The sequence below is a fragment of the Mizuhopecten yessoensis genome, unplaced genomic scaffold (genome assembly GCF_002113885.1).
Source record: "Mizuhopecten yessoensis strain PY_sf001 unplaced genomic scaffold, ASM211388v2 scaffold11115, whole genome shotgun sequence".
Taxonomy (NCBI): domain Eukaryota; kingdom Metazoa; phylum Mollusca; class Bivalvia; order Pectinida; family Pectinidae; genus Mizuhopecten; species Mizuhopecten yessoensis.
The window spans coordinates 447,345-519,433 of record NW_018408887.1 but is presented as its reverse complement, the minus strand read 5'-3'; the positions used below and the strand labels follow the sequence as shown (position 1 = coordinate 519,433).

Genomic DNA, 72,089 nt, shown 5'->3' with positions numbered 1-72,089 from the left:
ACATATGCACTTGTTTCAACAGTGAATGTTCCACACTGTAGCAACTTATCGTAAAGTGTAATCTCGTTTGAGTTTGTAACCTCCCCATCTGTTGACACTGTCATAATATAACCTCAGAGGACGGATAAACTATAAACAAAGTAATAATACCCGTACAACATGTTCTACTGGTTTGGTTTGGTTTGGTTTGGTTTATTGGTCTTTGTGTCTTAGTCACAGCTTTCCTATATAATTCTTCTGAACGTGTATGTACGCTGAAGGCGGTTGCTGGTGTATTTGCCTCCTTGTGATGTCGCAGATCCGAGTTAAGAGTGCTTCCTTACAAAAATACTACGTAACAGTGGTCAAGCTTACATAGGTAACGCGTAATTTAGTCATTCGTACTGTTAAACAAACAAAACAAACAAATAAACAGTGCGTAGCAATAACGAATCCAATATTCATGTTAGTGAACGTTTCATCCCGTAAGACCGTGTCATTACCGTGTAATCATATTTATGCAAATGACAATTGTAACAGCCATACGTATCAATGACTAAGACATCGTTCCGCGCTACAAACAAACATGGCAAGGCCAATGCAATTATAGCTTGTACACGAACGGAGACCATCCCATCTATCTGTGCACTAATGTTGAGTTCATTAACACCGTTACAGCCATTAATAATTTGAGAATCCAACAATGGAACTCAAACAAATGCTTCAGTGTTTATTATTTGAAGTCGGCAATTCCGACTCGGGTTTGACATCAAAGACGATACTTAAGTGTACCATGTAATTAATTAATTGATAAAAATGACATTTCTTTTACAGAACTGTGCTTTATTTGGTCAAAGAGGATATCTTATCCGACAATATGAACCCGAATTTAAGATTTTAAGCAATTCAGTGGACTACCACTGACGTATCAAACTCTCAGCTGACATGCTGTAAGATGTACAGAAATATATTACTAATGATCTTCAGAAGAAACAATTAAACATTAAAAAACGCTCTGCTTCTCTATCATGATTGATGAGAGTCAAGTTCCTTATATGTTTATCAGAATAGAACACGTTCCTACAATGATCTTTTTTAAAATAACTTAAAATAAGAACTGCTCCCAAAGGGCATAACTGTTATGACATTATATTCATGTTACATCACAAAAAGTTTAAAAGTTATATAAGTGTACAAATATCAATTTAAAAAAATAAAAACTGAATTTATATTGAAAATATGACATCAAAAACTTTACTACACTATAATAAAACTTTGAAATTAATTTCATCATAATATGAATGCTGATTTGATAAGTACGAAAACATGTTGACAGTATATATAGTGTATTCTGACAGGTAACGATAACATATTTGACTGACATATATACATCTACAATTCAGTTAAGTGACAATAAAAATCAACCAATATACATTAAAAATGTATAGCACTCTATTTGTCACATTCATAGAAGCAAAGGAGTTTAATTGAAAATATTTCAATTAAACCGATATTACCCAATGAAAGAAAAACTGTAGTATAACACATCAACTTTGAAAAGTAGCTGTAGAAATATTCATTGGTAATATTCTTATCTTGAACTATGTCGTGTCGAAGGAATTTAACAATGTGTTCTACCCGGTCACATAATACTGACAACAAGATGAGTAGTCGTTGTTATTATATTAAATGCTCAACATTTAGCGGGGATATCACCTGTCATCCTTCAGGACTTTGGTATGTCCCGATCGTCCACCACGAAGGCCAAAAGTCAGTTATTGCCTAGCAAATTGCTAGGAAACAAAATGTTAAGTGGGAAGAAAAAATATAAATGTTGCAATGGGTGGAGCAGATTTCTTATGGTCACCTTTGTGTCAACACGTAGAGGGCATTAAGCGAATCCCCAAAAAATGCAGGGCGTTGGTAACAAAAGGTATATTTTTTTCATTATCCAACCACAAAGGAGACGTTTTATTGAACAATCTTGAAAAAAATCGGCGCGGGTTCGTACAGGGACAAAATTAAGTTGGTGTTGTTACTGTTGTTGAACTTCATATTTGAGTTAGCATATATAACGTGTAGTAATACTATATAATAAATGAAACACAATTTGTTTTCCTAAATTAACTTCACAGGCTAATTTGCAGTTCTTTGTTCTTTTTACAAGAGTTTTTTTACTTTAAAAGTGCACATTATCGTGGTGTGGAAATGTCGGCGAATTTCACGTTTAGGAAATTAGCACGAAATATCTAAACGCGAATATACATATAAAGGATAAACATAAAGTTTAGAATCTTTGCAAACGCGAATATTTCCATCCTGTTGTCAATTTGATATTCATAACGTAAACATTTACATACCCTACCATTTACACTTTTATAATTTACTGTTAGATCTAACTACCTGCAATCTAGATATTTTGACAATTCTTTAAAACGATTTTAAGGAAATATGCAAATGATGGAATACACAGATGAAAGATTGTTTAAAGTTCATAATATGTTAAGCAAATAACACCTTGCAAAGAATTGAAGTGAATAGTAAACGTAACAGTGTTGCATAACTAGACTAAAATTACAGCTCTCGAGAGTGATTGAGACAAATGTCTTCTAAGGTCTTTGAAGGTCATTTTAAGGTCATTGAAGGGACCTGATATTAAGTATCGCCTTGACATCCCATTTCTATTCGAACATCTAGGAAAAAAATGCTTTTACAACATAAGACCAAATCAACGTTAAATGTTGAAATGCGATCGTTAATAAACTAGTCAACGAAACTGTCAGGAATCGAAAAGTATCCATCTTCAAGAATGTTAACTTGATTTAACTCTGGACCTTGGACCTTTAACAAATGTTTCGATTCAAATGACGACAAGAAGAAAAAATGTTAGTAGGCATTCGTAATCTGTAGTTTCATTCGTGTTGATTGGTGAGTTGGAGAGAGTGGGAGGGAATTGGCAAGACGAAGGTCAACTTTATCATTCATTCATGGTGCGAGAATGTCACAATACATGAAACAGGATCCAATGAAATCTCACAGCCAATGAAATCTCACAGCCAATGAAATCTCACAGCCAATGAAATCTCACAGCTGAAAGTTCTGTTAATCGAGTCCCCAACATAAAGCGAAAGTACTTTACGTATATATATATATATCAATAATCAAATAGACATAAATGAAAACAAACTCAATATCAGACAACTTTTATTTCACATTTATGAATGCCAGCTGAACACAGGCAAACATGATGTGCCTTTGTTAATGCATCTTCAGCAAAAAATTATTGGTGATGTTTATATTCATTATTTTTATGATATGACGATATACAATGTAAATTGTTATATCTGATATGTTATGGAAACAAAGTGTTTAGTTGTGAATACAAAAAACAAATTGATATTAACGACATAATTGTACTTTCACAGGCGATTTGTACGTAAATATTCATCATAATGCGTCATTTAAAATGAATTGCAAACGCATCTTGATAAAGTTTATCGATAACTCATTCCATATTTAATCTGAACTAGTTTGGTTTCGATTAAACAGTGTCCTAGTACTTCTGTTCTGGATATTAAATTCAGTGTTAATTGTCATAAACAGTCAGGATAGATACTTATTTGCCTCTGATGTTGTTTTTTAAAACACGTGACAACATATATATTTTATACATGACAATAGTGAAAATATGTATAATAGAATGGGGACAGCCTATCAGTTTCTGAAAGGTCCCCTGAAAAGAAAGCACTGACTCAGCAGCATACTCGGCATTGGTCGTCTCATACGAACATATAGTGTCATATAGCAGGTAAATTCCATCCCACGACCATCACAATTTAAGTCAGAATGTAGATTTGATACCATTTTACGTTAATATGTCTGGTTCTACAACGAAAAACAGAATAAATTGGAACTATGTTTTCGTCAGATGTAATAATATTCGATATTGGTTGTTGCTAGTACCAATGGAACAAATCCGAAAACGACACCTCAGAAAGATATATGATCAAAAATGCTAATTATAGTACTGCTGCTAAATCATCTCTTAAAACAACTATAACTTTTTGGTATCAAACTCTTGGAAACCTTCCAAATGCAGTTAATTTTAATGCATTGTCAATATTGTATTTTGAGAGGATGTCATTAAACATCTTTATAATATGACTGCTAAATTAATTAATATAAGCGAAATTTACAAAATAGATACATATTTTATTAAGATTTTAGACATGTGTGTAACCTACAAGTACAATAGCTCGTCAAAGAAAGATAGTTCGAGTGATCTCAATAAAATGTGAGTTGCAGTCTTAGGAGAAAGTTTTGTTCGCCATCATGGGCGGATTGGTCGGGTGGTTAACACTCCGGCCTTCCAAGCAGGCGGTCTGGGGTGGGTGTTGCGGTATCTGTGCTGTAGCATTCAAGTTAGGTGACACTATAAATGATATCGTTGGAAGCACGGTCCCACTACAAACAAAATACAATACATCTCCAGCACACACATAGGCATACGCACATAGGGAGATATTAGCCAGGTGGCATAGGACTAGTAGTTAGCGCCTGATAACTCAGCTCCTGCGAATTCCTCAATATTGTATTGATTAATATATATGCTTATCGTATTGACTGTATACAATTGTATATCTATGTACTGTAAAGCGCTTTATAGTGGCTTATGTTATCTAGATAGGGCGCTATATCAAATGTTGTATATTTATTTATTCAACCCCTATTTAGAGGTCCAGTAGAATCTTGCCCGACGTTAGGAATCAAGCACGCACCTACAAGCATGAGTACTAGGCAACCGTGGTTCAAGTGCTGATAAACGAGCTAGATTTCGCCGTCAAAAAACAAACAAAAGTAAGCAAAATAGTTTACAATTACATTTAAATGAATGAACCCGTTATATGATATTTTTGATGTGGGATGAAAATCGTACACCTTTTCATGTAAATGTATGTTCTTAAAACTGAGTATCGCTGCCAGTAAACTCACGAGTCAGATATTCGTCATGCTTACCACTACAGTTATTGTATTGATCTATTGTTAATTTAAACGAATTAAGCTTAAAAATACAGGGTTTTTTTTCAAGTTAATTGGTAATTTTTTCGAACATACACTCCGTGACCAAAGCCTACATTAGTATCACTATACTGTCAGTATTTTCTATCTAACTATTTATCTCAAGGATGTTCTATTTGTAGCCATTTCCAATTACAAGATTGTACAATGCTTCGAAATTTTTTTTTTTAGGTCAATCATAATTCTGTTTTTTACAAATTTAAAATGAAATGACGATAAGGGTTGGACTGGCGTCAGGTCCGATCCTCTGACACATTTAGATATTTTGTGCAATATTCATGGGTCAGATTATGTCAAATAAAAGTCTAAATTACGAGAACATTATCACATGTTGTAATTGTTATTGGGTGCATTTCACTTACGTACTTCGCGTTCCACATTACAAAAACAATTTATTTATCATTGATCGATATGTTAAATGATAATTTCTTAGAAACCGCTTGATTTTATCTTTGAACTGCCATTTTGGCATGTCGGTTAAACACCGTTCTGAAAGGCACTGTGTTCAATGTGAACTGTATTCTTTTATCAAACCATCTCATATGGGTTTTTGAGATACTATCAAGGATTAAAACTACCTGTATAATTAGTTTTACATGTTTGTGCGGAACACTTTCTGTAATGGGTTACAAGATAAACATACACTTTAGTAGTTTATATGTCGTAAAATTAAAAAAAAATATCTGCACAAATATAAAACTGAGCATTGATTGAAAACAAATACACAACTCCTAATAATAGAATTATCTGTTTTCAATAATGCATGTTATTATATATATTGGTTATAATTAATACAGTATTAAAGATTACAATGTGAAAACCGACAGAATTATTTTTTTCCAATTTGTGAGTGATTTTAAGAAATGTACTCTTTTTTGCAAACTCAAATCTCCTTTTCACTGAATTGTCTCCAAATAGCAACGGTAGCCTGGCTCCCAAACCGGTCCTACATTGTATGTTCCTGAGATTTGGCTGATGAGTAGTGCTCATCAACAAAAAAAGTATAGATCATGCTGAATGTTTCATGGTAGTCACGTCGTACCATCAGACAGTGGATAGAACAGGTCAATAATGTTCCCTATGCCTAGGTTGTACCTACATTAGTTGCTAACAGATCTTTTAAAATTGCAATGTTGCAGATCATCTGATGAAACGTTAGATATGCTTGTCACCAATTATATTCAAAAATAAAGATGAGGCATTGTCAAATTAATTCAATGCATCAATAACATGGTATTAAAATCCTTTAATATTTGTGCAGATGTCTATTTATAGTAACAATAACCATTTTTTACTTAAGAAGGTTGAAAAACAAACTCGTACAAGAGGAGATGTTTCCGAATAAGAGTTTCGTGACAACTGGGTTAGGAGGAAAGTCTGTAGAGCGGTGACGTTAAAATTTCTCCCATATATAGTTACATTTAATTTAACTATGTTTATTCAAATGAAATAACAATAACAAAATCGAATACCCAAGACGTAGTTAGCCTAAGAATGCAATATAAAGGTTTATTATATTTATGACATTAAGGGTGAAACCAAGACTTGACGAGGAATTTGAACCCGAATTATAAACCCAATAGTGGGACATTTCTTTCCTCCATAATTACGTATGATAATTATTTTCTTACATCACTCACAAATTTATTTGATTGGGAATTGCAGCAGCACTTTTGTAGCAAAAATTAACTTCTTTAATACTGAACCAATGTTGAAATCATCTCTAGTAGCTAACAGAGTTCATCACAGGTGGAATAATACTGAAAGTCTTTCGAATATTAAATCAGATTGTGGTGAATGTAGATAACATACTTGCATCATGGAAACAAAATTAAGCCATAAAGGTTAAAATGAAACCTGCGTGACGTCATATCATTGTCTTCGCATTGTAATATCACGCCATGTACCATCATTGGAAAACTTTTTCTTACATGGCAAGGTGTTATGTAAGAAATAATTGTCAGTTGACATGATGGTGTTTCAAAACGGCTTACAAAATGTTATTGTCGTATAACCAGATTTTTGTAAAGTACATTCAATGTAACTATCTTCCCATATTATGTTGTAACACGAAATATGTTTGGCTTTTGCACTATGTTATCAGCTTTTATCTGCTGCGGTAGTTTCTATGGTAAAACATCACATCTTCGTTGGATATCTCACTGCACTCTCTTAATTCTTATCGCCTTATTTTGCTGTTTCAGTTAGATAACCTTTTTACTACGGGTGCAAAAATCAATTACTTTTATTAAAAGGAAATAAATGTTAACATAACATGCGCAATCATTATCGTGGCAAAATTTCTCGAAAGTATTTTTCATCTGATTATCAAACATCCATGTAGAATTGAAATCACACAGCGGTACATGATCTGAATACATTTGTTTAGGCGTGAAGCGCAGCTGTTCTTGTAATGCGTTTCAAACTTGACAAAGAGCAGATCTACTTTCCTACTGATTCTAAATGGTGTAAAATATTTTATAGTGAACAAGATTTCTATCCTTTGCCAATGCTTCCCACCGTGTGTTGATATTGAAAGCTGCAAGGAAAAGGGAAATTATTAGAACCTGCCACACAGTTTAAACAAAGGAATGCATGATATTGTTTCATTCACATCTACTTTTCCCTTGTTTATCATTTTTTCCTGCTATGATTGCTTTGCACATGTTCTTTAAATAGTTGAAGTTAATCAAAATGTAGATTTAAACGGCCAAAGCTTGATGTTTGAAACTGTCTTTTCTATAAACACAATGTGTTATAGTGATGATGATATATGCTCCGAACTGGGTCTTAATGATAAGGTCAACGGTAAAATAAACTCCGGTAAAGGGGATCAACGTCAGATGAATTGTACAATTCTTCTTCAGGATGTGTCTGTATTCCTGATTCAATTATGCAATGTGAGTGGTTAAGCGGATAAACTGTACCACACAAACATTCACTGGCATCGAATCAAAACATTCTGCAAACTTTAGATTTTCAATATACAGACATAAAAAATGATGAAACAACGTCAAACAGTTAAAGATCACTCCGAACAAAGTATATGCTCTATGAGCAATTTTCAAAGGTAAAGATACCCTAAAAACTCCTACGAACTACCATAAATTTAAAAAAAAAGTATTTGTGTATATTCAAATAAAATTTCAGAGATGCGCTAAGTAGTGTGTTACAAACATTGGTTACAACCACTCCTTTGCAATGCCACCGCATAGATCTTCTTTAACGTCGGGTGGTTCTAGCGGGTATACCCTTCCACTCACGAAACAGTGCCTGTGCGAGCTTCTGACGTTGCGTCACTTCCACGTTGGACCTACCAAAATGCCCACTCTTTCTCTGCTTTAGAGATCCGCGACATTGCTTACATGAAAACCTTTGGAACAAAAACAATTATTGAGTTTTAACATAGCAAGGGGTTTTGGAGTGCATATAAACTGCTTTAGCTAATTTAGTTGTGATATGCACGAGAAACGTGATATGGGCGAATCGCATACGTGACTTATTTAATTGAAATTACTCTTATCCGATACAGATATCCCTACCAAATACAATAACCGCTTAAATGTCGCTTTATAATCAACGTTATTCTAGAGAAACGCGAGCAAACAGATAAGCCTTTTTCAGTATACATTCCAGCCTTAATTTGACTTCTCTATCCAGGGAGATGTTTCCACTATACGCCTTGTGTTAGTCCAAACACTGAAGATCGTTACACACATGACTTCCTCAAGTAACTGCCCGAGTCTTTCTGGTGAGTGGTTGGCAGAGTTTGGTGCTGATCTGACCTCTCCTGGTCAGGTCGATGAGATTCAGGTACAGACAAAACTGAAAAAATAAAAAGGTTCTCAGAAATCACAGTTTGTTTCAGAAATATTTATGCATTTCGTTTCGGTATAAGCAAACAGTACAAATATGATATTTTTTGGGATATGGCAGGTAAATGGCTTGGTAATTAGATGATAAATCATACATGCTTATCAACTTGTCAATTAAAATAAGACTTCAACTATATTTTTACCGCTTATTAGATCATTACCTCTAAACGGTTGGTGTTTTGAACTGCAAAAGTGATATATCTTTACGGATTTTAAGGAAAAACTTCCGTACTCAACACATGCCCAAAATCAATTGGGAAAAAAGATAATGAAAATCTTAAGTTCGATAAATCACCATTGAACTGATAACTACATGTATCAGCTATAAAACTAATATTTCAATAAATAAGCCAAATAAATTACTTTTACACACATGATAAAACATGATTTTAGTTCAAAGGAAATAATTCCTTTGATATATATTCTAGAAGATACGTATGTCCATATTTTCTGTAACCTTTCAATAATCACCTGAAATACGATATACGGAAACACCTATTTAAAAACAACAGCAATTCGATGTAGAAAGCTGAACACATTAATCATTTACTAAACCGTACTGTCATTTCATCCATTCGGGGCTCATCCGTAAAAGAAAATAAAGAATGTGAAATCGTATGATTGTGATGTGAAATCATTTGAACCACCAAATTGTAGTCCGTTCTTTCGTAGCAGTCATACACTTGGCTGTTTCGCTCTCTGTAACCAAGGCAATTATGTAATCACCGCGAAACTAAGTACACTGCATGCCATAAACTAAAAAAAAAATCTGAATTGCGAATAATGAGCAAATATCGATAAAATAAAATGGTGAAGGGAAAATATTTGATAAATGATCAACAGCTATCTGGGAAACGGTATTGAATCAATCACAACCTAGCTATACATCAGCGTGTCTCACCGCATTTTTGGCTGTAAAAGCATTGCCTAACGACGATAATGTAGGCGTCCGTAACTACTCATAGATAGCGACTCCTCCAAGAGGACTTTGCAAAAGTGAAAAGCTGCCTAGCTTTGATGCATGCTTCGCCTTTTGCTCTGATCTCTCATGCTCAATATCTTTAATCGCTAACTTAGCGTTTCAGCACATATGTATTGAAAAACAATTACAAATTGATTCGTAAAAGTGTGTGTCATGAGACTTATGTGATATACGACTGTACTAGTACCATAAAACAACGGGATACATAAAAGCTGACACGTAATTTCCATGTAGATGGCTTTACGTAAAATGTCTTTGGCGTAGGTTTTTGATCACCTAGACTGCAGACACAACAAAGGTCATCGTATCGCGGATCGTCTTACAGAGATGTCACGTTATTGTAGTCTACTGGGTGTAATTAATTCCTGCGTCCTGCTTTTAGCTTTGGTTCTAATCTCCTTTGCCATTAGTTAGAAATAATTGCCTGTCTTAATCCCATAGTGCTGAAAGGCATTGTTTTTTCCTGTGGTGGCAACTGTATGGATTTGCATTAGTTGCGTCAACCACAGATTATATACAATACATTGTAGTTGTCATTATACAAAAATGTCTTACTTAAAATATGTTTTAACCTAAAGCAGACATATTAATAAACTGTTCTTTGAAATGTCTTTCAAACTTGCGAGTTTATGCGAAGTGAACACATTTTCCTTTTCGGTATATACAGTTGTGGGATCGCACAACGTTACACGATGTGCGGTGTGCGCACGATGTGTGCACGGTATGTGAACGATGTGCGCACGATGTGCGAAAGATAAAAAGTTCGACGATCATTGCGTGCGCACATTTGTGTGCACGATGGACGAACGATGTGCGATAACAATCGTGTTTGGTGTAAATTGAGGAATGCCTTAACAATATATAATGTTTCGTGTGTAAACAAATAAACTTGATTTTTACGTATGTTTCTATATTCTACCTACATCTATAAGCTTATCTTTATGTCTATACTTTCTTAAATTAAGAAATTGTGTTTTCGGTATTTTTTAAACGACCTTAATCGACACATATGAAATTACAACACAGTCCCGTATACAGGTAAACATTGCCAGTTTATACATGTACCTGGACCGTAGTTTTCCCCCGCCCGGGGCGCTTACGTTTTTCTTCGGGTAGGGCCAGAGAGGTGTGAAAACCCATGGCCAGGTGAAGGGGAGCTATAGGCAAACCGAATGCAAATAACAAATACTAAAAGTACGGTATCGCATATCAGCTCTATGTGTCAGGTACAGGCCAGGTAAAACTCCGATCACTCATCAAATTGTTATTTACCTGTTCTGTTACCTTGGAGCTAAGCCCATTCAACAGTCACTGTAATTCTGTGTTACACGCATTGTAAAACTGTACACAATCTTCATGACTGTGATGAGAAATTACAGTAATATATAATGTTTTCATTATTGCATACGAGCTTTCCGTATTTTTTTCGTTCCGTAATATTGATCTACAAATTGTACCCAATCGCACAGTTGTGCGGAGAGAAGCGCACAACGGGGCGAACGATTGTTAAATAGCACAGTTGTGCGCACCATGTGTGGACGATGTGCGGACGGTGTGTGAACGATGTATGCACGGTGTGCGCACGCTATTTTTGGTGCGTTGTGCGGTCACACAACTGTACCTCATGTATATAACGCACACCCGACTTTTCTTCCATATTTCTTGAAAAAAGTTATAATAATTGAAGACAGAAAGCTTCAGCAATAATACTTTTCTTTCAAGAAACAAACATGCGGTTTATTTAAGTGCGTGTACAACTTAAAAAATACGAGTAGAGGTCGCCTTTAATTAGCCAAGTGCAATATTATTTCTATATCAAAATGTTAGATAAGGTTTAACACTTTAATATCAGCAAAATTAAATCACTTGGAGGAAATAATCTATTTGCCAAATCAAATAACAATCACCGTTGCATATAAGACGTAATGCATAGATAGTATTAAATAAATGCTGATCTAAATTATCGTTTGCAAACAACATTTCGTATCGTTATATCAAACTGAAATTGCCCAAATTGCCCAATACCTTAGTGCCACCAGTTCTTAACTGATGACAATCTGACGGAAATTACGTCGTTAATATTGAAATTTAATTGTGTAACAGCACTTTACTCTCAAATTAACTACGTATCTGTTCTGATGATATTTACAGTAATGATGGTTCATTCCTGATAAATCTCCGACCACGCTGTTTTAGAACGGATACTATCATTGTCCAATAGAGTTCTCTTCAGATGATGCAATAGTTTTGAATTGCCTTTTCTACTGCATGGCTGATTTGAGAAAATTGGTTTAGTGAGATTTGAAGTATTATCAGCTAACTTGCAAAGAGCCTTGTTATACCAACTGGTGTTATTATACTTACTAGAATGTTACAGGACTCATTTAGTGCAACTCTCTGATGCACCCCGATGTTTCTGCCAGTAACAATTTTTCTAGAATACTGAACCCTCTGTAATGAAATTGCTTTCCATTAAATTTGTCATCAATGTCATTTCACGGGATTTCAATTAATGACATTAGGATGTAAACGATTTCTTTACATGTCCGTACCAATTATGTATTATTTGTTTTTTAAATAACCTTTTTTTCACTAGAGGTGATGTGTCTTCACCGGTTCACATTGAGTTATAATATACAAATGGATTATTTTTCGTGTGAGGGTGTATGCTAATCTCTGCAATGCTTTAACATAAATGCACTTCAACAATTTATAGTGTTATTGGATATTGACGAGATCAAATAGGCTTCCATGCAATGATTCCTTTAAGTCAATATGTCATGCGAATCGGCCTGAGAAACAATTGCTTTCACAGCGACATTAGATGTATGAAAACTGATTCATATTAGTTGTGTGAAGAAGGTTGATACTGATATTAGATACTTATGTCTACTCCCATTTCAGTAGACATATCCACCTATTGTTCTCAAGCCTTTCAGGTACTTTATGTGAAGTTGATGTTATTGCTGAAGAATACATATCTCGGGTAAAGAAGTCTTAATAGAGAAATATGCCCTTTATTTAAACAAAGCGGATGGCTATAAGAATAAACGCTGCTCAACGTTGTGCAATAAAAAGCTCTGCGAGGAAAGCAAAACCCAAAGAATACAATGTAGCAGAAAGGCGATGGCTTAAGACTAAATTGGACATCAACTGCACTTCAAACATTTGCATTGTAATTGGATATTGCTGAGCACAATAAGCTTTCATGCTATGATTAAATGTTTTCACGGGAATCAGTTTGCGGAACAGTTGCATTCAAAACGACATTAGATGTAAGAAGCAGGATTATTTAGACATAACTTCAAAATTTGGTACAGACTTTAAATATCTAGGTGTTTTTTTTTGTTTGCAGACAAATGAAAAACCTTTCGGGTCGATATGATAGAAACACTTTATCAAGCAATTAATCCAAATAATTCGGTTTGGTATTGTTTTGTTTGTTTTGTTTGTGACTTACATTTTGTACGTCCTATTTCCAGCTATGGTCGAAAACCCTGAGTACCCAGAGAAAAAACATTGACCTTCCGCCAGTATCTGGTGACTGCCCCACGTAGGCCTCGAACCAGCGACCAAGCGCTGTAAGGTTAGTGATCGTAGACAAATAAAACATCGCCAACAGATAAAAAAAAACAAAAAAAACATTGGTATTGTGAAGAGTACCTTAGCAACAATATCTTTTTAACGATTACTGACAAATTAGTATGTAGTGAACCAAGCTTGTATTCCAAACCAAAGCGATTTACGTATGATCGTCACGACTAGCAATTAAATAAAGTTCGAACGTTTGAATCCGTATCCAATATGTATACGATGAGAATTTCTTGAAAAACCGTTTTTTTATTACCTCAGTGACGAAAATGTAAATGGCTCTGTGAGACATTCTATTGTGTTTATAGAAAGCTTACATTAAACACCCCACTGTTGCAAAACACAACGAAGAGTTAAAGAGTTACCGCCAAATAACACAAGAATCGTTCATGTCTAAAAGTTTAAAAACAACTGTGCCCCAGCGTCTAGACACTCACCTCTGCGCAAACTGTCCTCATGACAACCTTCAATTGGTATATCACACGGGACACTCAGGCGAGACGGCCCTCCTACATCGATGCCATCTTTGATAACAAGTGTAGACCGTTGCCTGCTATATTTGACATGTCCGACGCATTTTCAATAATTGACCATGACATACTTATCAGACGTCTGTATCACTCAGGTGACTAGACTCGTGGTTTATCCTGGAAGAGTCATCGAGGTCCACGTAAGGAAAAGGAATATATTGAAAACTTGTCGGGGACATTTGTCGTTGTCACAATATTTTTAACATTATAATGCTGATGACACACAAATATACATAGTTGTCAAAAGACATGACACCTGGGACACCGTATAAGAAAGCCCGGATGCTTATCATACAAAAATCAGTAACAGGATAAACGTCAACATGAATAAACTAATTGTCTCTTCTCCTAAGCATCAACAGGCACAAGCTTTCCAACAAAACATCGGCGCAAAAGTATTGAATTGGTCCCAGCAATAAAAAAAAATATTCCGAGAGTAACACGGAAAAGCAGATAAATGTTGCTGCGAACTCCGGTCACCGCGAGATCAAGGACAATAAATGTAATCAGCAATTCGTCACTATGGAGACGTGTAAGACTTCAGTGCTATCGTTTGTTTTACCACTGGTTTAGATTTCTGTACTACCTAGTAATATTTCTGTTTAAATGCTTGTGGAGACAGAATATTTGTCATACATTCCGAACTCTTGTTCTGTGACCTTTGGAAACCCGTCATGATTTTCTTTGTATCTTCCCAAAGGTAACTTTTAGTAATTTTAAACAAAGCGGATGGCTATAAGAATGCACGTCATCGTTGTGCAATGGAAAGCTCTGCGAGGAAAGCAAAACCCAAAGAATAGCAGAAAGGCGATTGGCTGAAGACTAAATTGGACATCAACTTATTCAATCAACTGCACTTCAACAATTTGTATTGTAATTGGGTTTTTCTTCCTTTTTTGTGTGAACTCGACAGCAAAAATCCTTAAAGTTGTAAATATTTGCTGTAGGCCAAACATATCAGGTGACCGGTTAAAGACAGCAGCTTGTATGTAGAATACATTACAATCTTCTATCTATAACTACAAAGTATTTTTAAAACTCATCTGTATCAGAATGAAACTTAAGGTCATAGGAGTGTATTGCTAAACGGAAATAGGAAGTACATCCCTAGATGAAAATCCAATGTAGGGAGACAGTATCACAATTTCCGCATATTCTAATGTTTAATATTAAACTGATGAATATTGTATGCTTATTATTGACAGAACAGTGTGTTCTTTCAATATTAAAGTATTGCAAAGCAATCCGGGCATTACTTCAGTTGTTTTTTAATCAATGAGTCACATGTGTCCATTTTTCTGTACTACAGCAAACCGGCTACCTATTTCACTTCTGTGAAGTTTTTCAAGAACGATAACTCAAATGTCATTTTTTTTATCGTTTATAGATAATTTATTTTACACAATTTCAGCATTTATAAAATTGATATACATTAATGCAATACTAATCTTTGTTAGTATCATTTCTATTGACATTATTTTGCAAAACAATGTGTGTTTCAATTTTTTTTTCAAAATTCACTCCTTTTTATATAAATTTCCATTTAAAATTCTTAAAATTCTGACAACATGTATTTGTTTATGGCAGAACATTTTCTTTACTTCAAAGCAATATAACAACAAAATTTGAATAAATTTTACTGAGAAATGGCGACACAATCCAATTACCTTAAATGTGTTTAAGTTCTGTTCGTTCATATGTATGATACTGAGAAAAATGAAGTTCCATGTTTCAAAATAATTATTCTAAAACATATGTCACTTTAAGATCATACGATGAACAGCGACGTGCATTCGAATTCCAAAGGGTGAATGTTTATGGCTTTTATATTTATTTATGCTTGTGCAAATGCAGACCAATTGATATATATATTATAATGTCCCTTCAAGCATTTAATATATGACGCTATATTAACGTTGTAAAACATATTGCCATTGTTGTCTGCAACTGTTACATCAAGATTTGTTTTGTCTATAATGTCCATGCAAATTGATTTAGTGCTCAGCAAATTCAATCCCATGAGACAAAATTGTATCACGTTATGGGATACACATCATGTTTGTACTTTACAGAAAAATCAGGGCATTATTGTTAAGTGCAAAGCCATTGATTATTAAAAACTTCAAGTTGTGATATTTCGTATTACTCGACATACAATTGGGTAAATGGTTTGTTAGTAAATTGCGATGAAAACTTGTAGAATTATGGAACTCAATTGAAGGAATCATATCGGAATTGCTGTTGAAAACCTTAAGGATTTGGCATTACATATTAATCACTCTCTTTCTGTACACTAAACGTTAAGCAGAGCAAAACATGAATATTTACAATATTGGAATGTTTTTCTTACCACAATTCCAAGGGAATGATTTGTAACTTTTAATAAAATATATGAATATCATCTGACCATTAATTCTCACTACTCTTCACTCTCTTGTTCATTTATCATTTTGCAAACAATTTAGTGCGGAAGGTTTCCCTACTGGGTCAAAATGTTTATGACATACATGTAGCAAATTAGATATCGTTGCAATGATCCATTATTGCAAGATAGATAGGTTAACGCTGAAACTACATACACTCATTCAACAACAAATATCTGATAACAAGTTCAGAGGAATGCTTCAGGCTAAGGAGGTATACATAATTGATATAGATGGTATTACTGAATACGCTTCACCTGATCGCTTGACCCATTTATTCCGGGTTCTTCTCTTTATTCTATTATGTAAATGAATCTTGTCTTATCATTCTTCTTTGGTACTGCTCATGCACCAGATCGTGATGATGTAGTACAAGCAAAGAGTTCACGTTCGAACATATACGCTTATAAGATGCCAGGAGAAAATGCGTAAACTTACCATACTCAATAACGTCACACTAAAACCACTAAAACTAGCTACTAAATATCAAGTATACCATTCAAAATAAAACGTATAACTGTACAAATGTATGAGAATTTGCTCGAATGGAAAAAAGTTTAGCAATGGAGACACCAGATCAATTTAGGTCAAATAAATATAGCTGAATTATTTCTGAATGTGTATTTGCAGCACTTATCATTACTATTAATATTAAACATGACTTTTTTGTGGACTCTAAATATTTATCGGCCTTAAATTGCTTGTACACTTTTTATGTTCTATTCGTAGCTTTTAACTTTAAAAAAAATGACTAATTATGTAAAGTACAGTAAAGTAATGAAAGGAATTACGGGAGATTTCAGCAAATCAATCTGCCTAACTTTATATCTCCTCATATCTATTCCAAAAGGAGATAGATAAAAGTGTTTGTCAGACAAATCAAATTTGTATACATAATTTGAAATTAACCCTCAATGAAAGTCTGGAAAATACATTTGAAGCTAACCCTGCATTGTCTTAACTCAAACCCATGCTAGGTAATTATATCGAAAGACAACGAACACACGTCTGCTTTATTGGAACTCTTTATTTCAAGTTCATGTAAAACTTTTATATTTGTGATTCTGACGCCAAACAAAATGAACATTGTTACCTCATCTATTTTTGATGGGGGAAAAATAGACAATTTATGATTCCAATAATATTAGACATTGCATTTGGTGAATGGCATCGATTGTCTTTCGGGCGCAAAAATGATACTAATATTCGACACTTGTATAGACGTTTTTTGCGAACTACTTTTTACACCGTTACTTACCCTGTTATGCATAAAGTTTTTCTTCACTCTGGTTAGATTATGTTTAACAGTCAGTCAACTATCTCAGTCAAATAAAAAATACACTTATTTTTCTCTCTCTAGACATTTCTTTAAATGTTCTAATTTCATAATAAAAGATGACTTAATGATATCAATTTCAATATCCGCATAATTCTGATATTTAAATTTCGTTTATTGTGCAAATATTGACACATTTTTTTTCAAAAGCATCACAAACAAATGTGTGAAATATCGAAAAGAATTGGCACGCAAGACGAGTTAATGGTGTCAAGTTAACAATGTAACGATTTTAAATTCCTAAGATGATGAAGTGCGTTTTAATTCCACAACATTTGCCACCTTGGTTATCATGAAATACAAATAAAGTGTTCTTCAAAATAAAACAAATCCAAAATATGGGTCATTTTGTCAATAAAACCAATATTCTAATGCAAAAACTCTTCACAACTTGCCTCTGAGTAATCGGAGTAAATACATCATTTTGATAATAAATAAATTCAATCCTTTTAACAAAGAAAATACAATATATTTCATTCGGATAAAAACGGTATCGTCTTACTTCAAAGTGAGATAACACAAATACGGTGCTCAACGGTTTTATTTGGAATACACCAGAAATGCTGGCTTTCGCTTTTGTCATTAAGCAGCATGGAAAACCGTTACAGAAAGAAAAACGCAGGAACACATGGCTTGAAATGCCTTTATCCTTGGCAGTACTGCTATCTGAGACAAATAGGGCATCCTCTTATCTTGAGTGATGTGCACCTGGATATGTTAGTTAAATGATGGAGAGTTCCATCTTGATTTTATTTTCAAAGCTTATCATCGCTGCATTGCAATATTACTTCAGATACATGCAGTATAACTATTTTATGAAATAGGAATAGCAGTCAGCTCCTATTTTTATGCTATGTAATATATCAAACGTATTTCTTACTCACGGGAATGTTATGTGCATTGAATTTTTTTTTATTTTTTTTTATTTACAACAATATCGACTGAACAGTTTTAATTTAGGGGTCGATGTTAACAGCAAACGTGTCGGATACTTATGTGTATTTGAACAGGGCACAAACAAAAGTTTCCTGTGGTTTGGTATGGGGAACATGTGTAAACCGTATGCTACTTTAAACAAACAAAAGAGAAGGTATAAGACATTTCAAATCTTGATAGTTTTATGAATTTTGTTTAATTTTGAAACAAGGCTATCAAACTTTGTTATGCTTTGTAAGAACAAATAAATGTGGTGTTATTAATAGCATATTTGCCATCACTTAATTCGTTCATTTATATGACCAGACATTTCATACTGTTGCAACTAGATAAATGTTCACTACAGAGCTTTAATCAAATAGAATTCATGACATGTGGAACATCTCTAGTGTGACCTTTTAACATAAATGCATTTTTGATTAAATAGCAGTCTCATTGCTGCTTAACAAAACTTTAACCAACGGGTTATGATACCAACGATGCATGAAAAAAGACATAGGATGTATGCACTGAGATGCTTTCGATTTGTTCCAAACAGCATCAGTTCTATACATTGAGATATCACACAAATTTATATGTGGTACATTTGTCTTGTCTATATCATTTTTAACTCTACAAAAAAATGTACTTATTTTTTTCAATCAGATTCATCAGTTTCGTAATTTGTGACATCAAAGTTTTACTTTCAACACAAACAACGTACGTATTAAACGTGTCGCAACGTTTCAAGACCTACTGGTCCCTTTGTCAAGCTATGCCTGAGTGAGCGGTTTGTATTATTTACCTGTACTTTTATAAAGGAACCAAAACGTCCACTTGTAAAAGAAACAATTTATTCAAAGACTCAATATATCATGGATATCTCAATATAAAATAAAATAAATTTATCTATTCGTTGATGTTGAGTAGAATCACTTACATTTGTAAAAATTAAACATTTCAATGAGGTAGCCTAGTTTGAATAACAATTTTCAATAGATTTTTATTACTTAATTTAATTAATCTGTATTCTGGAAAAGTGGATGAACATCACGATTGCATCTATGAGCACAACGTTTTGATTAAATGATACCGTTTACAAACTCATTGTGTCTGCTTTTAGTAACATGTCAACAGTTTGTATTATTTTCTCTGTCACGCGTATAATTAATACAGCGAGCAGTTTCCTGATTATGCATTTTTCGTCAAAGCACCAATGTATCATATTACAGAAGTGATTAACTATCTTTACTATGGAAATCACGTATCGGCTATGATTTACGAAACGTGTCCTATGTCCGATCGCTGGTGACCGACATCTGTTTAATGGACATCACTATGACGGGTGCGGCATGTTGTACAGGAACTGCTTACACGTCTGTAGCGCCTGGGTTGGATTCATCATATTTTAACTTTAATTTTGATTTGTCATCAGTTCCTGCTGCTGTTTTTCTTTTCGAGTTTGAATTACAATTCCGTCCTTGTGTATTGCCGATAAGATATCATTGTATTTCTTTCCTTCATCAAATATATTGAGTGTATTGAACAGTTTCGTCAACGATACCAAATATATTTCAAGAGTATTGTAGAATACAGATATATTTAATGAGTGCAAAAATCGGAACATACTGCAGTAGGATTGAAATACGGTTTGTATTCTACATAGAAATAATTTAATAGCATATTTATTTCATTCATAAATTGCCTACAACGACGATAATGTAATTGCACAAAGAAGTTTGAAAACTTTGAAAAGAAACAGCCTTATCTTTGGCATCCTATTATTATGAAATCACGTTTGATAACAGGACTGTGCGCTATTTTGAAAGGGCTGTTTGACACATTTTTACAGGTTTCTGTTTTGATCTTGTAATAGTAATTTTGTTTCAAAAGATATAACCAATTATCAAATTGATTGTTTTAGTAAAATACCGGGGGAGGAGGTAGTGTATTGAACGATATCTACCAATACTATCATTTATTTGAACGTCGCTTCATTTGCATATTATTAAATATCTCAGACTTTGAATGCAGTAAATAGAAATAATTGTTTTCATAAGTCGATTATAAAAGTGACATGTGCCAGCCTTGTCAGATAACTAATCTGTGTATGTATTAAAAAAGGTGTTTTTTCGTTTAAATTTATTTTCACATGTTATTTCAGTGATATTGCGTAAAGGGCGATAAAGCAACTAATTAATTGAATTTGCCTATGAACAACACATTGGCATACACGGCTCAAACAATTGTTGGCAACAGAAACATTCTTATGCTGTCTCAAAAATCGTCCTATCTACTAACGGGTTCCGGGTTGGTGATGATCGCAGAGATCGACTCTGCATGTACTACCGAAACATCCAATATTCTGATGAAGCTGACGACGAACATTGGCTGCAAATGAAACGCAATGATAAGCTAATAAGCGATGTGAAGCTTGACGTTATTATATCATCATTGATCGAACCATATCTATTTTAATAAAAACTGCATTAAACGATGCTGCTGAATGAGATAGGCTTTGTTAACACTTTCAGCGGGTTTGTTTTTATGACAATTATTACTGTCCCTTAATATGATAACACAAAGCAGCATACGATCATTACTATCATGTCAATATTTGCAAGTGAACAACATGATACAAATATACCATATAAAAACTACTGTACTTCACTGCGTGCGGTCGCAATTGGTGACGGATACGGGACCGTGGGATATATTATTCTGCGATCTTTTCTAAAGGGTCGATAATAGACGAAATGCAATGCTTTACTTTGGACCTCTTATTTGTCTGACCTTTCTTATCTAAAAAACTCTGCCGTTCGATGATGTCACACTAGGTATATATGGTTAGCCCCGAAGATTTATCATGCCCCCACTATCATGTCATTTTAATGAGCGAGATGGCATTTAAACTGCTACCTTTGCGTAGGCACATCATCCTTGGACATCGCCTCCATATGACCTCAGCATCCATGAGAACCAAAACCCTAAACAAACACATACTACATAGTCTATGTCCCAATAAACCAGTGAACAAATTCCAATAAATGTCCGGCCACGGTACTCTGGCATGTAGTCATATACATATTAACTCTTCAATGTCAATGCTAACTCTTACATTATATGATACCACACAGTTATAACTATATATATATATATATACTCCTTTCTACAACCTACCAGTAGCATGGTCAATATCGAAGGTCAGTATGAAAACACCTCCGAAAATGGGTGAGAACGACTTAAACAGTGATTCATATTCATTTGTTTATTCTTTTCTTTATTCTTTTATTTATTTAATCTTATTTCCCCTGTAGGGCCCCGTCCCCACATGAGCCTTGCAATTTGTTTACACAGCATTCTTAATGAAGCCGGAAAGGTTCATGTGAACTATTAATTAATTTCATTGCTGATTTATTCATTAATATACAACGTTTTCTTTCCTCACAAGTTCGTTTGCAATTATGATTCCTCTTAACTTTAATTGATTTCATCGTTCTTTACGACTTTTGTGTAAACTTTTGAAACTACGTCCAATTTACGATATCTGGATGGCGATTATTCTGCGCTATTAGTTTAATGAAATGCCATAAGCGTCATCAACAGATAAATTGGGAAATCTAATAGCAGCTTTCTCATTTACATAGCATGGGTATATGAGCAAACTATGCTAATTTCTGTATAAGATAAACATTGATTTCGACTCCCGTTACTTTGTAATAACAAAACAAAAGTAGCCTTTATAGACACTTCACATTCAGTAAACAATAACTTCACTATCAACCCGGTTGATATTTTAGTTATTTATTTTTTCTAAATAACACTTAACCTGCGGTTGTTGGAAAGTGTGCGCTTATCCCCGAACTTCTATCTCCTAATTTCCGAATAAGGTTTTGATCAAATACACTATGTATATTTTGTAATTTGAATTATTTGCAAATCAACTTGTCCATTACTAGTCCAGTATGGCGAAATAAGGTGACAATTCCGTTATAAATAAATATTTGCTAATACTAAGTTTCTTTACAGATGTATGAACCATTTATAAATAACACATACATACTAAGGTACGTATGGAATCATTGGAAGCTACATACAATGAAAGCGACACCATCCTTGCTCTATTGTACATGTACTGCAATAATGAATGCTTCATGGCTTACCCTTACGGTGAATGAGACACTTAAGTCAAGCCTAATGATGAAATGGGTGAGACTAATACTGTTGTCCTCAAACTTCTGTACAGACTTCGCAGCATACAACTTTGCAAAAGTTTTACGTTATTTTTCAGTTCCATGCATATCTACGCTATTGTTTGCTAGGAAATTCAGATTGAGTGTAGCTGCTACAATGTACATCAGGTTTTTACAAGAGAAGAATTTTGATATAAACAGGAAGTTCTAATACGTACGTTTGTACTGAATGTATTTGGATATAATTTTGTCCTATAGCAACTATTAAATTAAAATCAAATCAGTAGTACTAATGCCTTCCATCAATCAAATGATCGTCAGCACCAGTAAAACACACAATAATGACATCCTATCAATACAAATTCATGTTAATTCAGTTAACTATAGATCCAAACCCATTGGATATTTTACAGTAATTTAAGGTCATGAATGCAATTAATTAATAAAATCATTTCATGTTTGAACTTTTAGCTTGTGATCGAAATAAATGCTATTATGCAGGGAAAATGATTTATTCCAGTTATATATTTCGTGTGACACGGCATTGTTTTACATAAATGCGACTATACAGTGAGAAAGTTAAATCGATTTTAAGTTATATTTGTTTGCTGCTTTCCATTTAATCCTAGATAATAAGGGACAAGTTATAAGTGCCATACCGGAATGACAGCTGTTACAACAGCAAAACTAAATAAATTTGGAAAAAATATCCATATATGTTACAGAAGAGAAACTGAAACTATCACCAACAAGAGACACCTTATCTAGCCAGAAAATATGTCACTAGTCATGATGTTTGTGACTAATTTCCTCGAAAACAATATGTCAGTGTTGAAAAATGACGTCATCAAATGATATTTGCTGGGAAGATTGAAATTTCTCCGGTTCAAACATCACCCAAACCATATTGCCAATATATATAAGATTGTGTGATGCAGAAGAGAAATCTTAACACGAGGGTAAGGTATTTGAAATCTATCAAGAGGCTTTGCCAAGTTCTATTCTTCAAACATTTTATCCCGGGCTTGATATATCTCTATCTGCACCACGGAATGATTGACCGAGTCCTGTCGTTAATTTGTTTTAGTAATGATGGACCTAATTCACCTTGCCAAACCAGGAGCGCATGCTATGCTTGACCAATTGATGGCGCTACCCTGGTAACCCGGCTGTAAATGGTGACGCAATGATGAAGTTATAAGAATAACACGGTATGTCTCCTTAGGTAGGTAAAGACAAGTTTATCTTTTCCGTCACAAAAATGAGGATGCATCATTGCAGTGTTTGAGAAATTATATCGTTAAGTGATCATTCAAAATGTAAAACAAAAACCTTGAAATTTTCCCTTTCAGACGATCTATTGTTATTAAGACGAAAACGAGCTACATGTACAAGACAAATTCATGTTAGCAGACTTCTACAAAGGTAATACATAGAAATATATATAGATTAAAATCTATATGAACTTTACCAAACTGATTCACATTTCAAATGCATTGCTGATTATTGAATGCAAATGTTTTGTCAAGTCTTCATATCAAAACCACCACAGAGAGATATGGGTAAAATCAGTTGAGTACTACCTGACCTTGAATTTACTTTATATCAAGAAACAAAAAAGATATTCCTATTATTATAATTCTAAATGATGTCTGCAATGTTCCCTGATAAGAACACGTGGGAATTTATAATCATCAAAGTTGCGACTAATCTGGTTTTTCACACGGCCATTCTGGCCGCTAGACAATTTTGACATAACACACAGTTGGCATTAGACACAGAAAACTCGATGTTGTTTTATTTATTACCGTTATTGGATGTACACATTACCAGTATGGAATTCCAGGGTTCCTTTCCAAGGTTAATCTTCTTTGGACATATCTACCATTTGATACAAAGACGATTTAACACGTCAAAATGAATTCCCTACATGTTCTTATCTTCTGTTAGACTGGCTGCATTGCTGACCGCTTGTGTTGGTGGAGGGTGGAGACGATGTGCAGACAGACATTTTACGCAGATCGAGTGTGCGTTATTTAAATTTTATTACTTAAAGTCATTTTTTCTGTATGTAGACGATCATTTCCCTTTCCCTGTTCGACTACTGCAGCTGTGATAATATATCATATTAAGGAGAAACATGAAATAACATGCATTCTTTGTAGTTCTGGTTTTCTCTGTCTTAAATTGTGTTTGTTGATGCTACATGTAGCATAGGAACATCTGATTCTTTTCATAGTAAAGTAAAACACCATCCATGCACAATTTCAAAGTAATTTAATACCGTTTATCGATAAAACGATTTTCCCCGTTTATTATTATTATTTTGTTTTATACTGATAAGTATTTACAGATATAAATAAATAATTTGATAGAAACTGCCAGGGTTAGGGAGCCCTGGAGTCAGTCCCCTAAATAATATTGAGTCCTCGGTTCCCCGTTCATACTTGGATGAACATTTTTATTATGACCTTTTCATAATGTTACATAAAAGCTCATATGTTTCCCTCAGTTGAAGAAGGTTATTTAATTGATATGTGTATATGTTTTGCTTAAGGCTTTTCGTCTTTGCAACAATATTCAGGTCAGCCACACAGCACTTCAAAGTGGCCCCATCGACAGTAGATGCGGTTTACAAGTGACCTCAGTTGTTATAAAAAGATATTCAAAAAATAGCTGTTAAAGACAAGATGACTATCAAACATGATCTTTCATTTCTTCGTGACTAACCTACCTTCATCTCACATATTACCAGAGAAAATTAGGTATATAAAATTAAAACTCCATAAATGTCTGGAAAGATCATAGGCAATTACTGTATATAGTAAAATGTGTATGATTGAATAGCAATTCATTTGGCGTTCATTGAAACATGACTCTTTGTTTCTATGGATATGTGTAACAAAGGAAGAGAAGTATGCAGAACTGATAAACTAAGTAGTCCACAATATACTATAGGACGGCCAGGCTCGCTAATAGGGAAGGTTTTTTATCAGATATTTTTTTTTATGATTTCCCCGATAAAGAAATAAAATAAAAAGTCTATAAAAAAACATGCGCACATTATCTTTTTACAACTCATAACAATATTAATGTGTCAGTAGTGAAATAAATTGCCAATATTTACCGGATATAATCACTGATAACTATTTTTTGGTCCAATTATTTAGGGGAAAAACATGTTTTGCTAAATTGCAATATCGAATTTCAGCTCCAAACACTGGCGAAAACTGTTTTCTCGTAGCAATTAAATCACTGTTATATGGTATAGACCTGCAATTTTGTCTCAATTTTAGTTTAAATAAAAATTAGGGTGAATATTTATTATACTATAAATGTGTAAAGCAGCTGTATGTTTAATAAAATCGAACACTTTAACAAATAGTATTATGTCCGGCATTAAAGTATCATATGGGCATGATGATAGCATGAAAATACAATTAAAAGCATTCCATGTATGAGGATGATGATATATCATAAAAAATCAATAATAAGCACGTCTTTGATGAGCATGATGATACCATGAAAATACAATGATAAGCATTTCTTTGATGACCATGATGATATCATGAAAATGCAATAATAAGCATTTCTGTTATGCGCATGATGATACCATGAAAATACTATGATAAGCATTTCTTTTATGAGCATGATGATACCATGAAAATCCAACGATAAGCATTTCTTGTATGAGCATGATGATACCATGCAATACAATGATAAGCATTTCTTGTATAAGCATGATGATACCATGACAATCCAACGATAAGCATTTCTTGTATGAGCATGATGACACCATGCAAATCCAACGATAAGCATTTCTGGTATGAGCATGATGATACCATGCAACTCCAACGATAAGCATTTCTTGTATGAGCATGATGATACCATGCAAATCCAACGATAAGCATTTTTTGTATAAGCATGATGATACCATGAAAATACAATTTAAAGCATGTCTTGTATGAGCATGATGATACATTGAAAATACAACGATAAACATTCCTGTTATGAGCATGATGATACCATGAAAATACAACGATAAGCATTTCTTGTATGAGCATAATGATACCATGCAAATACAATGATAAGCATTTCTTGTATGAGCATGATGATACCATGCAAATCCAACGATAAGCATTTTTTGTATGAGCATGATGATACATTGAAAATACAGTGATAAGCATTTCTTGTATGAGGATGATGATACCTTGAACATACAATTATAAGCATTTCTTGTATGAGCATGATGATACCTTGCAAATACATTGATAAATATTTCTTCTTATTTCCACTCAATATATGACAAGTTGTAAGGTAACCTAACTTGTCGAAACAAAAAATATTTTTAGACGTTCTTATGTGCCATAGTATGATATAAATTGTATTGCACTTGATACAATGTATATACGTTCCCCGATAGAAAAAAGGATAGACTATAAACCGCATGTACAGGGAGATTTTAAAAAAACATGCATTGATGGAGTAAATCCGTTGAAGGAAATATTCCATTCATATTGATATTGTACATAGCTGTTGTGTTATCTCTTGCAAATCTTGGAATCTGGGCCTGACTTCATGAAGCCGTTCCTTTGCTTAAACTCAAATTTTGTGCTCAGGCCCATATTCCAATGATTAACAACAAATTATTAATAACAAAATATGTTTTGTCTATAAGTTCGGGAGACTTTTGGAGAGACATGAAGCCCAATCCCTTTTTTCAATGTCTACACTAGACTTTTATTATCATGTCACGTGATGTAATCATATAAGAACGGATTTTGAGGGCAAAACAATTTTTGAGTATCAGAGCGGTTTCATGAGTTAGTGCACTTGTAGTCCTACGTTAAAACCACAGCTACTTCAATATTCCCATCTGGCATGGAAAGACGATCATAGATATATAGACATGTAGTAAAAATAACTGGAAGCATTATATCTACACCACTTACACCAATAGATACGATAGTAGAAATGATGTTGGAAATAAATTATGCGTAAGTACAAAATAGTGGTATAAATGTAAATTTTATTTATTTTACAACATTTATGAAACAAGTTTTAACAATTTATACTAATAACTGTTGTTGGCCCGAATGATAGGGCGCGTTGGTCTGGCTGTGGGATGAAACCATAGTACCTAAAGCCAATCAATGTGGTCGGGCAGGTGACCCCATACCTTTTCACATCTGATCGGGGAATCGAACCCCGGCCGCCTTTGTGAAAGGCAAGTGCGCTATCCATTGCGCCTTCCAATGAGCCTAAACAGTGGTAGACAAAGATGCCTAGATATCATTAAAGTGCTGAATACAAAATATTGAACATATTGTCATCAACAGGCACATCGTGATTAAAATTCAAATCACGCGAACCCTGTCATGCGCCTTTCTACAAGAACTCATTAGAAAGCGCTTAATTGAGCTTGACGACGTATAATAAACAACTACATAAAACACACAGTTGAAAGCATCATATCGTGTTACTACATACTTCCGTTAATTACCCTTATTTGTTCATGGTATTTCTTAATGATTGATCATGTTGTAATTTGGAAGTTTTATTTTTATAAGATGTGTCCAATTTACAAAAAGTAAATTAACTAGTTAAAAAGGAGTCAATCGTATTTGTAACTTGTGTGTATCTTAAAAACAATCTTTCACCTACCAATAAACAAGGATATGCAACGTTAACCAGAAAGTAAATAACTGGTTATTCATCATTACTAATTGTCTTACCTCTCAATTTTTTATTACTCCAATCCTGATTAATGCTTGTCCTTCAAATTAAACTATCAACGGAGCACGATACCGGAGATAAACATCGTGGTATATCAAGTGTACATAATATACCAGCAGTCAACAGTAATCAGCAGTATCATTGTAAGGAAATACAAACTCCAGACCCATGAATTAAACAGAAATGCTGAAACGAGATTCATCGCAGTACATCAGTGTAAATGGCATAAAAGAAGATTAACTTTAAAATATCCACGAACATTATATTTCAGTTATAAAAATAAATCGATAAATAATGTCAATCAAATGGTATCAATTTACATTGCTTTATGTTCGAAAACATGTTCCAATTAACAAAAGATACGCTACCAAAAAATAGTTTTGTAAAATGCAATGACCTAAGGGGGATAACTCTAATAAGAAAACCTGTGAAGTATTTTCAACCTACTCAAGTACGATAACGATAATTTCTTATAATTAATAAACCATAAATTATGAAATTCTTTAGAGAAAATCCTGAATACCATATTTCAATCTTTAATTCAGGCCACTTTATCCGAATCAGGACAATTCTGTGTAGTGACAGTATAAAGTGGCATTGCCGTGTCACTCAAAAGATCCTTTCACCTATTTTTACAGCCTGTAGGGTATTAAAAAACGAATAGTTATGTAAATAGTCGTAAAATGAAGCTATAACATTGTTACCAATCAGTCAATTCATTTTGTTCTGATTAAACACCTGGTATGTTTTCAGATTCAACCTTCACGAGAAACATTTTATTTATTTTATTAACTTTATTATATAAAAGTCGCGTTAAGTTCTGAATTTCTCCTTGTGTGTAAACGCTATTGATTCATAATTTTACCACACCATATTTTTACCAGTAGGCGAGTTTCCAATTATGTGCGCTGGCTGCTTCAATAACATGTACGAGTGAATTTAATATAAATTAGGCATAATATTATGTAATTCGATTTACTGAGCACAAACATGTCGCCGAAAACTTTAGCCTTCGCATGATGGCATATTTGTATGGAATAGCTAGTGCCTTTGGCAGTGCATCGCCTTTTGTGTAAATAAAATATTACTACATGCGTAATGTAAAAATAGTCGTAGGTTCCTTGATTGTATAGTTTGATATTTCACAATTTCAATTCAAAACTAATGCAAAAAAAATAAAGGACATTTGAATACTACGTCACAGAAATGTTGCTTACAATTACCTACTATAATACTGTTTGTGCCGAGCATGTTTAAATCGAATACATCAGATGACTCGAATATTTTTCTCAGTCCCGACGTTTTCCCCGTCTTTACACTAGTAAATTTGGCACGAGCGTCTCGAACACTAAACAGTCGAATATAGTGGTTGTGTCGAGTTTTTATTTTAATTCCAACCAAAACAATCCTTCAAAAGATTATTCGGCTTAAGTCGAATGTTGAAAGGAGCCAAGTAGGAGAATTGTCTCGTTCCGGCGCAGATGACCAGGACCCGATCAGCAAGCCATGACATTAACTATTGTTGTTCACTCGTGCAGGGCGACAATCGACTGCACAATTTATTTGTTTACACTACACAGGTGTACAAGCGCAGATTTAAGAGTTTCCATGATTTGACCAATAATAAATTTGATTCATTAGCCTAAAACTAGTGATGTTATTATCGAGCGCTTAGCTGTTGATCGGGGATGAACTAAAGGAACAAATACGCGATAATTACAAGCACCGCACTGTCACGATACAAATACGCCACATTGAAAATATTTAATGCAAATGGTAATTTTTGTGTGAAAGTTATTTTACAGCAGTGTTCAAGATTGGAAAATCAATTTATCACATTTATCATACAGCTAAGTAGTAAAATGTTCCTGTTGGTCATGTTCTAAGTAAAGATTGAGGCAAGTGATTGATGTAGTAAAGTCTGTAGTGTCCTTGATCTCAAGGTCAGAAGAGTATAAACGATCAACGTGATCAATATATTTCTTGCTATTTTTTTCATAATAGCACATCATCGGTTAATATGATATTGAAACTGAACAACTTGTCAAGGTTTAAAACATCTTAATATGTAAACAAAACAACGTTGCAGGTTTGCTGTACGTTGATGCAAGTGAGTTTAACAGGCAACAACTAATTATTTTTTTCTATTTAAACTTTGAAGCACATGTGCTTGTTTGTTTATGGCTATGCCCTCAAATAACAGCTTAGATCATATGAGGGGGTATTCCCCGAACACCAACTCTGCTTAAAATCACATGTTTACATAGGTGGCTAGTTTTGATGATAGTGAGTTATAGGTTTTTTTGCAGAAATGGTGAACAGGTAAATTGCACAGGTAAATCAACTTCTGATAAGTAATCAGATAATCAATAACCGCTAATAATTGCAAAATAATAATTAATATTTAGAACAGTTTTCCGAATCAGTCATATATTTATTATGATATATTAGTTAAACCTGTATTTTCAGATTTGTGTGAATTCTCTTATAATTATTGTCATACATTAGTTAAACTTGTACTTATTTTCAGATTTCTATGAATTGTGTTTAACTTGTGTGACTTCAGTTTGATACTATTATCTGTTATGTTTTAATACAAATACTTCCTCAGCTATCATACAGAATGGTTTGTTAATCCAACTTTGTAGATATAAAAACGGTCTGTAGACAAGGGGATCCGGTATCATCTTACTTATTTCTTTCGGTAGTTAAAATATTAGCTATCATGGTAAAAAAACAATAAAAACTTTAGGGCATAAACATAAATTACATAAAACACGGGCTCTCACAGTTCGCTGATGACACATCCATTATTTTAAATGGCACAACATCTTTATATCATATAAATATGCTAAAATATCAGGGTTAAAAGTAAATACTGAAAAAACTAAAATGGGGAACAACCTTCCTTTCTTAGCACATGTTCAATCCACCTCCAGTGTCTCTTCTTGATGAGGTCTCCCATACTCTCCGTGTTGCAATGTCTCAGCAGTTCATCATACGAGATTACTCTTGGCCAGGAAATTTTCAAAATTTTCTCAGTCTGGTTGTATGAAATGTTGACAATTTCGGTAAGTCTTCCTCTGTCATCCGCCAACATTCCGAACCATATAAAAGTGTTGATAGCACACAGCTCTCGTATATACGCAGCTTGGTTCTGATGCTATACTGTGCTGATTTCCACACTTCTCTCATGCTTATGAAGACAAATCTGGCCTTATTCAATCTGTTAGCGATGTCCTAGCTAGCTCCTCCATCCTTGCTGGTTGTGCTTCCTAAGTAGGTGAATGTATCAGTGTTTGTAAGGTCAGTATCCCCTACATAAACTGGTGATGGTGCTTGCACATTGATGGTCATTACTTCAGTCTTCCATTGGTTAATCTTGAGTCCAACTTGTTTACTAAAGTTGTTGAGTTGGGTTATCTTCTCCTGGATGTGTTTGTATGAATGAGCAATGTCATCTGCGAAATCCAGATCCTCTAGCTCTGAGAACAGTGTCCAACGTATTCCTCTAGGTACGTTTTCCGTTGTCCTCCTCATGACCCAGTCTATGACCATGTTAAACAGGATCGAGGACATGGCACACCCTTGCCGCACTCCAGTCTTGACTTCGAAGCTGAGGTCGCTGTTTCCAACACTACATGTGAAGAGGGTATAAAAACTTCTGATGACATTAACCATCTTAAGTGGTACTCCATACGTACGCATTATTCTCCAGAGGCTGTCTCGATGACTACTGTCAAAGGCTTTCTCAAAATCAATGAAGTTTATGTAGAGTTGTCTTTGCCATTTTGAACACTGCTCTATGATGTTTCTGAGTGCAAACATTCGGTCAGTACATCCTCTTCCCTTTCTAAATCCAGCCTGTTCCTTCCTCAGCAGCGTGTCTATTCCATCTGTTATCCGCCTTACAATGATTTTGCACAATATCTTGCTGGGTATAGAAAGTAAGGTTATTTCACGCCAGTTGTTGCAGTCATATAGCGATCCTTTCTTTGGTATCTTACAATTACTCCTCTGTTCCATCCTGATGGTATCTTTTCGTCCTGCCATACCATCTTATATAAGGGTTCTAAAATGGAAGCTGCAAGCTCTGGGGCAGCCTTGAACAGTTCAGCATTCAAGTTGTCGTGGCCTGGGGCCTTTCCATTCTTCATTAACTTGATACTTTAATGACTTCTTCTCTCGATGGTATGTCGGTGCTGACATCTAATTTGTCTATAGCCTCCTGTATGTCTGCTTCCTCCGCTGGTGCCTGCCTGATGAGAACTTCTTTGAAATGTTCTGTCCATCTCTTCTCCTGCTCTTTCTCAGTTGTCAGTAGTCTTCCTTCTTTGTTCTTTATGAGTGCGCTGTTGTTTGTGCGGCACTTCCCAGAGATAAGTTTTGTAATCTTATATACAGTACCTTGCTCGTTACGTGCTGCTTCTTCTTCTGCTTTTGGCACCATGTCATCAAGACTTTTCTTTTTGTCTGCTCTTTCATGGCTCTTCACAATTCTGTGTGCTTCACGGTACTCTTCCAGATATCTTTCTTTCAGCCTCTCAGACTTTGCATATATTACCTTCTCCTTAATACCGCGCCTTGTCTCGATTGCTTTCCAGGTTTCAGGTGTCATCCAGTCTTTTCTTTTCCTCTTTCTGTAGCCTATGCATTTCTCGCTGCTCTGTCTATACACTGATGTAATCATGTCCCATCTGTTGTTAAGGAGCTAATCCTGTTCTCCCTCCATCGGCTCCCCGTGGTTTTCAAGAGCTAGAAATCTATTCCTCAACTGAAAGGTAAATTCTGTTCTTAAACCTGCATCCTTTAGTCTATCTACGTCAAAACGTCTATGACCTTTGGGCTGTGGACCAGTGCTTCTAAGCTTGAGCTTGATAGAGGCTGCCACCAGGTGATGGTCGTTACCAACATCAGCTCCTCTCATTACCTTGACGTCCATTAGTGAACGTCGCCACATCCCGCTAATCATTAAATGGTCTATTTGATTCTTATCTCGTCCATTTGGGGAGCACCATGTCAGCTTGTGGATCAGTCGATGCGGAAACAAGGTCCCTCCAATGACCAGGTCATTCATGTTGCTGAAATCCACCAGCCTCTCTCCGTTGTTGTTCATGCTACCACATCCATGTTTCCCCCTAGCCCTGTCATCCTCTGTACCCTCATTCCCCACCTTCGCATTTAGATCACCCATCACGACTATAAGATCGTGCTTAGCTGTCTTTTCCATTTCTGCCTGAAGACTAAGGTAGAAGTTGTCTTGGTATCGTTCGTCGGGGCATAGCACTGGATTATAGTGATGTTGATGTGCCTCCCTTTCAGTCTAGCTCTTATCAGACGACTGCTGACAGGCTTCCATTCTAGCAATGATCGCTCTACTACTTTTTCCAGGATCAATGCCACTCTTTCTGCGTGTTGACCGTCATCTCTACCTGAGTATAGAAGTGTCTCACCCGTTAATGTCGTCTGTCTACCTGTTCCTGTCCATCTGTATTCACTCACACCCATGATATGTAGGTTGTAGCGTCTCATCTCCGATGTTACCTGTGCAAGCTTACATGCTTCGTACATAGTACGGAGATTCCAAAAACCAAGGTTGGTTCTTGATTTTGTGTTCAGAACTTCCATTGTCGTGCCAGTAGCCCCCTTTCGGCTTTCACTACTGTCAGTCATACGAGTCGTTGCCCATGGAAGATTTTTTACACAGCGTTGTGTTAGATTTCGTCGTTGCTGTTTCCGTAACGTTATTGTTTTTTTAAGACTGGGTTGTTAGCCCTGTGCTCAACCCCCAACCTGGAGGGCTAGGGTATTTCTGTTAGGGTTGTCCTTCCCTTAGCCACGGTTTTCCAGTTTTTTTAAGGCGCTAGAGGCTCGCCTTTCACCACTGTCACTCGGATACTTAGTATTGCTACTAAGCATTTCCAGGGCCACCAGAAAAGTGGAGGTGCGACATGTGACTTGCTGACAGAAACTGTTTGAGACGGTAAGCTTTCCCAGCATTTACAAGAGGCACCGTAGTGACATTAGCATCTCTTGCCGGGAGCTATATCAGCATTTGACCCCGGCTATCTTTTAGTGCTGTATTAAATGTGTATTACTGTTATATGTAGGAATAGAAACTGTATTTTATTGCTGACATTAGTATCAATGTAGCTTAAATTCAGGAATTTTGTTTTTCATATAATGTAATGTTATTTTTCTTTTTCATATAATATAAAAATTAATATTTAATGATTATTTTCTATTACTTAGTTCTGTGTTAAATGTGTATTACAGTTATATGTAGGAAATAAAAACTTTGTATCCATTTTATTATTGACTTTAGTATCATATCTACAAAATGAGTTGACATTCTTAGTTGAAACAGGCTATAACTAAACTTCAAAGGATTTCCTATATAAACACCTTCCTTTCAATTCTCCAGAGTTGGTGTTCGGGGAATGAGCCCATATGAGATATGCATGGACCGTTGCAAAAACTACAAACATGCTCATTACCTCTAGTGCATTCAGCATTACAACATTTGAAATATGTGAAAAGAGCGATAAGCTTAAAAGCAGAAAATATATTTTATAATTTAAATTCGTTTTTGCCTTTATTTGAAGCGTCCTTGATACAATGTTTCGAAGTACAGAACACAGGTTTGCATACACGGCGAACCTGCCCGACAATCGGGTAGGTGAGCACGACGCTCTATTTGAATTAGTGTTTTACATCAGTGTTAGGCCGGATCAGCTGGTTCTGGGAAAGAAAGCAATATCAACTGAATGTCACAGCTTATTATATATATAACGTTAACTATTAAAAGCTTTATATGCTTCGTCCTTTCGATCGCCGGCTAATTTGATGCTGTGAATTCTTGCAAAACAGCGTGTTATCCAAAACAGGATGCGTAGGCAATTTTAAATTCATCCATCCGCGGTTTTACAACCTTTCTATGGCATTTATATTGATGGTATGCTAAATTTAGCACTTGATTTAACTATAAGCCTGTCAGCTGCCGGTCTTTCTACCGGGCAGTCGACCTTACTCAACAAGTCGAACAAGCCCCTGATCCGATGAGAAAGTACCATGTAGGTCCTGTTGATATTGGGGTCTGGAGCGTTTGATTCACTAGATACTATTGTAAAGTCTTAATACGTCGTGTGGAGATACTCGTGAACATGATGTTTTTAGCTTATTCGCTTTATTTTATATTGCAGTTTTTTATGTTCTTTTTCGTATCTTTAACATCCCACAAACAAACAAAAAAGAATATAAAAGCAAATTTATAAAATCAGGATAAAGAATTTAAAACTTTAATTGTTTTTAAAGAATATAATATTTAACAAGTTTACATTAAAAAAAAAAGAACCTTAAACACCACAATAATAACACGCGTCATATTTAAAATGATGTAACAGCTTTTGAATGTCCACAAAACTGTTTGACTGATAACGTTCTCTTGTCTCAACGACAGATGCAGACTGTGTGCACAAATGAAGGAGCTTATTGTTTATAGTCACTTATAACGGGTTATTCATATACTGTAAATACCTTTATTTCGCGGAGGTTTAAATTTCGCTTTATTCACATTTAACTTTCATTGCGCCAATTCAAAACCCAAGCGAAAATATTGATTGTAGGTCTGTCATTTGTTACTATCAATATGATAAACGTACGAATACCAATGTACTCGTTCTTCATATCGTAAATATAAAATAGACATGATTTTGTTTTCTTTATATCTAATTCATACATAAAATACACATGATTTTGTGTTCATCATATCTAATTCATACATAAAATACACATGATTTTGTTTTCTTCATATCTAATTCATACATAAAATACACAATATTTTGTTTTCTTCATATCTAATTCATACATAAAATACACATGATTTTGTGTTCATCATATCTAATTCATACATAAAATACACATGATTTTGTGTTCATCATATCTAATTCATACATAAAATACACATGATTTTGTTTTCTTCATATCTAATTCATACATAAAATATCCAATATTTTGTGTTCATCATATCTAATTCATACATAAAATACACATGATTTTGTTTTCCTCATATCTAATCCATACATAAAATACACATGATTGTGTTTTCTTCATATCTAATTCAAACATAAAATGCACATGATTTTGTTTTCTATATTGAATTCCCACATTTTCTTTTACTTCACTTTTAATGATTTTTTTTTTTTGACTTCGGTCATTTACAAAAATTGCATTTTTAATTGCATCATTAGCAGCAGTTGGTATCTGTTTTGCACCATCACTCTCGATGTTTCTAGGATTAGTAAGAATGGGTGATGACGTTGTCTCATCATCAAGCCTTGCATTTTTCAACCAACCGTCAAACGACAGTTTTTTTTATTTATGAATAAACGAATACCAACTCTGAAATCCTTGGATATTGTCTTTATTGAATGGTGTTCACGCGTATACTTGCCTTCATTCAATATGCGTGAACCGTTACATGAATAGTTTTACCTGTGCTCAAAGGCACCTGATACTAATACGTACAAACTATAAGTAGAAACGCGAAAGTTGGACACAGGGAAATTAAAGCAATTTTCTGTAAATACTGTATAGTTGTTTTTAATTTCGCGGGGCTTGCATATCGTTGTTTTTCTGATCACATTTATTTCGCGGGGCTTAAATTTCGTGCAGCATTGCCAGATGGGTATAATATCGCGCCCACGAGAGTACTTACGTATTTGGTTGATGAAATACCTTTTACGAACGTTTTGTGTCAATAAAGTAAAGTTACGATATTGATTTGTTGTTCTGGTTCTGGTCTGTACACAGCAATGTTCTTTCGGATATCACGTTGATCTGATCTCCAAAATTTGCCAGTAAATAGGTACACATATCCACAGATATTACAATCCATGATATTAATATTCGATGAGTATTAAATTTCGCGCTATCCTTATTGACCGCAAAGCTAAATCCTTCAGGAATATAATCGAAATATACAGTATGATAACCTGGATACGATATAATAACACTCCATCTGTCAAATGGTTCCGACAGTAAATTACTCAAAGATGGCTTGGGAGGGACACCAACGAACGGAAATTTTGTGATGAGTAGAAGAGGAAAATGACAGAATTTGACACTCTTAACAATAATATATAACCTTGGATGTGTTAAAAGTCAGCACAGTGTGTCATGAAGTGGTGGTTAGTAAACGGAAGGTCACAGACTTCGTAGATGCTCGTTAAGTGCGAATGCAAAGGTGACGTGCCACTATGGTAACAGCTTACACGGAGACCTGCTGTCAGCAAGTCAAACGATCAATACATGTAACAACTCCTTGATAACAATAAAGACACGGTCGTTTTCATTTAAAATAATGTTTTGATCGTGTCAATACACATATTCCTTTGAAAGATGTCATAACAATGCATTCCTGCACCTGTGCCTTGCCTCTAAAATCAAGACAGAAACGATTTGAAAAGGGTCTTATCTGGGATTAATTTCCACTTTGATATACGTATGTGCTACTTCACACAAAGCTAAATAACCGAAAAAACGGCTTTTCATTATTTACGCAGAACCTTATGTCATGTCTTCATCACGACAGGTGCGTCATGTGCCCCTATAAATTCCGTTCAATCAATTTCTGTTCACATTCGATAACATCATTCGAGTATGTTGGGGATGAGGGATCTTACGGTTTTTGCGCTGGTCTTAGTGGCGTGCTGTGGTAAGTGTTTCATTCTATTCATTTTTATGACTACTTTAATAGAAAACTATCCCCATTCTCCGAATTCATACAAAATTCCACGTCCTTAAAACAAAAACTTTGGGATCGAACAAACTTTTCTCACTTGCTGAGGTCTTGCCACTGGATCGAAAACTGCAAATAAATGAAATGGTATGAAAGTCAAGCAATTAAAAGAAAATGAACAGACACAGACCATCTGAGAATCAGCAAGAACGAAAATTATAAAGGATAACCATTTGTTTTAATATAAAACTTGATACATTTTTTCTGTAATACTAAATTCCATTCTTTTGTTTTTTACAGCGGCGGATGATGACGATAATGGAAGTAGAGACAAGAGAAGTACAATAATAATTTCACTTGCTTTAAAATATACGTGTATTTGCATAACTATTTCATTTTTAAAACTGGCCACATGCAAATGCTGCGTTACTCAATAGAGTGTGACTCTTGCAAATCCTGACACGAGTATTTGATGTTCTCTGGTTAAGTTAGGGTTTACATACTGTTCCATTTGTTTTACTATTATACTTTTACTTTTATATCCTTAATTATTCCTAAAATCAATATATGACCTTACTTTAATAAAAAAAATCTAAACATTTAGGCTTTCAACCTGTTTCAAATAATTGTCTTGATTCTGCGTACTGGGTTTTTTTTTAACAGAAAACATTCTTATCTTTATTTTTGACCAGGCTTCTTTTTCGGCGGATGCCGTCAGCGGTGTGGAGATCTGGCTCATTGTGACACACGTACTAGGCGTTGTGTGTGCAACAGTGGCTGCACCGGAAGTCCCCTGTCTGGTTGCCGTGAGTTTCTTTTCAGTAATTCTTTTAGGGATCCCTTTCTCACTGCAGGACACCACAAGGGAAGTCCACTGTATTTTTTTCGTACATAGAGTAACCTTCTTTGATTTTATTTTGGATAGAAATGTAGAGCGATTGGGTTTAGTGTTAACATTACCCTTGTAGTTTAGTTGGTTAGCGCGAGCGGCACAATATGCTGATAAGATTCGAATCCTGGTCTGGTATTTTCACTCAGAACAATGTTCTTTTTTCTCACATTTTGCTTTCTTTTCATTAAATAATTCTGTAAAGTATGGCTCTTCTTTTCAAAAATGATTTTAAAAGGCTGTAATCATATCAGCAAAAAATTAAAGCATAGCTACAATATTTGGCAATGGTATAGAGAAACTCAATAGCAGTGACGGCGTCCCGAAGACATCTGCACTTTGTTTTCTTTAGTCAATTTTTCTTTTGTCACATATCTATTTTTACACTGATATTCCATACTTTCACCAAGGGTACGTTGTAGCTCAGAAATAACAATATCTCCACAATGTCTAGTTTTAGACCTTGTTTGAGAGTCCAAAAACAGTTGGCCCCGACGTCAGGAATCGAACGTGCGCCTACAAACACACCGAACTAAAAGTAAATGTTGTCAAACGGTCTTGGTCGCACTCCCGACCCTTTTAGTTAATTTAGTAACAATGTTCACGACATGTTGTTCTCATCCCGTTTAGAACAAGGAAATGACTTTTGATTCTTGACATTGTTATCAGTAATTTGTCAGTTTTCTCATTATATCTTAATCTATACATCTGTTACAATTATATTCAATATTTGTATGTTAAAGCATCTCATTTTTGCATAGTGTTTTATAAATCTGCAATCTCTTACAGGTTCAGTGAACGGATGTACTTATGATATTTTAAACTCTATACATGCTCTACTATCTTGCTCACTTATGGTAATTTTGCAGGTTACAACGTCGTGCATCACTGCGGAATAATGGCCCACTGGGACACATTGCGCAGGACTTGCATCTGTAATACGGGCTGTGGGGGAAACCCTTGGGAGTCATGCCGTAAGTTGAACATTAAAATCCGAACAAAGCAAAGTAAATGCGAGTTATCGAAGACATTGTCACATATAGGGGTAAGTTTGTTCAACAATGTACGCTATTTAAATGATGTCACATTCAAGCCGAATTTCTATTCCGCTAATAGGGCTGTTTACTTCACGTTTCAGTCAGCATTGTTTTCACTTGATTTAAATGTTTAACTTTCAAAAGCGGTCATTTTTATTTCAAAGTGTCCTTATCATACTTTATCATTAATCATCGGTGCCGAATATAAGACAAAACTGATGTATTATATCATTTAAATTCTAACACATTTTGCTTGGGTTATAAAAATATTATGCAGAAAAATTAAATTTAAACGGACTTGAACTGCTTCTAAGGCATAGAGAAACTTACAAACCCGATAGTACACCCGTATGGTGCTCTCTTTTCCGAAGCTTTTAAATGCCAACATTTCGCACAAGGCAAGTCAAAATATTATGCGAAAGTTCAACGTTTCGGATTGTTGTTTTCGGTTTTATTACAATTTTATCGTTTTCACCCGCAAATCTGCGCTTCACTGTGCAAATGCCTTAAAATTGAAACCTTCTTTTAAAACATTTATTTTTATATATATGAATACAGATGTAGGTACATCCGAGATAAAAAGCGATTACAATCATTATTACATGTATTTAAAATTTGGTACTGCGCGTTACCGGAAATGACTGCACCTGATATCGGAATTTGGCTTCTGAGTGAATATCTTTACGAAGAAGTGCGAGACCAGAATAACTCTAAAATGAAACCATTTACAGTAACGTCAAGCAGTAGAATCTATATTTTTTTCTCATTTCTAATCCCTGAATCGAAAAACGAGCAGTATTAACATGATAAAGGATTATGACCCTGTATTCACTTTCTTGCGTGATGATGTAATATATATTGATTGAATATGGTACGGTTATCTAAATAATATATATTGGACTATTAACTCTGATAAATTGACGAATACGTTAAGTGCAATGTAGGACGATTGATAGATATACAAATGCATTACGGTGACATGTCTCAAAACTTCTCTCATAGATACATGTATCGTGAAATATTTCATTAAGTCTAGTAATTATCCTAATTTATTATTCTTGTACCATGTTAATTTTCTTCAGATTTAATCATCGTTGCACGTCCACCCTACCATGCATCACCATTTCGACCGATACCAGTGTTCCACCCAGTGGTCCATAGAGGTGGTAGCAGCAGCAGCAGCAGCAGTAGTCACAGTCATAGCGGTAGTCACAGTCACAGCGGTAGTCACAGCGGCAGTCACAGCAAACACAAGCACAGACATTCTCATCACAGCAGTAGCAAAAGTGGAGGAAGTAGAAGTAGCAAAAGTGGAGGAAGTAAAAGTAGCAGAAGTGCAGGAAGTAGAAGTAGCAGAAGTGCAGAGATCACTGAGGAGTTATACCACTAAAGGTGATTTTTTTTTTTTTTTTTTTTTTTTTTTATGACGCATAAAGGAAATATTTTATTTCCCTCGCCAAATATTATATATATATATTTAATATACTGCTAAGCATAATGCTCGGTAAGGTATTTTGTCCATTTCGGTCTAATCAGTGGTAATTCGGGTCCAATCTATATATACATAAAGTTCAAGTCTGAATCGTTTCGAGTAGATTACAATGAAAAGGGGATATTATGAACGAAACCTTTATAACGTTTCATATTTACAATATAAGGTTACGAAAGATAATTCATGCTTAAACTAGTATTTCATAATACATGTAACCCTGTAAATTACAGCTACAAGGCCACGGGGACTAAAGCTAGTGTAAAACAGTACATGATGTTTAATGTTTTACAAAGGGCTATGCATATTTACATCAAATTGAACGTACGATTGTATTTGTCGTTAATATATCAAACATTTACTGGTTTTCAAGTTTTAATCAGTGAAATATAAGGCCTTTTTATCTACTATATATATTACTATATTTTGTAGAAATACTTTTATTCGTGTGTTGTAAAGTGCCTTAGAGTAATTTGACACATTATATAGGGCGCTATAGAAATGTTGTATATTAGCTTTATCATCTTATAATGAAAATCGAGTTGATAATTTGTCTACAGCGATAACTGGCTCTCACTGTGATTTACATACTAAAATGACCAACCGGTAACGAGCACTGTTAAGTATGAAAACAACAATAGGCATTGTCACTTGGGACTTGCCGTTCCGTTTCCCTCCTGTAACATTGCTATACAGTATTCTCTGTCGGAATATTTTTAGGAGGAAATTGAATAATCTGTTCACGGTCGTCAATATTGTTGTTGAAAAAACCGCAATGAACAGAATGCCATTGGTGTCTTCACTTGTAGGTTGAATATCTTTAATATCAACAGAACAGTTTTAAAATAATAAAAAAATAAAGAATACCCTATCCCCAATTCCTGATTATGAAACAGCCTATCATTTGTATAAAAATCGCTAGCATTGCACCGCGTAATAATACATGTTGATCATCAACAGTTCTCATCAAGAAAACATGTTTTTTAATATCAATAAATGATTGATTTAATGCATTGCAAGTTCGGAATAAATATATCTTACGTTGATTAAAATGTAGAAAAAACAAAACACGCTTAATGGTTCTTTTCTGATTTAGGTGAAGATAAAGACACAATAGCATACGCTTATGAAATACGATTTACTTCGAAGTGCAATGTAGTTTTGGTTGTTAAACTTTACGTTATTTTTTTCAGGTACAATGCAACATGTCCCATCTTTGAGTGATGTCACGATTTCAGCTATGTTCGTTGTTACAAGGTTATCTATATGATAATAGCACAACTGTATTAAAATAAAAGATCATATCTTTGTATTGTTGTTTCGTATTGTCTATTACATATATTAAGTATCCTGATAAGCTGACAGATAAAATAATCTATTTTACGAAAGACAGGTTCATCATGGCGTATGGATACATTCTCTCGCCCTTCGTACAAAAACAACAAAACTTTCGTTTACACATGATGCATTCGGCATACATACATATATACTGAGGAGACATCAAATGCAAAAGGTAAGACATGAACTTTTGTTCTTCGTTAAAAATTGCTCATGTACCTCCAATTGTAAGAGAACACCTGTATTAAGAGAACACTTTTAAACAAACATAACGCAAAACATCTCCAGCACACACGCAGACATGCACACACAGAGAGATATTAGCCAGGTGGCATAGGACTAGTAGTTAGCGCCTGATAAGGCAGCTCCTGAAAAATGTATATCCTAATTGTATTAATTGTATATCTATTTATTGTAAAGCGCGTTTGAGTGGCTTATGTTAGCTAGATAGGACGCTATATCAAATGTTGTATATTATTATTATTATAAATATATATAATGTCCAATTTAAAATTTACTTGAAAAGGCCGTTGGCAATTGCCGCTCTTAATATGTTCAAGTATTAAAAGATATACGTACTTGATGGAACTAACTTAAAACTCCCATAAATACTAACGCTTAGTTATACGAACTAAGAAAGGACATGTTCAAATTAAGTAAATCGATGCAGAAAGCTGAACAGAGTAAACTCTTTCCATGTGGCCATTTACGTCTCATTGATGGTACTATATGTAAAAAAAAAAGTATTCCAAAATATATCTAGGAATACAGCAACAGATGTCTATGCAATCCTATGCAGTGATTTGTTCTAAAAGGAGTACTTCATGAAACCCGTGTCAGAATAATTTCAAGCTACAGGTTATCTACCATCCTCAGAGACGGATACTCAACCAACATAGTGAACTACTGATGTGACATAAAATAATCGCCAGAAATAATGTGCGATTTTACCATCATTCGTCCCGTTGTGCGCTTCTTTCCGCACAAACAATTTAACCCAATCGCACGTTTGATAAATATTACGGAATGAAAACAATGCGGTAGGCCCGTATGACATAAGGATATTTTTTTTTTTTTTGTGTGTTTTACGTCCTATTAACAGATATGATCATTTAAGGGAGTGTCAGGTTTTGGTGGTGGAGGAAAGCCGGAGTTCCCGGAGAAAGAAATACCGATCTACGGCCAGTACATGGCGACTGTCCCACGTAGGACTCGAACCCGCGACCCAGTGGTGGAGGGCTAGTGGTAGCAGAATGTCAGACGCCTTAACCACTTGGCCTCCACGGCTCATGACATAAGTAACAATGTATATAAATTTCTCATATTAATTAAGATTATGTTGAATTATACAATGCGTGTTACACAATATTACAGTGACTGTTAGACTGTCAAGAATTGGTTTGGCGCCCAGGTAACAGAACAGGTACATAACATTTTGATGAGTGACCGGAGTTTTACCTGGCTCCCTGTGCCTGACATAGAAAGCCGATGTATGATACCGTATGACTGTTTTAAAAACACAACTGGACGTTAAGTATTTGTTATTTGCTTTCGTGTTGACTGTATCTCCCCCTCACCTGGATTTTCACACCTTGTCGAGTTATGTAAGTGCCCCGGTTGGGGAACACTTCTGTACGGTTTAAGTACATGCACAAAGTGGTTATGTTTACCTGTATCTCGAACCGTGTACATATGTATTCTAATTTTATATAATTGTTTTACTAGAATATAGAAAAATACTTAAACAGTCAAGTTTATATGTTTGAACACGAAGCCGTATATATAGTTAAGCCATTTCTCCATTTACACCAACCAAGGTTTTTATCGCACAACGTTCGTCCATCGTCCGCACAAATTTGCGCAAGCAATAACTGTCCAGGTTTTTATCGTTTGCACATCATGCTCACATCGCGCAAACGCCATGCGCACCTCGCACGCACACCGCACATCGTGTAACGTTGTGCGATCCACTGTAATATAAATGTGTTCTTGCTCATTGTGTGAATGACATACACTGACTAATTAGTACGTTGGCACCTAAAATGTCCCCTCTCTCATTAGTGGACACATATAACGTTACCTGATCTAAATAAGTAGATATGTTGGTGGTTTACGTACTCCCAACACCTTCTATCATAGAAGGACAACGCCCACTGAATGTACGACTGAAGGGGAAGTGCTTTGGAAAACAGTTACCCGGTTTATCTGATTGGCTCTTTCCTTTTGCTCCCATGAGTTTACACCCTTATACAACTGCAGACTAAATTAATGATGTGTTAGAAGTGGATGTAATTCCCGTTGCATTTGACCCTTTCATTTTGGCCTTTTTAAAGAATTTCTTTACGGAAACTGATGCGTATAGGACTTATATATATATATATATATTATTAAGTTCATTGAAATAGTCTATCAATATGAACTCTGCACTATCAGGATGTCTTAATAACATAGAAATACTCATTACATGACTAGTAAGTATCCTGCAATCTGATAAGGCTGAGACATGCTTGCATGACTTGTTAAAACTCATACCAAACTTGGGACACATGGACACATGCCATAGCTTGCAATAAGAGTCTTTCAGCATGAATACGTACCAGAAACACACAACATGGCATTTCCTTTTGATTTCAAATTCCCTATCTTCAGGTTGGATAGTGTCATAAATCTCAACCTCTTCATCAAACAGCAACGTTCATATGGCCCAATCATCTGGAACAGAGTATTTCGTATTGAGCGTCTTCAATAAATAAAACATTTTTAAATATTCGATGTCGATACAAAGACTTATCAAACTATGGGAGATTCCATTTCCTGGTTTTTGAGACAGAGGGGGGAATAGAATCTTCCTCAAGTTAACAAAATCATTGTTTTCACCTCTTTGGATATTAATAGTTATATTTTGTTACAAATTCCATAATGGTTTAAAGAAAAGTAGCTATAGACACGAATTAATATGGAAATGATAAGGAAGACAGCTTTGACCCTCATCATCAGCCATGAGGAAAACACCCGTTGTTATTGTCTGGTGCTACAGATATAGGTCATTTATGCATGAAATACAAGTGGACAGTTTGTAAGTTGTTACGTTTGCAGGACCATTCTTTGATAAAATCTTTGTTTAACCATGTGGGAAAAATATCGTTATAACATGGAAAAACTTTTAACGAAACAGTCTGAACGCCATTCAAATCGTATGCAAGTTTAGGAAGGAAGACATTGTAAAAGACAAATAAATCAACTGGTAACATTTAACGCTAACCGTTCCGGATAAACTACAACAATCAAGATTAACAGAGATGGTGTGTAAACGATTGGTCATTCTCTAGCTGGTTCTTGTTCATTTGTGATATCACAATAATATATATTGGTCAATTGGTACCACATTATGGCAGTAAACTATACGGCATGCTGTTGCAAACCAATGTCATTAGTTGACGCGTACATCATGAAGTGGGTAACAGCAGGTTTATTCTGTCCTCAATCCCCGACCATATCAAATACTTAACCAAAATATCCTTCTTAATACTTGCAAATTGAAGTTGTAAGAAGAAATACTGTCAGGAAGGAAATCTAACACGGAACATTTTTACATACCTTTACATTCAGTAGAAAGCTTACAGTTATTGTGTGTATATATTACTATATATAGGATTATATTTGTACATGATAAACACAATCACCTAGCACAGCTATTTGTGTTTGTATGGGATTATACTTGTGCAACCCGACAATATCAATGCAAATTCAATCCTTTGATGTATTGATCAGATTATGATAAGCTATGGAAGTTTATTTCAGTAGATCACACAAAGCTTCACACAATGCGATAAAGGTGGAGTTTGGCATATGTTTATGGCTTAAAATAGTCGCACACATAGTGTTTAAAATGTTCCAGGTGGACGTAGTACATTTTGCATCATGAAAAACATGAACTTAGAAAATATTCTAAACCATGTTTAGAATTTTCAGTTATTGTCCGTAAGTTAAGATGAAAATTTCCAGATAAAAAGTGTTCGTTGTTACATCTCACAATATTTTTTTTATAATATCTAGAGGTCCGATATGTCTGCCTGGTAAATAGCATAACTCACGTCGCCTACCAATAAACCAGACGTTGATAATATAGACGGATAACAATCCAAATGTAAACTTTGATTTCCTACTAGAGATCGCTATGTAATTATTATTTTTTGCTTTTGATTTCCACAATTGATAAACAAGGCAATGAACAAATAAATAATGGTCTTGGGATTTCTTGATGTGGCAAGGGGAGCACATTTAGCTGTACTTTTGTCTAAGACATCCATTTGGTATCAAGGCAACATCTGTTGCAGACTCTGCCATTACAAGTAGAAAATTGGTTAATTGCAGGGTGTGCCCAGAGATATAGGAGTTGAAAAGGGGTTGAAAAGAAAAAATAACAGGTCACACGTATGACATGCACAAACAAAGAGAAATATAACCCATATGCAGACAACAGTGCCAACCGTCACACGCCGCCTCATTCGATCTGCACTGGAATTAAACTGTTGGTTATAATTTTTTCAGACTTGCTTGAAACACATATAAGCTCTTTCAAACTATTAATAATGACTTTTAACATTATGACCGACATAATATTCTAAATTTGACACTATGCATGTGTTAATCGTCCTTTCGCCCTCATTTTTATGGAAGTTCCGCATTTCGTTCCGTTTCCTATGAAGCCTCCTTGGTCCCGTTATTTCTTCGTAGGTGGTTTTTGGTTGCTATTTTGTAACCGAGGATATATCATTCGGCGTTATTATTTTAAAAGTTCCTGATATCTTTCCTCTTGCTTGGCTCCGTTATCTCTTCGTTCGAATTTGGGTTACTGTTTTATGAGCTGTATTGAGCGAGGTGGCAAGATTTTTAGGATGAGTCTTTCGGGAAAAACTGTACCCTCTCTTGGGCGACCGGTTAATGGTTTTCTTTGAGGCTGAAATATCAAAGACCTCTTCAGAACAAGTAACAAAACAAAATTTGCCAAATCCTTAAATTGTATTTTCAGACATATTGACGATTGACTTCATCCTCGATACTCCAGAAGTACGCTCACTTACGCTTCCTGCATCCCTAGGATATGTGATAGCAAAATTGAAGGTACTTGATAAGCTTTTGAAAAGAAACCCTGACCATTATCTAGGCCTACACCTAGCGACACCCAATTTCGATTTTACCGATACGCTAACACGGGATACTTTGATGCACATATTAGTCATCTTCGCCTTATCCAAACGGCGGCGCACAGCGAGTCTTCTATTTTGTCATAACATAATCCAGTGGTGCAGATAACGTACGTTAGCATAACCCCTTGGATTATCTGATATGCATGAACTTTAAAAGGACATTACAAACTCTCATTATCGGCCGCATTCCTCGCTATTTATTGATAATATGACTAACAATGGCGTCTTAATGATAAGCTCCATGACAAGCGTGAGGAAATCGATTTTCTTATTATGATTTTGTCTTGAGAGTAGTTTGATAAGGAATCAGCAAATATGTGTGTATTATCCAGGAACTGTCATTGTCAAGTATGCTTGACCAAATACTTTTCATTATAATTTACGTTAAATTTCCTAAATGCATATAGTTGTGACTACTTGCATGCACTTGTAAGAATGGTGAAATAATCATATCAAAAGCAATATGTTTATGCGACAATGTATTCTCTTGGACATGGGCGTAAAGCAATATTTTTTGTTTCTACAACAGTTGTATGTCAGACTGATTCTCAATGACCAAGCCATATTTATGGTCGGTTCCTTGCCTGCCGCCCTATCTTTATCTTTACATGATAAGGTAATTTTCCAAATGTATCGATTGCAGAGGATAGTTTCATCTGAACAGTGACATTGTCTGCACTGAAAGATACCGCTGTTTTGCGATATTGTCAGCTGTTTTGTCCACTGATGTCTTTGATTTGGTATATAATTACATTTGAAATACAAAAGGAAAACCGCATGTTTCCACGTCAACAGACAGAGCGATATCCAGTCATTCATTACAATTGTATAGCTGTTAGCGTGTCCACACATTGTTAGTCCTGAAAACTAATATGGCTTCTGTAGCGTAACAAGTCAAATAGGCGTTTTGTTCGAAAGTGCTGCTTATGACTCAATACCACAATGTGACTTCGTCAGCTCGTCATTGGTAATTTGAACACTTACCAACACTAGATTGGCATCCCATTTAACATCCTTGTATGAAACAAAACCCAATTTAAACTAATCCACTATAATATTAAGCATAAATGAATTAACAAATATATCATTATCCCAAACAACTATTTTTTTGGCTCTGAAAATTTGAAGTTTCTCAACGTTCCATCGGTCAACTCTGAATGTCGAAATAAAGGTAGCAGTATCATTTAACGTAGAAAACATTGTAATATTGCATCCGTTTAACATTATTCACTGTACAAACAACAGCATGTACATACTCTGTAGTTACCATGGCTGAGTGCCACGCTGCCTTGGTCTACGTATTACACTACAGTGAAATGACCGTGTATAGTGACCTTTGACTGGCACTATCGTCTGTGGACACCGTGTCCATATGAACTTTGGTGTTTCGAATACGCCAAATCATAAACAAACATTTTTTTTTATAACCACAGAACTAGAGCTAACTTTGCTTTACATTATGAAGTAAGTAAAATAGAAAATAAAAGGAGAATATTGACACTTTTCATCGAACGATTCTGTCTTACATTTTGTAATTATTGCACAATGCAAGTAATTTGCGTAGGAAAATTAATTCTGTAAATCAAGTATGCAATGAAGAAGACGCTAAGTTTATACTGTTGTATTTCATTTTCGGATGAAGTTCAGAATTTGTCTTAAAATTCATTTGCATATTATGATGTAATTTTCGATCTCAAATTGTATTCTATTAGTATAACACTAGTATTAATACTATTCGAAAGTATAAGACATTCAACAATGGAAATTCCATGCAAAAAAGTAATTATGCAACATAATGGATGCTCGCTATAACTAGCAAATAAAAGTTATAATGATCCGACTTCTGTAGATATGTCACGTATATATTTTTTCAAATGGTGGTTACAGCTAGGGCGGGGTTAAACAAGTCATGTATTCAAATTCCTGTTAATTTGACATTTAAATATTGATCTGTTTTGATACAAAAAGTATTATTCAGTATTTCTATGACAGAATTCATACGTTTTCTTATATTAGAGTGATTTTTTTCGTGCATCCAAATGTTATGTTTAATAATTGAATGCCTTAACTTCAATACCTTAAGTAACTTGTGGGATCCGAGCTCACTATGAAGGCGGAAAGTGTATCAGCGACCGAGGGTGTACGGGAAACGCGTATATCGTCTGCAAGCTATATTGTACGTATTCCTTCTACGTAGTACACGTATTCCTTAGTTTAACAAGAATTAAAACGCTTTTATATTATAAATAATTAGTACAGTTTCCAAGTTACTCGTTTGTAGGTTTCATGACAAATGTGACTAAAGAGAAGATCATATTCCAATTATTTGTAAACTACGAAAACATTACGACTAAGATTAAATTATCGACAATATATATAAATATTCAATTAATAACTGTCCGTGTTTTACTATAACGGAGTTGTTATATTTATATGTTCTTAATTCATTTCAGATTAACTGTTGTAACAAGGCTCTGCTTCTTGGCTGATCGAACATATCAAAAACAATGTATGAAGCATTGCAAATAAAATCGTATTCGATTAATGTGTTGTGTCTTTTTTAATAAAGGGCCATAATAACTTTTCAATTTAATAAATATATGAAGTTTCTACATGTAAAAATAATATTCTGTGTCGAACGACTGCCTTCATTACAGCACTTGGGACCTCCTTTTCTTTCTTGCTGTTATATGTTTACGGCGATATCAGTGCACTGATCCTCATATTTCTGTGTAGAGGAATAAACTTTAAAGTGACTCTTAAGTGGCACTTCTGTCTCTAGACATTGTCTTTAACACGCATTGAATGTATTGTCGTTTCGATACGGTATTATCATCTTTAGGAGTAACACATTTAAACAATCTACTAAATGTTATTACTTACCTTTGTCCTAATTGATTTAATATTTGAAGCAAAACACTAGTTACAACTGTCAGGATTCATAGATACATACATTAAAAAAAGGCTTTAAAAGGCATCTTCTGACAGGTTTAACAGCATAAAAGAGCGCTACAGATTTCAAATATTCTGATGGAGAAAGGTAAGGCCTGTCTCGGTGACTCCTTGTTGGAAATGACACTGGGGAACCTGTCGACCCAAAAGGTAGAATCTGTGAACAAACGGCTGAAGCAGTCTCTCCCATCACGTGTGAACTTTACTAGTAACTTTTCAGGGAGAGCTCACAGGGCGGTGTATCCTGTGAACCATGGACCGGGGACAGCTATTAAAGAACTGTGTAGTGGGGTTGGGTCTACAATCACTGCTGGGAGCTCTGTGTCCAAGGACCTAGATAAAGAACAAAAAAGACATCATTGTGGTGCAAAATTCAAAAGAGAAATAAGAAGAAATTTTATGTGAAAGACAGAGTTATGGTTGAGAAAAAGAAATGAAACATTAAAATATTGAGTACTTAAAAAATGGTCTTTGTTATTTGTTAATATATATCTTACAAGAAAAAAAGACAGACAGACAGACAGACAGATTATTAATAAAAAAAAATATATAGGTTCATATCAGAGATGACTCACCTCCAAAATCATGACGTCACAGTCCCTCCTCGGGAAATCCTCCTTCAGCAATCTACAATGTACCATCAGTGACAGTCGGGAGCACTCTCCTTGTTGGTCTGTGTCCATTTGGCCAATTAACCGCAATACGCACATATCCTCCCTGGTCCATGGGCCCCCTTCACGCTCTATATGGGCGTATATTTCCATCATAGTATCCTCATGCAGCTAAAAACACATCCATGATTAGATTCACAACCAGAAGTATGCTGGTGGATCCCATCATATGGTATCCAGGGACGCTTGAATGGTGTAAAGCGTCATATTCTGCATCTTACTATAGGGACCGCAGAACCAAATGATTTTCCATAGACGAAAGTGTTAACGTTTACCACTGTCCTGTTCAAAGGGGATTATCCGCACTGGTTTACCTTCCCTCATTTTGAAGAATATCATTTCGCACAACTGTCAATAAAATATTAAAAATTCTGCCTATTTGAACTTTTTTTATGGGGGCCGCCATCTTGTATTGAATCGGCACCAAAAATCGACCAAAAAACTCACCCAGACAAAAGCAGAATTGTTTTTTTTTTTTTTAATCCATATAACATCTATATATATTGCTCAACCCAGACATGAAACTTCTGCCACCTAAATATCCAACCAGCAGGCTCCGGGGAATTCCCGTTCCTATTAAATCTTCTGCCCAAAAGGGAAAAACCCACAATCTATTTTTGATTTAGTTCCGTGGTCCCTTTAGTACTAACACATTTAAACAATCTACTAAATGTTATTACTTACTTTTTTTGCTAATTGCTTTAATATTTGAAGCAAAAAACTAGTTACAACTGTCATGATTCATACCAGGTTTAACAGCATAAAAGAGCGCTACAGACTTCTGTTTTTAACAGCCGGAAGTTAACACGCCAAACCGGTGAAGCGGGACGGGAACATCCCCTTAACTTTTACCCCATATAAATCCGACATCACCTATCGACATCTACTAAAACTGTGAATTTGTTTTTCAAATACAATTATATGTAGATTTCATTCAAAGAAAAATATGTCAACAATTACACATTGATATTATTTAGAGGCACTTTATTTCGCCGGAACAACAGTTGGGTATGAAACACTTGCTGATTGGCTGATTTAGTGGGGTTTTTAAGTTTAATTAGCCCGTATAGTATACATATATCATTGTAAATTTGAAAAATACTGTAATATTTGAATGTGATTGTATGTCTTATATCCGATGTGTCTTACACAAGGAATAAAATAATCTGAATCTGAACCTGAATCTTTGTTTCCGCGGTATTGTCGACATTTTCATGTATATCATACCGATTAATTAAAAGACTAACAAAAATTAATCAGCCTATCAGCAAATAATACTATAATATCTTTCAATGACGTACGTTACAGGTTATGATAACAAGATTTAATACAGTTACATACATTGTATCTCACAGACGAACCGTAATATGTTTTTAAAATGCGATTATTCGAAGTTTTTAATTGTAACCAATATTTAGTATTTCTTAATTTTCAACATACAGACATTATTAATCTTCCTATATCACAATAAACTAAATTATTGCAAGTACTCTTCTTGACTCTGAGTAGCCTTTTACAAAATTGTATGTGTATCTTTTCAACATACAAATCTTTATGAAACCCTCATACTTCTGCACTGTACGTTAAGACGCTCTTAACATAAGTGTCGAGCACAGAACATTGTGTTTTGATATTAAAATTACGATTTTTGAACTTATTACAAAGTGTATGACATGCCTTATTCCCTTGCTCTGCAACATGCTTTTGAGTAACATTAACTTTACCGTTGTAATTAAAGAGCATGCCTAGATAATTGAACTGTTCAACGACTTGGAGCTCTATAGTGTCATAAAACCATTTTTCGTTGTTTCTTCTCCCACCACCATTCCTGAAAACTACTATTTTCATCTTATGAGTGTTCAAATTGCGATTGTACTTGTTATCAAATAATTTCAGAGCTTACAGAATGTGTTGTAACTTTTCTGGCATTTCTGCAAATAGCACTGTATCGTCAGCGTACATTAAAATAAAAATGTTCATTAAATTATTTTCTATATATGGACATCCTTCCTTTATAAAATGAATTTTACAGTCATTGACGTACATGGAAAATAACATATGCAACGATTGGCTTATACGTAACATTTTCCTTCTAACACTATGCTTATTTAATTTGCACCACATAAGAGATCTGTCAATTAAGTCAAAAGCTTTCTTATAATCAGCAAAGTTACAGTAAAGTCTACCATCTTACATTACAAACTTTACGGATGTATGAAAGTGGACGAGTGGAATTAGTGGGGTTCTTTCAATCATAGGCATTAAAAGTGAATTATATACGGACTTGATTAGAAATTGTTAATCGAATACTATCATTAGATAAACAAAATGAGTCTTTACTTTTTTGTATTGTTAAAAATAATTGTAATAAAAAATAAAAAATAAACCAGTAATATACCGCGTGCATGTAGGTAATGGACGTCCCCATTCTTGTCCGGGTGCAAAGTAAAAGACTTTACAGGGACATGACGCAGACGGATACAGTGTTGGGGTGGCTGATACATGCATGCGCGGGGGCAACTTACAAACTTAATATAACTATATAAAATATATATTTATATATAACACATGTATAAACATAGCTATTGAATGTAAGGTGTACGAATAGTGAAAGACCACCTGCGAGTGGACACTTTATTGTTNCTATTAATTAAATTCTGAAGGACAAATATTGCATCAACGGTTGTATGTCCGAGTCTAAAACCAAATAGAGCATCTGTTATTATATTATTTTCAATATCCCAATTCACCTGTCGTTCATTCAATATTGAGGTGAACAACTCCCCCATGCTACTGACTAGAGTAATGCCCCTGCAATTGTTTTTATTTTCTATAGATTACTATACTATATACTTGACATTCCAAAGACTTCCAATCGGTGGTCTTTACATTGTCTTCTTGTTAGATTATTCTGATAACCTTAGCTGTTGCGTGGACTCAATGCCGAATCCCTCTCGAAAACGTCATTATTTCCCACACTCCAGTACATCACATTGGGCCAATCCGCCAAGATCATTCAAGTTTAATTTCTCCAATCTGATTGACCATTGATTTACTTTACGAGCTCGAGGTTGTATGTTTTGTAGGATGTAGACTACTTTCAAAGGGCGGGAAATCTACGCATTTGTTTATCAAAGGTTTATTAAACACTTAATTAAAAATGCTAGACCTTCAATATTTCCATACAATATATACAATTCATATACCACGTACAAGCAACTATTTAAAAAATGGACAAATATTATTTTTATGGGCGGAATGTGTTTCGTTCAAGGCACTTCTTTTGTGTGTTTTATTATGCTTTTAGCTATTTAGTTTTAACATCATATTATCTTTCACATTCATAGAGTGACAACACATACATATTTTATATAGTATTTTGCTTGAATTCGTTTATCAATCAACAGTCAATTTCCAACCTACCTGACAAACTGTTTCATTTTGCCTACAGTTCTTGTGGTGGGTCACGAGACCTTCCGAAAATTAGTTTTGACTGCTAACTGTTAAGGCATGGAAAACTATATAATATTTTGTGCTGCTATGAAAATAGTTGTGTACTATTATGTGAAACTAGCAAATAAAGAAGGACCTTATATTGACATCATGTATTTTTTATTCAATTAAAACCAAATCGAATCAGGGTTCCCTCCTTATGTGGGATTGTAAATGAAGAAGGATCTGCGCCTAATTTACATCTTGTGTTTAGTTATTCAATAAAATACCAAATCGAACATGGGTTCACTCAGTTAACGGAAGGATATTTCACAAGCTATATACTGATAACTTGGTTCAAAATTGTTGATGTAAAAATCCAACCGTTACACTTTTATTAGTCGATTTAGGGTCGAAGTACATTTTGTACATCCTCTATTTATGTAACATTTAATTGATTTATTTTCATTGTCGATACATTAATAAATAGTTGGTGATTTTATTTTCCACAAAAGTTGCGACAAGGAATGTAGAGTTAATGTTTGATAGGCTATATGTACTACGAAATATGATACGGAAACTGGGAATTATTGTTTGGCTTATCAAGTGTAAAGTGAAGTCATCTTTACTTCCGCATTATTTTTAGATTTTTTTTGTATATCACACGGGCTTATCAACGGTGTATTAGTTGATAACACCGTATCGAATTGCCAAGATATTCCAGGTGATGCTCTGAGGGCTGATTGGATCAATAAGGGTTTGTAAGGATTCTGCATTATTTATTTAAGGTCGTGCATGCATGAAGACGATTTTCAGGGACAAAAGTTCCACCAGAAGCCACATTAAAGTTTAATCCCTCTAAACATGACTTAACCTCGACACGGTAATATGATAATCTGTAGACTGATAGCCAGATGTAGCCGGAAAGAGGTTAAGGTAAGAAAGAAAACAAAAGGGTCAAACGTGTTGTTATGAAGGCAGTAGTTCGACCTTGGGTTGTCCCATTATGAGACTCAGAATATTGTGTTTTCACCGTAGAAACTTTGTATTTTATGAATTGCTCATTTGTTAAGGCACCTATTAAAAATTAAAAGATACAACAAATTAATCGAATACGGTTTTATTGGCAACATTTTAATAAAGGACATATTAATATAACAACTCTGTAATAGTAAAAGCTTGACAGTCAACATTTGTTTTCGGTATCACAGAATATTTTTAGATGTTTTCGAAAATTTCATCTTTGTCTACTTGAAATTGTTTTGTTGTTTATAAAAAACTTTATTTGAGTCTGGGTTTTTTTACTATTTATTTATTTATTATCGATCATTATTAAAGCAAGTGTCATATTGTCTTCGTAGTTTATAATTAATGCGTTCACTAATATCAAGTTAAACTGCCGTCTAAACCAAATGTCACAACTTCGAAACGGGAACATGCTACTTCCATTGTTCACATTTGTCATGAAACCAGTTTAAAAGACTTTTAAGTCTAGTTAAACTAATGAATGCCTGTACTACGTAGCAGACATGCGTACAATTTGGCTTGCCGACGTCATACGGGCCTCACCTTGCAGAACCAAATGATTTTCCATAGACGATAGTGTTAACGTTTACCACTGTCCTGGTTAAATAGGGTTATCCACACTTGTTCACCTACATTTCACATTTATATATATGGCTCAACACACACATAAAACCTTTGAAACTTCTGCCACCTAAATATCCAAAAAACATACATAAATGTGCAACCTCATCACAAACTATCTATAAACATAATATTTGACAGTTAAGCGATGTGCACTAAAATATTTTGATAATGAACCAACAACATATCTGTTAACCAAAACTGTAGGATGATTTTAGAAGCTTATTTCCCTAATCGGCCCCTACGATCACTGCGGTTACAGACAAAATCATCGTAATGCGTTTCACAATCTCCTACTGTTACTTGTTGAAGTTTATGTTTAAAGAAAGGCAGCAAGAATAATCGGCATAACCGATCTATATGTAGACATTTTTAATTTGTTTTGCTAAAATATCGGAAAAAAAACATGTCGTTGGATCTGAATGTTTCAATGAAAACAAGATGATGGAATTGTCTTATCTTCAAGATAACAAAAAAAAAATACAAACACAGAGACCTATAACAGCCAAACATGCTTATTAATGGCTCAGTTCTTTTTCAACATGCAAAGGTATGAGATTCAGGAACACTTTTAAAAAAACTGCTGGACCCCATTACATTAACGTATGAACTTATTTGGCCCCTTGCCAGTCATCTCTTACCCTTCTTTGACGCCGATTGTCTATCATTGCTTATCTTGAAAAATATCTTTAAACATGTTTCTGCCATGTGACTCCATGCCACCTTGCTGTGTGAGAAACAAATAAAAGAAAAGTTCTTTCATCAAAGGATCTGGGATAGACACATGAACGACAAGGGCAAAGAAACTGTCTTCCTCACGTTGTATGTTTCACGTTTAAACAATTTAACGTCAATGTATCTGACGTCATATTCGGAGACAAAACAACATCACTTACGCCTAACAGTCTTATCTATATCTAAATTCTCGTAATCATTGACAAACAGTAACTATGCGATAATACTGGATATCGAATTATAAATTTCTAACTGCATCCAAAAACCTTTTGCTCGACTAAAATTGACACATCCATTGTGACACAATAAGTTTGAAGTCTTTTGTTGATGTACATGAAGAAAGAAATTTACAATTTGACTTTTGTTCTTCAAACTTTCATTTCTTCTCCACAAATCATAAAAGCACAGCTCTTCTGAGCAGTTTGGTGCATTCTTTGTCGCTTGGCACTGTGAAAATACATCATATGTTGATTTACATGACGAAATCATTGTAATTTAACATTTTCCCCGAGTTAAAGCTCTTGAAATTTGAAATATCTGCTTTATAAATCTTGTTAGCCTAATTTCTTAAAATCTGCACTAAAGAAGAAATTCGACTATTTTGTCCTCGAGTTATGTTACTTGAAACTTTAATGAGTGCTCTAGAATAATTGCTAGCACAGCTCCACCTAAACTCTTTCTTGGATTATTTTTGTTAATAAGCACAGCAAAAGTACATCATATGTAAAGCGTGAAACAAAAAGAATTTCGAAATTCAATCATTTTTCATAGAGTAATTGCGATGAAAACTTTCTTTCTCCAGAAACTTTGTAAGTGCAACTTCTCTTAAACTGTTTGTTGGATTATTGGTCACTTGGGACAGTGAAAGTAGATCAAATGAAGATGCGTTGAAGAAAGCATTTTCCAATTCGACTTTTTCTTTCTGTAGTTATGTACCAACCTTGAAGTAGTTCTGCTCCAATAACCTTGAGAACACAACTTTTCCCTAATTGTTTGTGAGAATATTTTTTACTTGGCACAGGGAAAGAACTGAACATCATATGAAGGTGAATATGAAGACAACATGTTGCAATTCGACTAATTTCTGGAGTTATCCCCCTTGAAACCTAAAATCTCCGCTCTAAAAATAATTCTAAGCGTAACTTCTCCTTAATTGCTGTTAAGATTTTTTAACTATATACAATAAAAGAACATCATATACACATGTGCAAAAATTGCAATTAAAGTCATTGTTCTTGTACCTATAACTTCAGTGAAAACACATGAAATGGTGATGTGCACGATGAAAGAAATTTCCGATTCAACTATGTTGTATGGAATTATGGCACTTGAAACCTTTTTTTCTCTGCAAGCTTTGCAAAAGCAACTTTGCATTAAGTGTTTGTTGTCAGTTGGCATAGTGAAAGTAAATTATATATTTTCTACCTGAAGTTATTGGCATTGACGCTTTGAAACAGTATAAACGCAACTCATCTTTAAACAGGTCCTAAAAAGGGTACAAAAAAACCCAGTGCCAAGTAAGGGGAACAAGAAAAGGCAAATCTAAGATAAGAAAAAAACCAAAGGTCAAGAAGTCATCCCGTGTATAAAGGGTATATCCGAAACCATTCAAAGGAAATATCGCTGCATTCGCATAGCAACAGCCATGAAGCCGCACAAGACGCTTCGTAATATCCTTGTACACCCTAAGGGAAAATCACCTAAAGAAAACGTCGCAGAATGCGTATACAAAATCGGATGTAAAAACTGCGACGCATCGTATATTAGAAAGACTGGGAGGCGATTTTGGGTCCGCCTTGGTGAACACCGGAAAGATACCGAAACCCAAGAAGGTAGGAAATTCAACAGATCAGAAAGGAAAAAGTCGGAGTCCAAGATAAATAAATTGGCAATCACAAACCATGCCACACAGAAAAAAACATGTGATTGACTGGGATAACTCGTTCTGGACAGAGAGAGCAATCTGTTCAAGCGGCAGATAAAGGAAGCCATCTGGATAGGCCGTAGTGGGTCAGTTCTAAATTGAGATGAGGGGACTTAAAGACTCTCGCACAACTATGATCAAATATTAAACAAACGCGTAGCTGAATCGAGTAATTTCGGGAGTCATCGAGTAACAACTATTGTAATAACGCTTACAGCGTAGCCGAATCGACATCGATTTTATTGACAACTCGTACACTTTTTACACCTGTGTGTGCATACGCTTCACTGGTCATTTGTCTGATGAAGGCGACAGTAAACATATCGTACTAGTCATCGAAACGTTTCATAGAATATGTTATTGGTTGTGTTAAGAGAACTTTTCATAATCCATATTTACCAACCTGAAGAAATTGTTTACACGTTTTCTGGATGATTTTGTTACTAGGCATAGGGGGAAATATGAATGAAGGAGGGAATTTGTAATTTGGGTAGTATACCCCCTGCAAATAAAGTTTGAATACATAGATTCAATGGTGCGGGGTTTATATCTTCCTGAGCTTGCTCACAGGAGCTCTAGTTGTTATTTACGTTTATTTTTTTCTTTCCTAAAAGTTCTGCAAGTTATGGATTTCTTTTCAGAAATCAGTTATTATTGCTTAATTCCTATTCTAAGTCACTGTGTTTGGAAGTTGGACGGTGATTCTTAAATTTACTCATTTTTCCCAAATACAAAACGATTACAGAGACATAACTCCTCTAGTATGAATTGTATTTAGACTAACTACCAGTTTCACATGAATACGTCAAAATAGGAATATAGAACGGTGATTCTTAAATTTACTTATTTTTCCTAAATACAAAGCGATTAGAGGGCATTACTCCTCTTTTATGAATAGTATCTAAACTCACTCCTAGTTTAACATGAATACGTCAAAATATGATTATAGAACGGTGATTCTTAAATTTACTCATTTTTCCCAAATACAAAGCGATTAGAGGGACATAACTCTTCTAGTATGAATTGTATTTAAACTCACTCCCAGTTTAACATGAATGCGTCAAAATAAGAATATAGAACGGTGATTCTTAAATATACTCATTTTTCCTAAATACAAAGCGTTTAGAGGGGCATAACTCCTTTAGTATAAATTGTATTTAAATTCACTCCCAGTTTCACATGAATGCGTCAAAATAAGAATATAGAACGGTGATTCTTAAATTTACTCATTTTCCCCAAATACAAAGCGATTAGAGGGGCATAACTCCTCTAGTATGAATTGTATCTAAACTCACTCCAAGTTTCACATGAATGCGTCAAAATATGAATATAGAACGGTGATTCTTAAATTTACTCATTTTTCCCAAACACAAAAAAAAACGATTACAAGGGCATAACTCCTCTAGTATGAATTGTATTGAAATTCACTCGAATTTCACATGAATACGCCAAATATGTACGTATAGGTACATACGAACTATCGTTTGCATGCAATGAGACAGGGATCCGTAATGTCGCATTTCCATTTTACAAATAAAATAAAATTAATATCAATATTTTCTTTATTGCTTTAAAGAAAAGCAATAGGAGCTTAAAAAGTAACTGTTGTCGTCATCTCCATGAAACAGTACAGTAAAATTTCGGATTACTTTCTTTCACATTATACATGAATAACAAATCGAATGGTGCTGAGTTATAGTGTTACCATGTCGAAGTAAAATCATTTGTTCAAGGTGGTTGTCGTTAGATGATCATATTATCTGTGAACACCTTATTCCAATAACTCTGGTTGTTGCGGAGAAAGTACACCGAAATAACTAAAAAAAACTTATTTCTAAGACTGCTGTTTACCAACTCAGATGATTTCCCCCAAATCATTTCATTTCAATTTCTCAAATCTGATTGACCAATCATTCCTATCGCGATGTTGTAGGTATGGTAGGAGGTCGACACAAATATATTATTTAGTTATATTCCCACGCTCTTTAAGGGGAGGAAATATATTTTTAAAAGTTTTATTAAACATATAATTTAAAAAGATGCTCCTTTATTTATTCCAAACAATAGATTAAATTCAAATACTTCAACTTCTCAATTGAACAATCATTGGATTTTTCCCGAAATATACATTCCTTTCATGGCACTCGTTTTGATTGTTTTATTAAGGTGTTTTCCTATCACAGACACAAGGTGACAACAAACAGTGTATATATTGATATATCTATATTATAAAGTATTTTGCTTTAATTTGATTGAAGTTGTTTTGTGATGGTGAACACCACCATATTGTGGTTCTAAACTTATATACCACACCACTGCAAAAACCTGTGACTGAAAAACTGGAATATTTTATCAGCACGAAAAAAGCTTTAAGGCATATTTTCTGGGAAAAAAAGATCCATGCATTGCAGAGTTGTTATAAAAAAACTAATTAAAGTGATTTTGTTTTTGAATTAGAGAAAAATATTCTGAAAGTAAAAATGCAACGGGCTAGGCCGGAATTGAAACCCCTATACCTCAGATCACGTTGTGGTCGCTCTAACCAACTGAGTTACCTAATCGATAGTAACATTAATTTCCGCTACAATGCTATACAAATCAAAATAATGTTTGTTATTGTATGTTTGGAAAACTACAGTGGAATTATCTTCTTTTGCATGCAATGAGACAGGGATCCGGAATGTCGCATTTCCATTTTACAAATTAAATAAAATTAATATCAATAATTATAAGAAAGGACACATCATATTTACCTTGATAGTCTTTTCCTTAGGTTTCCCTATGTGGTTGACCATGAGAAAACATTTTACTTTATTAGATATCGACCTGATCAAACAAGTTTTAGTTGTGTTTAGTCTAATTTATAAAAATAGACCCATGATAAGCTACCGATCGCATGAACAGATCTAGGTCTAGTATGGTCTACGAAAAACCTTTAAAGTAAGCATTTAGTGGACGCGATGCTTGTGACCAGTTACTTAACGTATGCATTTTTTATTAATGTACCTCTTAATAAGTATCCATTCATGAATATTCGATTTCCATCCATATTAATCTTACGTCACAGCTTTACATGTGTAAATACTGAATTCTTTGAACTTGAATCCTTCTTAGCATATTAGCTTTTACATGTTAATTTTCTGGTAAGAGTGTGACTTGCTTCTAAACATTTGATATCATTATGTTAAAGAATTAAGAAAAACAGCTGTTGGATTTTTTGTGTTGAAACTATTTTATTGCACAGGTGTTTTTTTTGAAATTTTACTTACATGAACAATGCCCACGCATTCAGTATTGTTTGGGGTGTATAAAACCGGTTAGCTATCGGTCTGAACATTCACATCAGGATTCAGGCAGGCACGGAGAGGACACCAACTACTGAAGAAGATGTTTGCTCTTAGAGAACTCTTGTTGCTGACGTTGCTGGTCATAGTGGGTAAGTCGCCATACAAGTGGCTATATCATCTGCACAACACTGACAACTTACAATACGTTTAACTATAAACATATTTTTTCAAGGCTGTTGTCACAAAGTAAGCTATGCGTTTTCAATCATACTCAAAACATCTTAATTATTGTCTTTTGGTAATCATTCCATTCTTTTGAATCAAATTTTTAGACCAACATATTACTTCATATCTTGTTTATCTGTCGACATAATATGATTAGTTTGTTTGCACGACTTTACAATAAACCGGAACTATTTGGGACGTCAGGCTCATGGCGTGTGGTACTGTTATACAAACTTGCTATGCATGTTATTAACGTCGATGAGAATGCCGAGTTTCTGGTTATTTAACGTTTTTTGTCAGTCATGACATTGTGTCGTGAACAGTTTTTATTATTATAACTAATATGTTTTGCAAATCTTGTAATTGTTAATGCCTTTAATCACGCTTACCCATTGTCTATTGATTTTAACATTTTGAAGAACGGGAATATGAACTCCAGTATATGATTGGCTCCTAAAACGGTATGACCGTTGCAGTGTTTGAGGCTTCTGGGACAAGCGTATCAATAATGTGGTAGTTGAGTTATTTTTATAGTTGTAATACTGTCTTTTCCTTTTCTTTTTACCAGACATACAATAATTCAGAATCAACCTTTTTTTAATTTACAATATCTAATTACTATAAAATATCTTGAGGATCAGTTTGAACAATAGTACGAAGGATTCATTTATATTTAATATACTAGCACCTTGATTTTTCATAAACAAATATTATTTCTAGAACAAACACATGAGAGCATAGATACTGTATAATAATAATGCCTTGAAAATGATAACCTCTCAACTAGGAAAGAATGAAGATGTAAACTATGGTAAGAATTACTTTTATTTCATATTTGTCATGAGCGATATGTTAGGTATTTAATTTTTATTTTCTTAAGAAAACAAAAAGTAATGCTTTCAAATTCAAAACTACATCTTTACATATTTTACAGCAGTGGAATGCTCAGATAGGCGGGAAAGGAGAAGTAAGTATATTTAAGAAATCTCAAAAAAAATTCTTTTCTGAAACAAATAATAATGTTACTTGTGGAGTTTGATCATTCGTTAACTGTATCAGAAATTAATCAACCATTGAGCGTGTCATTTTTGGTTTAGGTACCTGCGGAAGAAACGCTCATTATGTTTCGTCGCGCAGATGTTGTGTCTGTAATGTTGGCTGCAAAGGTGATCCAAAAGTCTATTGTCGAAAAGGTACGTATTCTGGTAAATTGCCCAACATATTTTCCGTCCTAGCAAAAGTTCGATTGCTTGATCATGTATACGTTATCGTTATTTTCCCTGATTGTTTCGTAGAGTTAGCCCCTATCTCTATTTATATTCTGATTGGTCTTGGTATTGTAGACACCATTACACTAAAGAAACAGTTTCATAGTTACAAAGACATCTTTAATGATTATATTTTGTTTAGCCATTAGATATATATGCTAAGTAAGATCTAGGGAACAAAACGATTTCAAATTGATCTAGTTGGAGGACATTTTCAGTGTTAATCGTTACAGTGTCAGGTGGAGGAGGAGGTGGAGGATCATCTAGTCATGGAGGCAGCAGTAGTGGCGGATCATCCAGTGGTAAGTATAAGTACTCTTTTGCCAGGCAGCATAATACATGTATATAGGCGGCATGTTTAAGCCTTAGATTTTCACATTTATATATTATAACGCGATTGAATCAGTATCATGTCGACGATTCTCTTATCGCCTGGTATTAGACAATATAAGATATTATGGAAAGTCTACCTTGTCCATTTGTAATTACACACATTTGAAATTATGGTGTTTTTTTTTTATTTAACCCAGAAAATTGTGCTCATAGAGGCAGGAATATTAGCAAATTTCCGTTAATTTCTTGCGCTTAAAAAGTTTTCCTGAATTATTTTTCTTAATACAAGAACACTGCTGATCTGGAAATAAGCTGTCAGAGTTTCTACCGTAGATTAGGAATTTGCGGTAAAACATATCATGAACAAAAGTTAAAGGTTGATAAACAAGGTTTTTTTATCCTTTAATTTAGTGTCTTTTTGCACTCAGCTGTTGACACCTTAGTTGCATTTCTCTCTCGCATGATATCCTAGATTCTTGTTTTAAAAGGCTGATTACATAACAAGTACTAAATGAAAAAACCTCTTACAACATTGAACAACTATCCCATAAATATGCTCCATGTATGAATACTTGCTATTGGTTTTGTTTGAAAAGTTAAGTTACAATTGTCCATCTTCTGTAGATATATAATATTTATGTATTTCAGGTATTGAAAGCAGTTCAAGCGGAGGTAAATACTTTGTTTATTCAAATTGTCTGCTACTTTGGCATTTAAATACGGATCTGCTATGATACCGTATGTATTGTTCAGTATTTTAATTACAGTTTTAACATGGTTAAAAATCGTTAGGAATCGAAATCTTGTATTCACTAATGAACACATTAACTTTAATCATTTAGGAGGTTTTGTGTCCACTTTTGCACTTTGTTTTTTAGAATATGGTTTATTTTTCTATCTCACAATGTATCAGAGAATCGCTATCAGACAGCTTGTTTTAAAGGCCTAATTAATACGTAATAAAGTTACAATTGTCCATCTTCTGTAGATATATAATATTTATATATTCCAGGTGGTGGAAGCATCTCAAGTAAACATTTTGTTTATTTAAAGTATCTGCTTCTTTGACATTTAAACCTTTAAATATTTAAATATCTAATATATACAATTTCTTTGTTTATTTGACATTTATCTGCTGTAATGCAAAATGCATCGTTCAGCATTATCAAAACAGAATTCATATGCTTCACATCGGAGCGATTACTTCATTATTACAATACTTTCATGACTTAAATGTTTTGTTTACTAATTGAATACATTAACTTTTATCATCCCTCAAGAAAATAATGGACGTAATTGTGGGAGCAGAGCTCACTATGACCACGGAAAGTGTGTCTGTGACCAAGGTTGTAAAGGAAACCCGTATGACGCCTGCAAGCGGTATTGTACGTATATCCTGCATCTATTTTTAAACATCGATGCAATTTTGCTGTTGTAAAATGACAAAACCACAAATCAGCTTAAACTTAACTGATCTTGTTGTATAAATGAAATTGTGGAAATTGTAGCACTGACACACAATTGATACCGAACTATTGGCAACTGTAATGTTATTACTAATACTACATTCCTATATTAAGGCATGTTCTTTTCTCATTTCAGAATAATTCCTGAAACAGCAAAACACAGTTTCTTGGATATGAATAAAAACCTTATTCATGAAACGTTGCAAATAAAATCATGCTGATTAAGTTGTGTCATCGTATTGGTAATATTGTTAGACAAAACATGTGCCCATATCCTGTACGACGGGGATATAATTATCTGTTTCTCATAATGGGGAAACCCAAATTAAGATGACTATACTGTTTCTTAAAAAACTACTGCTCTCAGTGCAATGCTGAAGAGACCTCCCTCTTTCTTTATTTCCTTACCTTATTTCATTAATGGTAATATATTTCTATCAACCTCTACAGTATAATTTTCCATGTCCAGGCTATGGCACATCAGTGGTATTGGCCCTTAGCTAACACTATTGTCTAGGCATCGTCTATAGACACACGTTACCTCGCATGTGTGATGAACAACCCTTTCAAACAATTACAGCAACGTATATATATCATCGTTGCGACGCAATGTTGGGCATCTATGACATCATCAAGGCTCACTGATATCAAAATGAGCACTAGGAAACTCATCACAACAACAAACTAGCATTCTGAAACATCAGACAAGTGCCACCTAGAATTGAATGTGATCCTCAGAATTTTTTTATTTAACATATTTTGCTAGATAAAAAAAGATTTTCTTCAGCTGTAGTTATGGAAATAAAATTTATTGACATTACTGACTTTGCTTATTTAAAATTTGTATGCTGAATCAAGTGAAACAACCCATCTAAAATAGTGTAATTAGAATGAAAACAGATATTTTACCCATTTTCAACAAATACAACTTTATCGGGTGCTGAACTGAGTGAAACAGACTGAAATCTAGTCTGAATGCATAAGGAGATAGCCTGTGAACTATTTGATGTTTGGTATCAACTTTACCAATTACACAATTGATACATATGTGATGAATTGTGAAGTGCCTGTGAAAAGGACGAGTTACCCCCCTTTATACATCCACAGGTATCAGGCTTGTTTGTTTGTTTGTTTGTTTGTTTATGTTTAACGGCCCATCGACGGCTGTGGTCATTTAGGGCCATGGTGATTTATTTATTTATTTTACTTTTTTAACAAACATGTGAATAGCGAAGATAAAATCAGATAAAATGGTTCATTTTAAAAGTATTCGCATTGTATGTGTAGATAATAAAAAAAATAAAAGGGAGTTAAAATAATAAAAGAGATAACGAATAGATGATATGGAATATGCGATATATATATAACGTCAAAAATGATAAGGTGGGTTAAAAGACATCAGAGTCTATAAAATAGACCGATGTCTTTCAAATAGTTAAATAATGCCTTCGAATCCACGGAACTGAAAAGTGTTTTCATATCCGGGACTCGGAAGTAGTTATCACGAATGTGTTTAAAATCGGAACATTCTATTAAAAAATGCTCCACTGTAAATGGAGTGTCACATGCGTGGCATGAAGGTATATCTTCTCGTTTTAAAAGGTACGAATGAGTAGGATATGTGTGCCCAGTGCGGAGCCGAGCGAGGACAACTTCCTCTCTACGATCTTTCCGACTGGGAATAGATGTTTTAAGTTTCGGTTGTATCTTAAAAAGTTTGTTGTTGGTCTCCAGAGACCAGCGTTTCTGCCATTCATTTTGAATGGCTGTACGAATAGTAGGTTTAAAATCTGTGTATGGTAGTTTGATATTTGTTTGTTCGAGATTCAATGCATTTTTTGCTTCCCTGTCAGCAAATTCGTTGCCTTTTATTCCGACATGGCTCGGAATCCATAGTAAAGTTATTTTAGACTTTTTTAATATACGAGATATTCGAAGAGCAAGGTTTTGTACGATTGTGTTTTTAGGATCTCGTAACTGTAAACTCTGTAGGACAGATAGAGAGTCTGAACAAATAATTGCCTTTTTAATGCGGTGTTCATCGATATGGTCGAGGGCCAAACCAATGGCGCATGCTTCAGCAGAAAAGATGGAGGCGCCGTCTGGTAGTCGGACTGAAGTGCAAGTATTGGCAGTACAGCAGGCTGCTGCCACTTTCTCACCTTCTTTGGAGCCATCGGTGTAAAGTTGTGTATGAGAAGGGTAATTCGAAATGCATTCCCGAAAGGAGGATTTGTGTTCTTCGGGCATAACACTTGATTTCCCTCGCTCATGTAATGTAAAGTTAAAATCGGGGGTTTGAATGGTCCACGGAGGAACATCAGATATGTTAAATTCAGCTATGTCCGTCAATTTTATGTTGAGTTCTTGCAGGAAATTCAAAATTCGGATACCAAATGTTGGCAGAAGTTTTTGGTTTTGCGTAAATATGTTTTGGTATTTGGGGTTGAATACTTGGTTGAAAGCAGGATTTTTAGGGTTTGATTTTAATTGAGTTGCAAATTGTAATGAAAGTTTTATTCTTCTGTCATAAAGGGATGGTTCATTTGCTTCCACGTACAGGCTTTTTACAGGTGTTGTTCGAAAAGCTCCCAGGGCAAGACGTAGCCCTTGGTTATGGATTGGATCTAGCATCTGAAGGTACGAACTGCGCGCTGACCCGTATACCATAGAACCATAATCCAGTTTTGTTCGAATAAGTGATCTGTATAGGCGCAAAAGCATTTCACGATCCGCTCCCCAATCAGTATGAGAAAGGACTCGTATAATGTTTAACGCCTTGGAACACTTATCCTTCAGATACTTTATATGTGGTATGAAAGAGAGTTTCGAATCAAAAATGAGGCCGAGAAATTTAGTCTGTTCAACAACAGGAATTCTAGTGCCATCGAGTGTTAGATTTGGGTCATTGTGTGCTTTTCGTTTTTGACAGAAATGCATGCACACAGTTTTGGATTTAGAGAATTTGAAGCCGTTTTCGTCTGCCCAATTTTGTAGTTTGTTTAAACTCTGTTGAAGTTGTCGTTCTATCGTGTGCATGTTCTTAGATCTGTAACAGATCAAGAAGTCATCCACAAATAGCGACCCTTCTGTTGATTGACCAAGACATTTGACTATATCATTTATTTTAAGTCCAAACAGTGTGACTGATAGGATTCCACCCTGTGGGACTCCCATTTCCTGTTTAGACGTTTCAGAAAAAGTTGAACCAACACGGACTTTGAAGTGTCTATCTGATAGGTAATTAGATATAAAATTGGGAAGGTTTCCACGTACGCCAAGGTCGTGAAGATCTTTCATGATGCCATACTGCCATGTAGTATCATAGGCCTTCTCAAGATCGAAGAACACAGCGACAAGGTGTTCTTTCTTGGCGAAAGCCTCTCGAATGAACGTCTCTAATCTGATGAGATGGTCATTTGTCCCTCTTCTATTTCTAAAGCCACTTTGAAGAGGGGATATTATATCGTTGGCCTCAAGAAACCAAACCAGTCTAGTGTTTATCATTCGTTCCAAAGTTTTACATACACAACTAGTCAGAGAGATAGGACGATAGTTGTTTGGGTCAGTAGCATCCTTTCCCGGTTTTGGGATAGGTATAATTGTGGAGTTCTTCCACGAATCGGGAATCTTTCCGGAAGCGTAAACTTGGTTGAATATGTAAAGAAGGCATGTTAGTGAAGAGTCCGGTAAGTGCTTTAGAAATTGATATGGAATATCATCAGGACCTGAAGCAGTGTCCTGTGATTTTCTAAGCGAATCAACAAGTTCTGGTAGGGTAAATTGTTCATTATAACTTTCTTTGTTTGATGATTTGAAATTGAGCCGTTTCTTTTCTCTCTTTTTTTTCAAAGACTGGAATTTTTGGGAGTGGTTTAAAGGGGATGAGTTTTTAGCTATGTTTTTTGCAAATGCATCAGCAATTTCAGTTATAGACGAGAAAATTTTGTTTTTATTAATGAGGTGGGAGGATGTTGCCTTTTTCTTTTTCCCACTTATTTTCCGAATCATATCCCATACTTTTTTTGAGGACGTGTTTGATGATATCTTGGATACATATTCTCTCCAGCTGTTTCTTTTGTCAATTTTAATTGATCGCCGAGCCTTTGCCCGCCAAATTTTAAATTCACTGTAGTTTGAAGCAGTTGGGCAATTGAAGTAGCGTCTTAGAGCAGCTGCCCGATTACTGCGTGTTTTAAAAGATTCTTCAGATAAAAGGAACTTCGTAGGTTTTGGAGCGGATTTTGGAATTGTCTTTTGGGCAATAGAAGTGAGTGTTTCAGTAAAAGTTTTGATAGGGTCGTCGAGGTTAGTAAAATTGTCTATGGTTAGTTTTTCAATGCACATGTGTTGGAATTGGGCCCAATCTGCTTTGTGCATATTCCATCGAGGTAGAGGATCATCAAGAGGAGTCCCAATATTCTGAAGAAAAATTGGGAAGTGGTCACTCCCACAAAGATCATCATTTACCCTCCAGTCATAGTCAAGTAAAATGGATGGATGGCATAATGATAGATCAATGTGGGTACGAGAGCCTGTAGCAGGGTGTAAATAAGTAGGGGTATTGTTGTTAAAAAGGCACAAGTTGTTTTTATCTATAAATTCCTCAATACGTCTTCCTCTCTCGTCTGTGTTGGGAGAGCCCCACAGGCTATTATGACCATTAAAATCACCGAGGATTATGAATGGTGTTGGGAGCTGGGAGACGAGATTATTGAGTTGCTCACAAGTGAAAACAATACTCGGAGGGAGATAAATTGAACAGACGGTTATTTGTCTGTGTAATGTTGCACAGACAGCAACAGCCTGTAAATTTGTGTTTAACTTGATCATTCTGTGAGGAATATTTTTATGGACAGCTACCGCTGCGCCACCTGCTGCTCTGCTAACTACAGTTGGAATGTTAGTGTAGAGTGAGAAATTTCTAAGCGTGATTGGGTTTTTGAGCATGATTTCTTGTAGACAAAAAATGGCGGGTCTAAATTCTTTTGATAGATTCTGAAATTCTTCTATATTTGCCTTTAATCCGCGGATGTTCCATTGGATAATTGTATTATTTATCTTTTGCTATTTTGGCTGGATTTCGATGGAGTCGAAGCACGAAGCGCTGAGGCATTCGTCTCCATCTCATCATCGAAATCTAGTAGGACATTGAACCGGTTTGTCGGGTCCTCTGATCCTTTGCCAAAGGTGACATTCAGATCCGGTCCTTCAGATTTGCCCCTCGCTATTCTAATTTTTTTCCTAGGTCTGTTGGTAGGTGATGTTGCCTCTGGTCTCAGTTGGGATCGAGGAACAGATGTGAGTGAGCGAGATCGCTGCGAACGCACATGTGCCCTAGATGGGCCAACCTTTGAAGGGTTTTCTCCTGAAGTGGAAGGTGTTTTTGATGGTGGTGCTGGTTTTGATTGTGGTGCTGGTTTTGATTGTGGTGCAGGTTTTGATGAAGATGCTGGTTTTGATGAAGATGCTGGTTTTGATGGTGATGCTGCTTTTGACTGTTTGTTGTTTTTGGTTGGTTTTCGTATAGACGTGAAACGAGATGGGTCTCCCGTGAGGATTTTCAAGTTATCTTGGCCAGACATGTCTGGGACTTGTGAGCCCCAGGCAGGTATGTCTGCAGATACTTGAACTGAAGCATCCTTGACTGCGACACTGTCAACCGGCGACCGGACTTTCGTCACTTGTGCATATGAGGGAGCAGCCACGTCCGTGCTCTCCACTATCCTCCTAGCCTCGGGGAAGGAGACATTTCGGGTAAATTTGACCCGCAATATCTCTCTCTCGCGATTCCAGGCAGGACAGTCT

At 34.9% G+C, this 72,089-nt stretch overlaps 2 protein-coding genes across 3 annotated transcripts; both read left to right on the top strand.

Moving 5' to 3' along the window:
* The first annotated feature begins 38,266 nt into the window (after window positions 1-38,266).
* LOC110466044 lies at window positions 38,267-43,090 on the top strand. The gene is made up of 6 exons (XM_021522293.1): window positions 38,267-38,354; window positions 38,679-38,717; window positions 39,071-39,184; window positions 40,137-40,241; window positions 41,387-41,696; window positions 42,987-43,090. Exons 1-5 carry the CDS (start codon window positions 38,300-38,302, stop codon window positions 41,692-41,694), a joined length of 621 nt encoding a protein of 206 aa, XP_021377968.1. The 5' UTR covers window positions 38,267-38,299; the 3' UTR covers window positions 41,695-41,696; window positions 42,987-43,090.
* Window positions 43,091-63,055: 19,965 nt separating this feature from the next.
* Window positions 63,056-66,504, top strand: LOC110466052. 2 transcript variants are annotated; one of them, XM_021522304.1, is made up of 7 exons: window positions 63,056-63,138; window positions 64,149-64,181; window positions 64,312-64,407; window positions 64,716-64,784; window positions 65,464-65,487; window positions 66,096-66,200; window positions 66,418-66,504. In XM_021522304.1, coding segments are annotated over exons 1-7 (378 nt in total). In that variant the 5' UTR covers window positions 63,056-63,089; the 3' UTR covers window positions 66,420-66,504. The 2 variants fall into 2 exon arrangements, with proteins under 2 accessions (XP_021377979.1, XP_021377978.1); XM_021522303.1 differs by having other exon boundaries at window positions 64,701-64,784.
* Window positions 66,505-72,089: the final 5,585 nt, after the last annotated feature.

What these genes read in the sequence shown, in the direction of transcription:
- LOC110466044 (XM_021522293.1), top strand. Translation starts at nt 38,300, where the DNA reads ATGTTGGGGATGAGGGATCTTACGGTTTTTGCGCTGGTCTTAGTGGCG. An exon ending in TGGAAGTAGAGACAAGAGAA is followed by an intron (nt 38,718 to 39,070) that starts GTACAATAATAA and finishes ATTTTTGACCAG; the next exon opens with GCTTCTTTTTCGGCGGATGC. An exon ending in AAGTCCCCTGTCTGGTTGCC is followed by an intron (nt 39,185 to 40,136) that starts GTGAGTTTCTTT and finishes GTAATTTTGCAG; the next exon opens with GTTACAACGTCGTGCATCAC.
- LOC110466052 (XM_021522303.1), top strand. Translation starts at nt 63,090, where the DNA reads ATGTTTGCTCTTAGAGAACTCTTGTTGCTGACGTTGCTGGTCATAGTG. An exon ending in AGATAGGCGGGAAAGGAGAA is followed by an intron (nt 64,182 to 64,311) that starts GTAAGTATATTT and finishes TTTTTGGTTTAG; the next exon opens with GTACCTGCGGAAGAAACGCT. An exon ending in TAGTGGCGGATCATCCAGTG is followed by an intron (nt 64,785 to 65,463) that starts GTAAGTATAAGT and finishes TATGTATTTCAG; the next exon opens with GTATTGAAAGCAGTTCAAGC.